Source organism: Diuraphis noxia, unplaced genomic scaffold (genome assembly GCF_037042655.1).
Source record: "Diuraphis noxia isolate RWA-SAM2 unplaced genomic scaffold, SU_Dnox_SAM2 contig0005, whole genome shotgun sequence".
NCBI lineage: Eukaryota > Metazoa > Arthropoda > Insecta > Hemiptera > Aphididae > Diuraphis > Diuraphis noxia.
In genome coordinates this window covers 41,141,137-41,213,225 of record NW_028301715.1, presented here as the reverse complement: position 1 = coordinate 41,213,225, position 72,089 = coordinate 41,141,137, and the positions used below count along the sequence as shown (strand labels likewise).

At 32.9% G+C, this 72,089-nt stretch overlaps 4 protein-coding genes across 5 annotated transcripts; 1 reads left to right on the top strand and 3 right to left on the bottom strand.

Annotated features, from left to right (window-relative positions):
- Positions 1 to 45,143: 45,143 nt before the first annotated feature.
- LOC107173434 (uncharacterized) lies at positions 45,144 to 47,271 on the top strand. Its single transcript, XM_089229426.1, has 3 exons — positions 45,144 to 45,783; positions 46,524 to 46,842; positions 46,966 to 47,271. Exons 1-3 carry the CDS (start codon positions 45,478 to 45,480, stop codon positions 47,124 to 47,126), a joined length of 786 nt encoding a protein of 261 aa, XP_089085552.1. The 5' UTR covers positions 45,144 to 45,477; the 3' UTR covers positions 47,127 to 47,271.
- Positions 47,272 to 47,740: 469 nt separating this feature from the next.
- RpL39 (ribosomal protein L39) lies at positions 47,741 to 50,694 on the bottom strand. The gene is made up of 3 exons (XM_015523988.2): positions 50,535 to 50,694; positions 50,263 to 50,366; positions 47,741 to 47,902 (listed from the first exon to the last, which is right to left on the bottom strand). Exons 1-3 carry the CDS (start codon positions 50,535 to 50,537, stop codon positions 47,854 to 47,856), a joined length of 156 nt encoding a protein of 51 aa, XP_015379474.1. The 5' UTR covers positions 50,538 to 50,694; the 3' UTR covers positions 47,741 to 47,853.
- A 1,352-nt stretch (positions 50,695 to 52,046) lies between these two features.
- On the bottom strand, positions 52,047 to 60,417 carry LOC107173478 (ATP-dependent DNA helicase Q5-like). Of its 2 annotated transcripts, none has more exons than XM_089229214.1 (12): positions 60,037 to 60,417; positions 58,753 to 58,877; positions 58,520 to 58,684; positions 58,259 to 58,435; positions 58,000 to 58,200; positions 57,826 to 57,931; positions 57,404 to 57,755; positions 57,113 to 57,319; positions 56,834 to 57,035; positions 56,178 to 56,363; positions 53,543 to 54,809; positions 52,047 to 52,509 (listed from the first exon to the last, which is right to left on the bottom strand). In XM_089229214.1, exons 1-12 carry the CDS (start codon positions 60,176 to 60,178, stop codon positions 52,406 to 52,408), a joined length of 3,234 nt encoding a protein of 1,077 aa, XP_089085340.1. In that variant the 5' UTR covers positions 60,179 to 60,417; the 3' UTR covers positions 52,047 to 52,405. The 2 variants fall into 2 exon arrangements, with proteins under 2 accessions (XP_089085340.1, XP_015379526.1); XM_015524040.2 differs by having other exon boundaries at positions 52,047 to 52,512; positions 60,037 to 60,416.
- Positions 60,418 to 63,711: 3,294 nt separating this feature from the next.
- On the bottom strand, positions 63,712 to 66,531 carry Rtca (RNA 3'-terminal phosphate cyclase). The gene is made up of 10 exons (XM_015523989.2): positions 66,396 to 66,531; positions 66,174 to 66,291; positions 65,934 to 66,066; positions 65,753 to 65,876; positions 65,615 to 65,673; positions 65,391 to 65,550; positions 64,386 to 64,498; positions 64,159 to 64,312; positions 63,969 to 64,073; positions 63,712 to 63,870 (listed from the first exon to the last, which is right to left on the bottom strand). The coding sequence occupies exons 1-10, from the start codon at positions 66,432 to 66,434 to the stop codon at positions 63,793 to 63,795; spliced, it is 1,083 nt and encodes a 360-aa protein (XP_015379475.2). The 5' UTR covers positions 66,435 to 66,531; the 3' UTR covers positions 63,712 to 63,792.
- Positions 66,532 to 72,089: the final 5,558 nt, after the last annotated feature.

The window sequence follows — 72,089 nt, the reverse complement described above, 5'->3', positions numbered from 1 at the left end:
ATAGAAATAAAAATGTATAAACAATAAATGTTTAAAATAAAATACCAGGGGTACCAGAGGTTGTCATTTCAAAAAAAGTAATTTGTATTGCACATGCACATACTGAGAGAGCTAAAAATTTGAAATTAGTCTGAAAATATGTATTTAAATACTCGAGTATTATAGGGATCCCTATCACCTTCCAAAAACCCGATTTCAACACAATATCACCCAGCTAAGATATTCAGTGGTACTTAATATCGTGATCACATTATATTATACCTAACTATAGTTTATAGATAACTCATAGATGATGACGTTATAAATTCTAAAAATTTGTTAGAAATTAATAATATCTGTTATACCTAATAGTCACAAATAAAAATAAAAAATGTGGCAACAAGTATTTGAAAGTGGTTGTTTTTGGAGTTTGTGGGGAACTATCTTCACAAAAGCTATTATAGCTTGTTGATGATTTATCAGCCGTGGTAGGAATAATTGGCTTTCATATATTGAAATAAAAGTATAAAATATTCATGAAATGAACAATAATCATAAAACTGAAAACCATTTTTAATATGTAGGAATAAAACATTAGTCGGTTAGCTCTTTATCAATTAGAGAATTAAATCAACAACCACCCTATAAACTGTACTTATAATACATCGCGAATGTCAATTCAATTATTTACTAAATTAGATATGACCTTATACATATATTTGTGTTTATGATAAATCTATCAAAGTGTTTCTGTCTCACAACGTTTGCGTTTGAACTCTCAAAATTGAAATTATTTATAGTCTAAAGGTATATTTCGTCTTTGAAATGATTTTCAATCTTATCAATTAAATAAATCTGTATGGGGTTTTGAAAGCTTTCAATACGCGTGTTAGAACTCACAACCAACTCGGTATATTATATGTTATATATTTTCAAGTATTATCTGTTTACTGTGTTATATTGCGAAGTTTATCGCGGTTCGTAATCTAAATCTATTCGATAATTAAAATTCAAAAAGGTACCTAATTGAAAATAATAATAATAATTTAGATTTTTAGTTTAATAAGGAGTTAGAAAATTATAATAATAATGATAATTTGGATTATTATTAAAATAAGGAATTAGAAAATTATAATAATAATAAAAAAAACAATGATTGATGTGAAAGACACGGTGAAACGAGATCAGTGAATTTACGTGTACGTAACGTTTACATTATACATATCAATTAAAAATACATTTGAAATAAAATATACTTAAATCATAGTATATAGATTACAAAAATAATATGTTTCTCGATATCCCACAGTAACTGTATTTATGGTTTTAAACATAAAATATAGGTAGTATACAAGACGTAGTGGATGATGCATCGGCATAAAAATAATATAAATAAATAAATAAAACACACTATATTTTTTATTATTATTTATGTATACATATTATTATAATAATATACGAAATTTGATGTTTATCGAGACACCATTAGGATTAATATTTGCATGCCATTATAGCACGTATGATGCGAAAGGGATGTATTTCGTGAAATTCAAAAAGCATCAACATTATTATTATACCGCTGCGATGACACCCCCTTCCTTAATAAATGGATGCGTTGTCGTCGTCGTTGTTGTTGTTCCGTATATGCTAGTTGATAAACGCGAGAAATCACACGCGCACCCGAGGTGCACTTCATCCCCCGCGGAGACCCGAATGGCATTTTCGTTGAATTTGCATTGCCTAGTTGTACAATTCCAAACATGTCGTGTGTGTGTGTACACGATTCGCCACAGACACCCGATATACAATAATATCATTATAATGCTTATAATATATTATTACGACGATGGCTCGCCATTTGCTCGATGGTGCGGAATCGTAAGTCGCAAGTGCTACAATCATTTGCACGCTCTTCTCCGGCGGTGGCATCCGGCGTACGTATGTATACAATAAAATAACAGCAGGACCGCGGGTGTGTGGGGCGAGAGTAATAGTGATATATTCAAATAAAACCGAACAGACGTTCAAATCGGATTCGCCGCCGCCGCCTGCACCGTGCGTTAATAAATTATTCACAAAAAAGAGCGTATTTTTCGTTTATTTTTTATTTTATTTTTTAGGTGTTCTACACCACCGCCGCTCAATCTCTCTCGTTCTATCTCTCTGCTTCCACGCACGTTGTCCCTCGCTCGCGATTTATTATTATTTTTTTCACCAGAAAAACCCTCGTCCCGGAAGCGCAGGAGCAGCGAGCGCGCAGTGCATAGTGCGTATAGTCGTTGTCGTACCGTTTTACGACGAGCGCGCTATTAAACGGAATTAGTTATGCAACCCGTCTCGATCGACACACTCACACACACACACACACACACACGACTATACACGCATATGTCGAACAGGAAGTAAAGGGTGCTATTACATATACTGCACACACACACACGCACATATTACTACCCCGGGGAGAGATATTGTTGCGCGGAAAAAAATAATAATAATAAAAATAAAACGGCATCGGCATCGGCACTAAAGGTATATATTATATGGTAAGCGGTAATAGCGTGGTATAGTGATAGTGGTGTGGACGGTGTAGTAGTAACAGCAGAGTAGTAAACCGTTATCTGTTTTCGCGTGGGATGTTAGCCCGGCGAGTTTATTGCGCGTCATTTGTATAATATCATTATTCAACGACCGGAGATCTTCATTCGTCGGGGTTTTACCACGTTTTTTACACTAGAGTACGACGACTAGAGAAAAACCAAATGTCACTCTGAGTTCATGCGAAGTCCACGGGATCCGAGACCTGCAATTTTCTTTGGTGTTTTGATAATAGAGCAAGCTGCATTACTATATTGGTATACGTAACTGAGTAACTGCTTAAATCTAGGCGGTTCGACGTCATTTATTTACCAAAATCGATACCATAATCTGATTGTTGATTTACAAAAATGTTAACTAACTCATTTAATGGTTTGGAAACAAATCGCACATACCCCCGTATTTATAAATAATAGATAGTTAAGTACTTGAGCACATAATAAAATAGGTCATGAAAAAAGCGTGCCATCATTTGTTTGAAAAAAGGAATGTGATGATAAACTTGCAATCACATAATTCGTTAATTTTTCAACCCAAATAATGTGACAACATAATATGAAGACCTATCAATTATGAGATCTGTGCATGTGACAAAAATGAAAACTGAATACGCAGATGTGCACTACCTTTCAATCAATTTTCGGAGTAATTAATTTACTCTTATGCATACAATATGTACTTACCATAATGTGTTGAAACACTGAGTTTTATAAATTTCCATAAAACAACGGTTTTTGAAAATATTTTAACACAACAGGAGAAATGTGAAAGAAATGTGCCAACTTTATTTAGTAAAACTTAAATCTTTGTATAATAATTCGAGGAAAACAATTTTTAATACGATTCAATAGTTTCATCTTATAAATGTACTATTTCATCATTATGGGCAGAATTTCAAAGAGGTCAAATTCAAGAGGTTTTGTTCACCTACAATTATGCCTTGGATACCTGCAGTACACGATGTAGCCAGAAACATTAAAAAGATAAAATGTTAACCGGAGATGTCACATTTTAGTATTTTCTGATAAGTTATAAGTTACAACCTATAAAGATACACAAGTTTTAAGGTACCAAAGTTAATATTTTTTTGTGTTAATCAAAAATAGCCAGCTTATTGCAGATCTAATCTTAGTGTAAATATATAAAAAGTTAAATTACAATATAAATATTTACGCATCAAGTATATTCAAGCACTTTGGAGGCGCTTTAAAGTTTAGTCTGCGGGAAGCGGAGTATAGATGACTATAAAGTGAGCGAGCGGGGTTATGTATTTATACGAGGACAAACACTGCATATTAAATTCATTAAATTTTTCTACTGATTAATTATTAAATTATTTAATATGGTTTCCAGAGGAATACCATTGGGTTAAAAAAAAATCGTGTTTATGCAAAATCCTTAAAGACGTCGCGTAATCCGACCCGTCTATAAACACTTGACATTATAATTACATAGTACCAACCTACGCATTCATTAAAGATCGCACTTAATAATTGTAATGCACTTGTAACACGGGTAGGTACCTATAGTGTTATTACACACATTTTAGTAAACGGTCGGGGCGGGGTCGGTGGTGGTGGCGTCGACGTTTCTATGAATAATACATATAAAAACATCCCACAGGAACGGCTCGTCAGGCAGGAGGGGCAGAAAAAAACCGTAAAGCCCAGAGCGAAGTAGTTGACAGTTAATTTTCGCCGGATTTGAAGGCTCCGCGCGTGTATTAACCGAGTGCTGTGATTAAAACTGCGAAATCGAATTTAACGCCGGAGCACAAAAGAGGCGCGAAAGCTATTCGGTTACACCGTGTACACTGGGCGCGAAAATTACAAAAGGCCGGGCGTGGAGGTGGTGGTAAAAACTCGAGTCGACTTGAAAGGAATATTTCCCTTATTAATACGCACATAAGTCCTCGCGGAGATTTCATGAAACATTAATGTGTCTGCACGGCGGTTCAATTAACCGATTACCGAGTTCTTTGATAGCTTCAAAGGGTGTAATTAAAAAACGTCCCGAGCGGTTTTTTCTTCTTCCTCTTCCTCCTCCGTCAACCGTCGTATTATTATTTATTATTACTTTTTTGCGTCCCCGCGTTCTCGTACGCGTATACTTCCGTCGGTATCTCCTCGACGGCGCCTCTTTGAGTTTCTCTCGCTCGAGTCGCGTTATCGCGTTTCCGTGAGTTTTATAGTGGTATATAATATTGTATAAGAAGAGAGGTGTCGGATGTTCGATCTTTAATGGGTTTCTCTCCGACCCCATACCCCTCGCTCACTTCGATCGCCGTATCGGGGGTGGTTTTTTTTTTGTATTTTTCTACCAGATTACTCGTCGATACGGTTGTAGTTCATCGGGTGCGGTTTCGTCTGCCCCCAAGGCCCAATGTGAAGGTACGCGTAAACGCGTAAATTCGATTTATTTATTTATTCTTTATCCTTTAACGAGCTGTTTATCAATTAACCACGAACAGCATTCACTTCCACCAGTGTACAACTGAAGTAACGAGGCTCGTCGAGAGTTCGAGACCATTTCGTGACACTTAATTTCGCACTAAACGTATTGCGTTTAATATCCGTTCAGCCAAACAGGCGTTCACAAACTGCAGTTGCACTCACATAACTTCTGCAATTTAGTTGAGTGACTCCCAACTGCGGTTCCAGGTGTGAAACTTTTAACGGCCATTTCCTTCTACGGGAATTTATCTTTTGAATAGTTTAGTGCGCAAATACCTGCATAGATATAATTAATTCAATGGTATAAAAATATTTTGTCTACTATACCATTATCATATAGGTACGATCAAACTTGTACAATTTCGTATAAGGAATATTAATATGTTCTAGTAGAATAGTTCTACTCACGGCGCGGGCGTACCTTGATTAGCACACTGGGCTGGATCAATATGTCGGCTATATTAAATGTCGACAATATTCCTGATTATTAGGTACAATTAGTTTTATCATTGCAGTAGAACACCGCAGATTACTGCAGAGCCTGCACAATCATACATTCATACCCATCCTAGTTCACGCCTGACTTTATTTTAGAGTACGATTTCAAATGGCATACCAAACACCTATTTTAATAATAATATTAAAACATTAACAAATGTTCATACTTGTTTTGTTTTTCCCGATTACTTTAAATAAGAAATGCTGAGTCTTCAATTTTTGTCTCACGAATGTACCAACTATAAATCCAATTCGCTAGGTACTATAGAAGTCACTACCATCATGGCGCACATAATATCAATCGTTATGCCTCTATATGACTAAAAATTAAATTGTTTTTCCAGCAATCTACTACACTTAGTTAGCTTTACTTACACTTTAGCTGCGCGCGTAATGTATACGCATAATCGATTTGACGTTCAAGTGCATATTAATATCATATAATAACGTATTGTTGTGATCCCGCACATGGAAACGAATATTCGCCTTTTATGATGTCCGACGCCCTGCAGGGCAGCGAAGCCCCGAAGGATTCCGGTCAGTGTCAATATATAACTCGGTATTAACGCGACCATTAACCAGGCGAAACAATATTTCCACCAACATAATAATATAACGTTGATATATATATATACGTGTACACGCGGGTGGACTCGGGGGTGGTGGGTCGTGTTAAACTTGCACTCCGGATGTGGGTCGAGTGCTGCTCGTTACACCGGGATGATAGACTCTCGAGTATGATGTATATTATTATTGCATGTATTCGCACTTCCTAATATTAATATTATATATGTACACACACACAAACATACATACATATATATATATATATATTCGGGAGTTTCGGTCCATTACGATTTGAATTAAAATAAGGATTAAACTATATCGCAGGGTCAAAACCTATATCGGGTGTTACGCGAGCACGTTTGTATTATCCGTGTCCTGTTTGCGAGCCGGGTGGGTGGGTGATGCGTGCGTGTGTGGATGGGGTGAGTGAGAAGAATGATTTACCCGAAAACCGAAAAGGGACGCGCATATTGTTTGCTGATGACCTTATAACAACGCAGCGAAATTGAGATATTCGCGAAAAACCATTACGGTAATACAATTATTATTATTATTATATACGCTGCACCGTGATATACGCATGGACTCGCCGTAGATGAAGGGGGTAGGTGTGTATATAATGTGTATACATATTATGGCGATGTGATCGACGACCGGTCCCCGGGGGCTGTTTAACTAATGAAGTATACACGCGAGCTTCGTCAACGGCGAACGTATTTTAAATATGGCCATTGTGTTCAATTATTATAAAATATTTAAAGTTAATGTACGCTTTGGTAACTTGTAGAACGACGACGGTTACAAGACATCATAATGTTTTTCGTATTTTAACTATTGATATTTTTTTGAATAATTTAACAATCGTTATTATTGGTTACTAATTAGTAATCAGTCTCCAGTGTATTATTTTTACTAACCAAAGTGTTGATTTCGACATAATATATATGTATTTAAATATTTATTTATTGTTAATTATACTAATCATAGTATGTATGTGTAATTGTGTAAATATGTTTTTAAAAAAATAATTGATTACAATTTCTTAATGTAAGTTTTTATATATTTTGCCAGTTATTATCAATTATTTAGATAAAAAAGCACACATAACAATTTTTATTTTTTTACAATTAATTTTATTGTGCATTAAATTTGCGGCCCTGATTGTATAGGTCGTAGATGGTAGATGTAAGATATTGGAAAACATTTTCTTCTTAACAATAACAACACTACAACATTTTTCGATTGTACGATTATGATTTTCATTTTGTGTTATTTAAATCGAGTGTGTATATATATATATATTATATTTTATTCTATACGTCTATAACCATATTTGTTGTGGGACGGCTGTGCGAGCATTCCCAACGGCAATTTATTCAAATTCATTATTTTATTGTGTTCACTGCAATACCTATGCATTTTTAAAAGCCAAGACGACGACGCGTTATCTATAATTTCCATCAATAACGAAATTACTCACCAGTTGACTGCTTCCACTCGAACGAGGGGGCCATTAATGTGGCGCGTATGTATGTGTGTGTGTGTGTGTGTGTGTGTGTGTGTGTGTGTGTGTGTGTGTGTGTGTGTGTGTGTGTGTGTGTGTGTGTGTGTGTGTGTGTGTGTGTGTGTGTGTGTGTGTGTGTGTGTGTGTGTGTGTGTGTGTGTGTGTGTGTGTGTGTGTGTGTGTGTGTGTGTGTGTGTGTGTGTGTGTGTGTGTGTGTGTGTGTGTGTGTGTGTGTGTGTGTGTGTGTGTGTGTGTGTGTGTGTGTGTGTGTGTGTGTGTGTGTGTGTGTGTGTGTGTGTGTGTGTGTGTGTGTGTGTGTGTGTGTGTGTGTGTGTGTGTGTGTGTGTGTGTGTGTGTGTGTGTGTGTGTGTGTGTGTGTGTGTGTGTGTGTGTGTGTGTGTGTGTGTGTGTGTGTGTGTGTGTGTGTGTGTGTGTGTGTGTGTGTGTGTGTGTGTGTGTGTGTGTGTGTGTGTGTGTGTGTGTGTGTGTGTGTGTGTGTGTGTGTGTGTGTGTGTGTGTGTGTGTGTGTGTGTGTGTGTGTGTGTGTGTGTGTGTGTGTGTGTGTGTGTGTGTGTGTGTGTGTGTGTGTGTGTGTGTGTGTGTGTGTGTGTGTGTGTGTGTGTGTGTGTGTGTGTGTGTGTGTGTGTGTGTGTGTGTGTGTGTGTGTGTGTGTGTGTGTGTGTGTGTGTGTGTGTGTGTGCATGTGTATAGTTCGAAATTTATTACGCATTGATATTAAAAACCCCAAAGATTTATACTAAATATTTTATATTCTTTATTTTTCATTTTTTTACTCTTGTATGCAATACGAATGACTGCGATTTCCTCGGGTATTACCACTTTGCGTAATTCATAACGCACAACAAGAGCACGCCCGATATATCATTTGCATGAAAATATTTTTACAAGCCAGATATTATTAATAATGTATTTATGTATATAATATATAAAGATATGTATATATAGTAAAGTATACCGAGCGCAATAAAGCCCATTACGTTTTTATTACATACGTGTACCGACGTTTTTTTTATTATTATTATTATTGCAACAAGAAATTTGTAAATAATAATGACACCGGGGAAAGAGTATAATTTCGGGGGAGTATTATAATATACGTATACTGCATATTACTGTTTGCGTTCTAAATAAAATTTGATACGATCTCGGTGTTTCGATTACGTATATTATGTATAAATAGAAGTGGTATTATTTTCATCAGTCGTGGTTGGGTAGTCACGGGGGGCAATAAAATTTCCGACATTCGGCGACAGTATAGTATATATTATATACATATATAGTTGTAAAAAAAAAATAATAATAAATAAATACGCGAGAGAAAGAGATAATAATTTCGAATATTCCCCCCTCGATTTTTGTGCACGTGAAATAAATATATACATAGTACATACCGGTAAATAATGAACAAAATAAATATATATACTTGTGCGCGATTTCGCAAATGACAAAACTGACTGTGTTTTTATCAGTGCACCGATCTGTTTTTATTTATTTTTTACTACCCTACGCGTTTTACAGATATTAAATCGTGGGTGGGTAACGTATTATTATTATATATTATTAATTGTATTATATATAATATATATTACATCATGGGTATAACATAATATTATTATAAATAATATTTTTTTGATTTTCAAATTGTATTTCCTTATAATATAACCTTCGAATATATTTTGGAGTACTACATACTCCTATATATAAATATCGAAATTTGGACAAGATATCTTTGTCTAAATGACTAAATACCTACACAAATTGATGATGCATATGACATACAACACGGAATTATTTAAAAAATATATAAAATTATTATTTAAAGTACGGATGAGCTATCGCTGAGTGGGGTGCTACAGCTGCAGTAAAGGGGTGCCTACCACGCAAAATGTGGATCCATTACTCCGCTCATCTAAGCTTTAAATATAGGCACTTATAAAATTATAACTTAGAGAAGTTGTATCTAACGAGTAATGAACTACTTGTCTCAAAAATTCTTCTTCAGAATAAATGAAACTTCAAAAATGTAAATGTATTTTGATTTAAAAGAGTAAAAAACTTAAAAATACGATGACTATAAGAAATAAATACCTATAAACAAAATATTGTTTAATAACGGCTTAAAATTATGTAAATCCTTAGCGTCTTCTGAAATAATAAAATAATAAGTGTCTTTTGTTAAATGGTTCGCCCCGCAGATATTTAGGAGCGCGGGGTTGTCTTTAAGTTGTATTTAAACAGTGAAATACATATAATATGTTATCGATAAAATGCAATTCGAAGAGTAAGAACGAATTCTAAGGACTAAATCGTCCGAGAACATAATATTATATTACAATAATAAAGGTACAGCGTTATTGTGAAGAGGATTAGTTGTGACACACATAACTGTTATGGTGGCGTAATAAATTGAATACGTTTCCATGCAGACATTATTTCGAAAAAAAAAAATTATTTCTGTTTACATGGAATGTTTTCATTCATACTTACCCTTTTATACAAGTAAAAAAATAAATCTTTATTCACATTGTATAATACTCTAAACGCACCAAATATAATATAATGTCCCCTCCTTTTTAGCAGACGACACTCTCGTAGTTATGACTTGACACATTTTCCTGGCGTATATTATTAAACCCTTTCAAATAAATGTGTCTAAAAATAACAACACTTTTTGTCGTATCATCCGATGTTTTCATACGGTTTGGAAATGAAAAATATCTATACACAAAAATATAGTGTTTTGAAGTTGATACTTACCTACGACGGAGTTTACACAATATATTATATGCTATATATGATGTATATGATACTACAACTCCATCGTACGTATCAACTTCAAAACAGTATTTGAATTGAATAGATGTTTTCGGTTTTCAAACTGTATAAAAACATATAGAATATTATGCTGCACTTCCATTGTGACTCGCGAGGTTGTAAATGTTTAGAAGCTATTTTCCCCGCGCCTATTATAAAATGGGTTTTTGGGGGCCTGACAAAAAAATAGTTTGCGGATACCTTTCAGCTCTAAATATTTAACTATAATCTATAGTGCTATGATACTACACCAACGCTGAGAGAGATAACGCAGTCGTCTTTTACGCTTCGACTGCGGGGTCATTTCATGTGCCGGTTTTTATTTTTATTTTTATTCTCTTATCAGTATACGACGAAATTCGTTATTGAAAGGTCATAAGAAACGCCCAGCACGTCGAATGCCGTGTGATATTGTGGAAGCCCAGAGTGGAGGGGGTGTAAAATAGGAAGACGACCTATTCCCGCGCTATATTTGACGCTGTTTATCGAAGTTCCGGGTCATTTCCGGACCGGAAACTTAAGAGCTTTCGTTTTTGAAATACGTTTTTCCTCGTGAGCGCCGCGCGAACGTTATATGCAAAAGTTTTGCTACGATAAATCGAACGGCACTATGACGCCGCCGAGTATCTATATATTACATATATATATATGGGTTATGGGCGAGGGTAAAATTTATTGTCCAGAAAAAAAAAACCGAACACTGCGACGCATATACATAATATCCGAAAAAGAAAAGAAAAAGAGAACCTTTTAAGAGAAATCGAGTGAAATATTATTATGAAAATAATAATAATATTATATACTGCACGCAGGCATATCGCGCGCCACAGTATTGTAAACCGACTTAGGAGTAGAGCGGAGCCGAAAAAAATGTATAAAAAATATAAAAAAAAACACTACGGTTAGCTGAGGGTAAGACGAGAAATGATTTCGAGGAGTATACATACACACAAACACACACACACACACACACATTTATATATAAGTATGTATGTGGGTAGTCTTTTGTAGGGCTTTTAGCCACGCCGAAGCTTTTCGCTTGTTTATACGCGTATATACATATATAAACGTGCTGCACTTCTCGTTATTCGTTTTCATCTCGTCAGTCGCACGAGATTCGATGTCCCATGAATATTTGATACGACCGAAAGCCGTGTATACGCGCGTATATACTTATTATATACGAGCTCGATATAATAATAACAACGAGATGTTTTCGTTGTGTTTTTTAAGAGACGACGTTTTTTTTTTCCTTTCTCGTACACTGCAGAAATTCCATGACTCGGCATTCAAATGACTCTAAATCAGCAGCTATAGCTGCGCGCTCTTATATGATATGTAAAATATATTTTTCTCCGTTCACCCCGAGCGTGGTATACACGCGTGACTTGTACCGCGGTAATAAATTTGCAGGGTCCCGCAAAGACGGGCGGCTGTCATCATCGGCGGTGCAGCAGAGGTGGGCATGTCGCCGCGGCGTCGTCGAGTTTACGGATAATATTGCGCCCGTCGATTTACATAATATACGCGCCAGGTCACGTGTCCCCGGGAAAACGCTGCAAAAATAATCCTGTTAACTCCGGCAACTCTCCGCGTTAACCTACACGCGTTTCCGTTTTTCGTTTTATCCGTGCAATTCGGTGGCTATACACCATACACGTTTTCACCGCGAGAGTAACGAAAAATGAATATAAATATTACGTAACGACTATGCGCAATGAAAGATGCATGTGCATCGACTCGGCTACGTCATTCATATTATTAATTCACAGTAATATATATTATAATAATATTATACCTATATAAGTATAGGTGCGCGACGACGACTGCAACAGCGTTGACGATTTATGGCTGCCTCGACATATTATATCAAATAATTAAATAATGATGTTTGATTTTAAAATGAAAAAGTCTTATATTATTATTTTATCGGTTCGGTTATATTCTCAAATGGTTATTAATCGACCGTGTAAAAAATTCGTTACTTTTTACGTTACCAAACATATCAGAATAGGTGAATTAGATGAATAATGAACTGCAGCAGAAACAAATTTACACGAATACGTGAATGAGAGTGCAACCCATTAACAGCACCTCTGAAATTTAATATGATGTAATTTTTTTTAATTTTAATTTTAATTTTTTTCTTGAAAAATGATTATAATTTATATTATGCTTGTTGAAGCAGTAGGATGTCCTGAAAAAATCAAAAAGGACATAGTGATAGTAATAAATTTGTTGTGAAATCTTTGATAATATTTTCTAACTATATTTGAGGATAATATCTAAGTCGTTGTGTAAGTTAAGGTTAGAGACATACGTATGGGCATTATTACCATCATGAGCATCCAATAGTATTAGTCGAAAACTACCTGAAATACTTCAGGTAAGCGAATGCTTCTAAGGTGTTGCATATTTTTCTTGTCATTTATTTATATTAGTGGTTTATTTTTGAAGCTTGGAAGTTGCAACATTATTTGCTTTTATCTTTCCTACAGTTGAGTTATTAGCGTAATTGAAGGAGATTAAAAACCGCTGTATTGGGTTAAGCTAAGAACAATAATTTTCTTTCTTCCATTTATTTCAAACGCGTCCGCACTCGGTGGAATGAATACAATAGGCAATTACGACTTATGATGACATTTAACCATCTATCGTCGGAGTTCACTAACTAAATAAATCCATTGCGACGCCAATAAAGAAAATTCAAAAACCGTACAAATGTACATATTTCATCTACCCGAACCGTAACTTGTTCGTTTCTATAATTAGGAACGCATTTCGTTTGTAGTGTACTCGACGTCTCATCGAATCCTTTTAAAAATGTAAATTTCAACCGACGTCGCGTCTCGGACACAAATGAAACGATATAAATCAAAGTGCGCGGAACAAATTTCACGTTTCGTCGTGATTTATTTCACAGTTGAATATCAATTATTATTATTATTATTATTCGGTCTAATTCATTACGCGGCGATAAATACAATAGGATTTCAGGTACATGCCATTGGTACGGTGTCCCACAATAGTATATAATAATTAATAATTAATATGTTTAGGTGTGATGGTGGCAACTCTACTGCAGTGGTCTGTGGCCTCTCGGATGATCATCCGTCGCACCGTCTTGATATCATCAGTATCTCAAAGTCTCATACCATTTAATTACCAATGTCTAATGTAATATAAAAATAAATGTTTGTTTATATATTGGTCCTCTCTATGTACTCAAAATCTACAGAACCGTTTTTAATAAAATGTTTATCAATTATAGATTCTTATTGAGACTCGGAGGGTGTCTAGTGACCATAGCTTATTTTTTTAACCCCTATATAATAAGTTATTATACTCGACAGTTTTGGCACGTTAAAATTGAATATTTTGTCCCTATTGTTGGTTACATATTTGATATTATATTAATACAATAATTATGATTAGTAGAAATATGGTCTATATACATTTTTACAATTGAAAAGAAATTAAAATCAAATATTTATGACTATAATAATATATGGTGTTGTATTAAACCGACATATTATACGAAAATGGTCAGGTTATACGGTTGCCCTAAATGATTTGCATTCATATTATTTTGCTTTTTATTAGTATTGTTTTGCGCATATTTTGGTGTGTAAAGACATGAATGCGAATATACCGATATCTTAACGATATATGTGCCTATTGGATTTACATGGGATTTCGAGCATCTATTAAGAATCCCCGTCTCCATTTTGTTGTGATTACATCAAAGATATTATGTCCAGTGAAATCAAGAAGTGGAAAATGATAAAATATTAATCATCGTAATTTATCGTGTTTGTATTGTACTCGTGTTTCAACTGAAGCGAAACGTAAAACGGCACAAAGATAGATTAATTTTAATAACCGCGGCCGAAGTCGGGTCATCGTAGAACAGCTAGAGTAATAATGTAATGTATATTATTATAATAATAAACGACAAGTACACTTAGGCCGCAAGTCGCAACCCAAAATACGGTGCACATCTGTACGCACACATAATATATTATTATATAATTTATGTCTCGGTCTCGGCACACGGATTACAATTAGGCCTTGATTGGACGTTTAGATATCCTACTTTGGCGGCGTTGGGATTAAATATCGTGACGCGAACGCTCCAATCACTCTACAGCGTTCCGTATCACAATAATATATTATATTATGACGTCCGAGTATGTGTTATAATACGTATTATATTTGATATATACCTATGTATACTTATACTCGTACCGTGGTATACGTGTCAGCCGCCGCTGTCTTTCTCTATGAAATCGTTAATCTAATTGTGCGCTGGAATCAAGACGCACGTGTGGATGCAGTTTGGGTGAGTGGGGGGGGGACCCATCATGTCTCGGTAGGTACCGCTCACGGCAGTGGAATCTAATAATAATCGTCTACCCTTGTTGTATATGAGCGGGAGCAACCGATCGGACAGACATCTTTTGGTCGCGAATCTCGATCAATTAGTGATAATTAGACCGGCGTCTATAAAACGTCACTTATTGTAGCGGCCAGCAGACCGTTAAAAAACGCCTTTTCGTTATACCTCCGCACGACTTTCGTCCGATACAAACAAACCACAGTATTATTGATTATTAATACTATTTATTAACAATGATGATGGTATGGTGCACGTAAAAATATCACAATAATCGGTCGGCTTTTCTTTTAACCATTATAAGCGCATTCTCTATAAATTATGATGTATATATATATATACATATATATAAATATATATGTGTGTATTATATAAATCGAAATTTAAATCATTGTGATACTAAATTCTGCGATCGATTATCCCGAAATTCTATGCATATAATCTGCTTAAAAGTTCCAAATTTCTCGTTAAGATCCTCTTCTGTATCTGCTATGTTTCTGTACAATAATATATAAAGGCAAAAATTATGTTCTCTTTTCGCATTTTTCAACTGAATGTTAATATAGGGAAACACAACAGTATTTTAAGAATTTTAATTTTTTTTCCACTTTCTACTTTTAATACCATAAAATATTGTTTAAAAATATTTATACTTTACGTACTTTCAGAGCTAAACAGTTATTTGATTTCTGTTTGCATCTTAAAACTTGTAATTGATTTTAAATTATGTCAATGTTATTATTGTTATATTAAACAATAGAATTCCGGTATCTTGAAATCTTAAGGGGCCAAAAGAAAATTCCACGTATCATAACATCGAGTTACCTCAAAATCTGTGAATGCACGATCGGAACTAAAAATTCTATGCACGGAAACCTTGAGATTCCACTGTATCCCTTATCCTGTTAATATTAATTATACAAATTTAATTTAAAAATTGTAGGTATTTGTTCTACTTTACTATATGCCTATAAAATCCATTAAGGCATTTACTATTCCAAACACATTTAAAAAATAAACATTATGTGACCACCAGGTATCATATTATATGATAATAGCAATATCATCGCAATATATAGCAAATTTTCATTGGCCACAACATTAAACTTAACGCTCAAACGGTTATTCGATTTTTTTCCCCTTTCCGTCGATTAGACGTCTCTCTTCGGTTTCGTCGCCGGAGATAATAAAACCGCGATCTATACGTGTCTCGGTGTGGTGAGATAAAAATAATACAGTAATAACAGCAATAAAAACCGAGAAAAAAATAACAGCATAAACCTTCCTCGTCGCCGTCGTACGTTATATTCAGACGAGTAGACCGTTTTATTAATATTTATCTTTATCCTACCGCTCCGAGGAGGAGACGAAAAAAACGCCTAACCCTTTCGCACGAGTACGGATATCCGCCGCGGGCGACCGGCCGACCCCTTTCTTCCTCATATACCCACTCGGTCACACATCCACTCGCTCTCTCACACTCACTCTGTCCGGCTCGCTCTCTCACTCACTCTCTCTCCCTCAAACTCACACCACGTCCAGTAACATTCTATCGCGCGCTTCACCGCACCGATGCGGGTGCAATGACGTCATCCGCGGCGTATAACCCGTTCGTCGGACCGGGTTAGAGGGTGATAATTTCGAGCTCGGAAAACGCGAAACAATGACCTTTTTTCGGTATTTTTTTTTTCCATAGACTTTTATTACTCGGTCAACCCCTAAACGACGTGCCCGCGCGCTACGAAGACGACAAACGCGCGAGCGCCCGCATCCTCGACGAATATATTATCATTATTATTGTTATTTGTTATATTATTATTATATGTATATATTATGTGCATGGCGTTCGCGGACCGGCGCCCATTCCGCAGACACTTGAGCGTGCATATTTTAAACAGGTCGTTATTTTCGCGTCTCCGTTTAACGCGTATTATAATATTATATGGGTGGTGTGTGTACTCGCGTGTGATAATATTTTGAACGTCGACTATATGATTATATAGTTCACGGCGGGCGGCGGTGGTGGCGGCCTAAATAGTGTTCCCGATGGAGGTGGTATAATATTATAAATAACTATATTACGGCGGCGTCGGATATCGTCCCTGCAAACGATTTATTGGCGAAGACATCGGGCAACCGATAATAGTATATTTACTATTTATACGCAAGGAATACCACCCCCCCCCCCCAGCACACTCACACACACACACACACACACCAAATAATAAAAAATAAAGAAATTTAATTAGGTATCTCAATGTATTAGGTATTTCAATGTACCTGATACCTATATACAATTATTTGAATACAGGTACTGAAAATAATAAAATAATTTAAAACTACAATTCCTTTTATCTGCAAATTTTATTTATATTATTATACAATCTTACAAATCTATTTAATGTTATTATTTAACAATATTAAACAACTTATAACTTATAACTTAACTATATTACTTCTTTAGCCATGTACCTTTAAGTTATAAAACCTTCTAATGTAATGAAATAACTAATAAATAGACAATTAAAAAGATGTTAGGTACCAATTATATTTTTTCAGAATTATTCATGAATTATAATGACTAATAGGATAGTATCTATACCTCCATATACTTTATTATATCTTTTCACTGTTATCATACATTTCCATATTCTCAACATGAATCATGAATCATATTAACATAGTATTATACTGGTTGAATTAGTTAATTGCATATCTATCGTCAATTCGTCCATTTATTATAATATACAGTAACCGTTTTAAATTGGAAATCAATATTATCCGATTTTTTCGTTAATTAATATCTAGTTTAATGAAGTAATATTTAATATGTGCATATGTGTATACAACATGTTTTATATTATAAATTATAATACACACCATATTGACTACTGAATTTAAAAACAAAAAAAACAACAAATGCACCGTAATGAATAAAGGAACCCTGTTGCATAAATTATGCAACTTGTACTGAACAAATATGGGTACTGACCTCAAATATCATTAGTATGTTTCATCTCAATGAGTAAACAATATTTTTAATCCATTCGTCAATTAATCACAACAACAACAACAATAACAAAAAAAAAAACATACCCGATTGGTTGATTGTTGACTACATGTAATAGTAAGTAGCGCGTCACCTGTCTAACTCTCTCGAAGCCATAATATTATATAATCAACATCTGTGCAATGACTGGTCACTATACGTATATTGGTTCCCTCCTCGGCCCCTCTGCGGATTATTATTAACTGATTTCATTGATGCACACCCCGCCCTCTCCCAAGGGATAAGTGGCGATCGGTTTGAATAAAATACTAGAGAGTCATACAGACAATGTTTATTGGTTTCAAGACGGAGTGTCATAACGATGTAGTATATAGTGTTGGCGTTATACTAATAATAATAATAATAATAATAACGTACAGAGCAGCTAGGGTTAGCGGATTTTTGCAATTCATCTTAGGTCGATACAGGAAATAATGCGAATACAGAGCGATTGTAAAAACCGAACTCGTTGTAATGTACCATAATAGATAGGAGTCGTTTATATTGACGCTTCTTGATCGGTCTTAGTTTTCAGCAATATTACAATAGATACATGATGATGATTTACAAAAGCATTATTCTGTACACACGATCCGCTCGCGTTTAATTAAATTAATCTTGTATTAATATGGTACTAGTATTAATAGGTAGGTACACTGTAATGTATTGTACATAAAAACATTTTATTTCCCCGCTATATTTTGCCTCTATATATACTCACGTACGTCCGGTTTTAAACACCAGACAATTTTAGCACTCCGTAACCCTTAAGTCAAGCCGGCCTTCAATTAGAACCGCGGCGTGCACTAGGGGGTTTGTCAAAACATTCGACCATTAATCACCGGGTCGGCGGCGGTGCAGGAATCGAGCGGGGAATAAAAGTGTATCCCATTGTCTCGCTACAATAATTCCCTATCAATCCGGCGAAATTAACGTGATGGAGTACCATTAATGACGGCGGTTTTCGGGATCTACGATGTGTATACACCGCCACTGTATATTGGCTTCTCGTATATTATTATATTATTATATGATCGCTGCTGCTGCCCACGGCCGCCACTTCTGTTGTACACGTATAGCTAGTTTATTATGCCTTTGGGGGTGGATATCGAGGTCACGTGAATGAATACCGAGCGTGTACTTGTTGTACGTCCGGGTTTTGGGCAAACATCACGGATATGATTGCCTGGCCGCCGCGCCGCAGCAAGCAAAATATTTCGTGACCGCAGCACTATTTAACCCTTCTATAATGTAATATACGATGACGATGGTGGTGTAAAAGTCCGGAGTACCTAAACCTACTGATGGGTGTACCATCATGGTCAATTATTTGTTTGAAACTTTTAAATCCTCCCCACCCCCCAAATAAAATAAAATGGGCGTCAGTTGCGATTGAGTCGAATATTAATTTTAGAACTAAATTTATACACATAACTTTGTAATTCATGATGTTTGGATGTACGACTGTTATTCAACACGCATATCGCAGTTTACAAAAGAAGTGTGACAATAACCTTGTAACAGAAGTCAGTAATAATTATTCAAAATTAATTTAAAATTATTTCATAAACTCGGTAACTACCTATATTATAATAATCGATTTAGTTTGTTTATGTAAGTAATAAAATAACGATTTTAATTTTTTTTAACTAGGTAAGCTTAACTTATTTGTTTTATATTAAAATGACTATTATGTTATTATATGGAAAATCTTAACAACACTCATTGCTTACTTAAACTGAGAAATAATATTCAAAACAATTTTCCATCCCTCCTAATAGAGATGTGGTATACATTTTGTTCTTTGATTATGTAAATACATAATATTATAAATCAGTGGTAGCTCTAGAGTTTTATTTTTTTGTTGGGAGGGAAGAGCATAAACATCACACAATTACTATTTTTTTATATATATTTGATACCTATAGTAATATCAATTATAAATGTATATTATTTGATAATGATCTTTGCAATAGACAGATCTGTGCATTTTTTAATTTTTGATACATTCCCTAAAAAAATATAATCATTATTTGTTTTTGATGCATACCTGGTTATATTATGTATTTTCAATTGCATATTGGTATTATTAATTAATTTTTTGTCAAAATAATTTCATTTTTCTTGAACGTGGAATCAAAATAAAATTTGCTATAGTGCAAATGTTAATTAAGTTAACGAGAACTGAATATTATACCTTGTTAGTGGTGTATACATGCAGACATGCAATAACTGCAGTATCACGTAATGTCGTATATTTCCACGTGGTTTATCTAAAGCATATTTTCCAGACGCACTCTTCGCACACATTATCTTACGGTCGGGTGTACCTAACGTTTAAGTGTCAACTAGATTATTCCATTTAGTCATTATTGAGTTTCTTGTGGAAGCTCGACATAGCCCCTCGATCGAGACGCTTGACTGCCGGGTCCGCACGTGAACTCCATATAATTCCAAATAATTTACGGGTCTGCCCTGTCGCAGATAAACACGGAGGCCAATTGTCCGGGAGGAAAAAAAAATAGAGAGAAGAAAAGGGCCGCCCGCCGGTGGCTTTTACGACGATCGACGATAAAAACCCTCGGCAAAAGGGATGGTGGCAGCGGTCCACCTCATTACGTTTGTGTACCTCCCCCGCAAAACCTACAAGTTTTGTCTTTTCCGTTTGCAGACGCGCTCGACAGTTTTTACGATCGCTGTGCATCGGGATTTTCGATCGTAAAATCTTCCACCGCGGAGTCAAGAATGTCCCTTACACTTTTCTTTTCCTTTCTTTACTTTTTTTTTTTTTTTTTTTTTTTTGTCCACAGTGCTTGTGTATTGTGTGTTTGGTACGTTATTAATATCGACCCTGACGAACCCACCGCAGCTAGCAGGCCATAAACTAACTGTAGAATTAAACGACTTATTCGTAAATTACCGCGGGACCTACACACCCCTAAAAGGCATATGTCTCGTTGACAATAATTAGCGCGCGGTGTATGAAATGTATTTATAGCTTTCAACATTATTTGTTTACCATACGTTACTCTTCGTGATCACTATAAATTCTGATATTAGTGCGCGAACGCTCCTGCACTATAGAACATTTTAAAAACTACGTTCCTTTATTATTAGGTACGTTTGTATAGAACCTCGCAGCCGTGGTTAACGTTTAGGACATATCGTGATTATGATATTCATTACGGTAGGCTGCACATGGTATTTTTTAATCTGATGAATTATTAGCGTCGAAACACTGTACGTGTCATATTATATTATTTGCATGTGCTACGATCTAACATAATAGTTTTATTGACGTAATCGACATTTTAAAATATTGAGCGTGCAAATCGTGTATAATTCATTCGGATACTTCAGACGTAATATGCTCAGTCGTATGTATATGGGATCCAAGACTAATAGTTTTAAACGACGACTCGCGGCTATTGTCGTATAAAAAATACAAAAATACACCCCACGATAATAATATTATTGTCAAATTGCGTACGATTCTCTTGAAAGTAGGTACCATGTGATCGTGCGCGCGCGACAACAATATTTGAACATATTGACTTTTTGTGTACACCATAATAATAATAATAATGGTACGTGCGCGCGCACGCGAATATACCACCGGCAACTTACATGATGGTACATAAAAACCCGTTTTTATTACGCGTGTACAATTTATTAATTGCACTCGAATTCGATTCGGACAGAGCACCGCGAACAATAAAAGAATCTTTTTGGAAAACCCCTTTTCAGCCCTTCTTATTGTGTAAATCATTTCGTCGGAACCATTAAATAATACAACCGATGCCGGTTTACCGTTTGATTCGAGGGTTTGCATATTGTGCTGCAGTGCTGCGGTGCACGCGTGTTGCACATTATGATGCGTGCATATATACCGGCTATGTGTGTGTGTACCGATCGGAAGCCATTACTCTTGCGCCAAGAATTTAACAGTAATTGTTCGAAATTTTAAAATATGGATTCAGTTATCGGGCGGACAATGGGTTTCCGGTTTAAAAATAAAAATACAACCGAACGCGTATCGCAGACGACGCATTGCGAGCCGGCCGAATTTTCCAACGGGATAATAATATATACGTACGTATACACATATTATATTATTATATGCACAACCGGAAACGCGAAAACATTCCCAATACAAGACCACCGGCACCCGATCATTAGCCGGGCACACGTGCTGCCAATGCTGGACCCCATACACACATGTATATTATGTTTCCGCGTGCGCTCCCTAATCAATAGGCCTAATGGACGAAGGTGAGCGAGGACTCCGTTTCCTGATGCACGACCCTCGCCACTTCGACTCCGCGCGTCCTATATCATTCACTTTCTCTCTCAGTCTTTCAGTTCATTTAACATCCCTTTCCCATGCATTGTTCCCGTTTTGGAAAACATTTGCATTTTTCACAGTGTTTTATTTTATTTTGTTTTCATTTCATTTTTTTTTTTCGAAACGATTTGTCGTCGGACCGAAACAAAACGAGACACGTGCGGCCCCCCTGTCCGAAAGGATTAAAAAGGGACCGGGTTCGAGTACCATCCACTATACGCTATGCGTAAATTTCGAAACCTTTTTACACCGCCGCCGCCGCCGTTGTTGTTGATGTTGTTGTTGTTGTATGTGCAATGTTGTAGATAAACAGTGTATTATAATAAACGGTTCACATGGTATGTGTATAAGCAAACAGCTCTATACATCATGTCTTCTTTGTACTAGAAATTATATTACATATTATTATATATAGTCGTAGGCCACCGGGAAACTCTACCTATATGGTATATATTATATTATACCACCTATCTATATACCGGTTAAATTTATTTCTCATAATATGACATGCTATACATACCATAAATTTAGTGTTTGCCAATATATGATCTCATTAGATCGTTAAATACATTTTTTCTCGTTTAATATTATTTCTTTTACCAAACATATTTAAACAGTTGTAGGCGTATAATTTTTACGTATATTTATAACAAAATAATTCTATATCATATTACGTATATTATATAATTATAATCATTCCAAAACAAATAGTTAACTGATAAATTAATATGATTTTCAAAGGCTGTTAAAACTGAATTATGATCATAATATTATGCTTTCTAAATTTTTTTTAATGAGTTTATAATTTATAATAGATATCTTTTGCGAGATTAAGCAAAATATTATAGTATGTCCGTTTCTTATTTGTTTCTATAACTTTCGAGATCATTGTCCTTGCCTAAATCATAATACCTCCGTTACATTATTTTGATTCTTTTTATATAAGTAGTAAGTACCTACGACCAATTAAGCCAGTACTAATTTAATTGGTTTTCTGAAAAAATAATTTTTAAATAATATGTTTTTAAATAATTATTTTTATTATATAAGTTTTTAACAGTCGGTTTTTTTTTTCAAATTAATAACTGTAAATATTTTGCTTTGTTTTCGAGTACATAATTTCATAGTTTAAACTTCAAGCTAAACTTTCCGTATACCGCTCCATATTATCAGTATTTTGTTTAAACAATCACTATTCACTATACACCCAGCTCAAGGCGATGTCAGTCATGTGATTTATGAAGTTTGTACATATTACATAACCCTGTTTTACTTTACATCACCCCCCCCCTACATCCCATTATACTTTCATGAATTTGAACGCGACCCTTTTGCATTTATTATGCCTCGCCATCATGCTGAGTTTTGGAAAATACCACACGGATAAAAAAAACAATGACAATTTTATACATAATATGACATATCGTTCTGGGTCAAAACTATGTCGCAAGTCTTTATGACAAACAGTACCTTTGGGAAGTATTTACTTAGACAATCCATTTATTACTTAAGTTGCTATTTACCATTATTAATATACTGTATGTATGGGTATTTTTTATTTTTTAATAACATGATAAATTGACATAATAACTAAGTATAATCTATTGTTTACGTACAAGCTATTACTCAAAATAAAATAACAATAACTTTACTTTACTTATCTTGCAGACAATGTTTTTGGCTTTCTTATTTTTCTTGTTTATAGGCGGTTTACCTATAAGATATAAACTATTTTCAAAGCTTAAAAAATAATATTACAATAGGTAAAGTACCTACTGACTTAAAAACCGGCAAGTGATGTCAATATAATATACTAACCAATAATACGTACAAAAAGAATGGTGTGGTAACCAAATAATATTATAATTATATGTGGCTTGGTGAGGCGCGGCCGTACGCTAAATCTGCGGAAACGCACTGAGCGTACGCGTTCCGGTCGCAGTTGCTAGCTCCCGGATGGGTGACCACCCGGAATTTTTTACTAACATATCCTTGCCACACATACACAAACACGTGTTACAACCCTACCCACTTAAAAACCTACAAACAAATACACAAAAATAATCCCTACCGTACCACCCCATACCCAATTGGCTATGTTGCCGCGGGTTTCCCTTACAAAAAAAATTATAATTTTATGAAATTCAAATACGTGTTAAATAAATATTATAATTTACTTATAGAAACCACCTGACAACTTATCAGTATATCGATATCACTATAGTGGGTGCACATTATATGGATGATAAAGCTTACCCGTTCGATGTCTAGGTCTGTCAGTCAAAGTAGAAATTTGGAGGTACACAAACAGATAGATGCGTATTTGTGAATATCCGTTCTCGTGTGATGTAAAAATTATGCGACAAATAGGTACATCACACGCGTACGCGTGTTTTCTTCGGTATGTATCCGTTTGTGTACTTTCGAATACCTCTTTTTTGCGGTATATATATGTATGTGACAAGTCAACCTCTATAAATGGCAGTTTGAACATATACAAGCAATAAGCGAATGCACGCCGTATACACTGATCAGATTAAACAAAGATCTATATCCAAGGACCATGATATTAAAACTATTTAAAAATCATATCATAATATTGTGGTAGCACACTATTAAAGTGTTTATTTTTTCACGTATCTGAATACTAATTATTACAATTTTGTCATGTCCAAATATTACCTACATTTTGTATGATTCTCGATGTTTAGAAAAAAAATTTTCCTTTTAAATACTATAAACATTGTGTGTTTGAGATTTCAAAAATATTGTCAAAATAAAAAATATCTAGTATAGCGTGTCAGCTGTATAGGGTGTGCCTATTAAACATTTTTTAATTTTCATAAAATTAAAAAACTTTCATCTGTTTTATTATACGTATTATATTACTATTTTTATTATCGATACATCGACAATTAAAAAACATTTATATTAATAGTATACTAATATGAACTATGAGTTATTCAATTAAATCGTATAAAAGCATAAAATATGTTCTATGTTGATAATGTCAATTATTTGGGAGATTGAAGATTGACCGACTTATAATAAACTATTTAAATAGCACCCAAACATTTAATCGTTATAAAAACTGAAACATTTTTACCTATATATATATATTAGGTAAATCATTTTAAAGAACTAGGTTCAATATACCTATACTATATAATATACAGCAACTGCCACACAAAAATAAATTAATCACCTCTTATATAAGTCTTGTGAAACGATTGTTTTTTTACTTATGGTTTTAAGTTTTCTTGACATTGGACACATACAATAATAATACGTTTTTCGTTTTTATCGCTATTTTTCTTATGTGCGGTTATTATGTTTGACAAATGCCATTAGGCGTTTCCAAGTTAAAAGCCTCTCGACGGGAAGTCCGACATTACACTCTCCGCTCTGGCCCAAGGGATTGATTGGACATACTTCGGCAGAAACGTTTCCGGGTTTTCCACGAGAAAAATGTTCGAAGAAAATTGTTTTCCCGGGTAGACACTATTTCCACCTCCGCGAACACAAAAAGGACAAATACAACGTATATATAATAATGATCAACAGCACTGGTTGATGAATGCTAGTCATTACGGAAGGAGACCCTCGTATATATATATATTTTTTTTTTTGATGACATAATATTCGTTTTTATACTGCCGATCTCATTCGTCCTCTTCGCGTAATTGTTCTTGTTCTTTAAGCGTACGCCGAAATGTGTCTAATCGACCGGGAACCACAAGAGGAATTCGTGATACAATTTGTTCACAGAAAACGCAATATATAATATATATATGTATGTATTTATTATTGCAGTCGTTATTTATATCTGCGAGTTTTGATCTCGGACCGAAAGTGGAGGCAACTTTTCATCTTTCAAGCACAATAAAAATATGACAAATCGGTTCATATTGCGCAGATTTCAAATGTTCTCAACCTATCAATTACTGGGAAGGAAAAAATCGCGGTTTGTTCTCTGGTCATTATACAGAGCCGTTCTAGGCCCCAAGAAAAATTACATTAACTTTGGCAATTACACTATTTCATTTCATTGATAATTTATTGTTTAGTGGATAAATAAATTATGGAAAAGTATACTTCACAAGACCAACAATTATTAGTATTGGTTTTAAATGGAACACATAACAAAAATCAGTATATCTATATATTAATACATGTGATGACATTACTACATTACTGTATTTTATAAACATTTTGAAGACAAAACTGTACAAAATCATTAAATATGATTAAAATATTCCGTTAAAGCAAATACTATTTATAGATAATATTTAAGACGTTTTAAATTCTGTGTATTTGTGTACGAGAGACTCTCGTTGTTTTATACAGAGTTATCAGTTTTAAAATGATTTCAAAAGCTAAATCTAAGACAAAATTATTTTTATTTAAGTATATTGTTATTTTAAGAATAATTAATATATTTTTTAGCTGCAATATATTATACTGTATTTATATTACAGTTATGACTTATAAACAAAAGTTTATATTTTATTTTATCAAAAGTTTCATTTACATCGGTTATTTTATGTTCAAAATTATATTTGCATTAAGTTTTACATTAATTTCTGTTTGTTTTTTGAAAATTTATTATTTTATTTGAGATCCCACAGTTAAACAAAGTAATCCTATAACTTTAAAATATGAATAAAATTAATAATTACGATTCTCTGAAATTGGCACGAGATGGGTATGATTTTTAAATTGATACAAATAATATTATACAAAAAAGTGAGTGTATAGTGAGATTAAAACGGTTAACACATTTGTATACAATTTTAATTAAAAAGAAATTACCTAGGTAACACAATATTTTGTTAACTATAGGTATATACATGCAGGGTGTCCCGTGAGGATTTACCCATGGCGACATCTCTTTAAATAACGGTGATATCGAAATTCTGGTTTTGTAATAAGACTCGCAAGGATAAGAACTACAATTATTTCATATTTTAATTTATATTTTAATGTTTTGGTAGAAAAGTTAAGAAATATATTTTTTTATTTAATTATTTTCAAAAACAATTGACCATAGAAATTTTGTAGTTTATTTTTCCGAAAATATTGACGTTTCAACATTTTATTTTCATTAATTTCCTGTTTTTTATTTTTATTTTTAGTTTCGACAAAAATTGCGAATTATTTCATATCGTAATGTTACCAAACATGTGACCCGCCAAGCCGCGCGCATTCCCATACTGCCGGCCGAATACTTTCCGTGTTCCTATAATAGTTATAATCATATTTTATTTCTTCAAAACTAGAAAAAATATTAAAAATCAGGAAATTGATGAAAATAAAATTTTAAAACGTCAATATTTTCAGAAAAATAAACTCTACAAAATGGCTGTTTTTAATTGTTTCGGAAATAATCAAATAAAAAAAAAATATTTTTTACATTTTTTATAAAAACATTAAAATAATATTAAAAATGTAATAATTGTAGTTCTTATCCTTGTGAATCTTATTATAAAACCAGAATTTTTATATCTCCATTATTTCGTGAGATGTCGCCATAGATAAATCCTCGCAGGACACTCTTTATAATATATAGATACCTACGGTATTTTTCATTTTAATTTCTTACTTACCATCATGTTATTTATTAATTTGAAATAAAACTCGTACGTTATTTTATAAGAAGGGCAGTAATAATAATTGTCATAGTAAAAAAAACCACCATAAATATATATTACATTACAATATTATATCAGAATATTATTTTCATCGCGTCCACTAACAATGTATTCAACAGTTTGATTTGTATATTTTGCTTAAACGGTCTAAGGACACGCAAGTCATTAGGGTGAACAATATTCCCACGATTTTATCCCCCGAGGCTACTTTTGAGAAAACTTTGCCCATATATATTTCGGATGTTGAAAAAACTGAGTAAAATTTATGTGTTTTATATTGCCAACACCTGTTCAGATATATAGGCAGATACCTACCTACGTTAATAATTATTATAGATTGGAATAAATGAGGGGTTGAACGGCTCCGGGCTTTTTCCGGTGTGAATTAAAGGGAACTATTAAGGATGTTATAAATTTAATTACATTGTTTCAGCGTCCTCTTAAATCCTATTCTATCGTGTTGATTATGAAAAAAAAAATACAATTTTTTAAAAGAAGTTTTATGACATCGAGTAGGTACTATAAAAGTTTAATTGAGAATCGGCAAACGAACCATATGTTGAAATGTCATTATCTACTATAATATTTTTACCGATGACCTACACGTCCTACACCATCCCATGTTTGCATTTTAATTTATGCCCACAACAGTAATACACTTTGTAGTTACACGTATCTACCTAATAATTGAATATATAATATGTAAATACAAAATTATATACATTTATGAATATTATATTATTCCTCTAAATACATAAGTATACATAATGTCATAATCATGATAGTACTTTAACAATATTATTTAATATTGTATTTCGCATTATCTAACCACATCGTCCTTCGTATTAAACAAATGCGGAATGTCTATTATATATTATATAATATAATTTTTACTGCTTAGTTAGATGTTTTATGACTCCACGATAAAGTAAAGCATTCTGGTATAAAGTGTGCCAGCTATTCGATATAAAATATTTTTAATTTAACACAAAAATATACACGCCTTACATATTAATATACACGAGGCAATTTTATCGACAACATTATAGCCGTGCGATTTATGTAGAAGGGTGTTTAATACGTTTACAACAACATTTTCTAAGAGCATATTATAACTATTTAAAAACTTTATCATTAGTCGGGTATGAGTTATTTATATACATATATAATTTATATACATAAGTTTATATATATATAACAAAAGTATCTTCACTTTTAATGATTTAGTAATAATTTATTACCTATTTAATGTTCTCAAACACGTGTATTGCGTGCAGTAATTAAAAAAATAACTGTCGGAGAGTATAATTGTGTCCGTTCGTTTTACAATATTATTATTTATTAGTCATTATAATATTATACATACGGACGAGTGTACCTATACGTTTTTTTTATATTTTGCTCGGCAATTAATATGATAAGTGATGCACTAAAAAAAAAAGCCCGAGTAATGTATATAATAGTATGACGTATGCGGTATGTATACTATATATATATATATATATATAATAACGTTTCGAGTGCCGCACGTCTGTTTACCGGTCAATAGCTCCGAAAAACGATCTTTTATATTATGATTTGAAGTAACGTAACCACTTCACCGGCATGTTAAGTATATACCAGATACCTACTACCTACCTAACCTACCCGAGTTGATCGGAATTTCTCTGCAGTTTAAACAAAAATCCACGTAAAACCCGTACAAGCAATTAATTATTGAAAACAATCAGTGTGCAGGTCCATGATGTGCGTCACGTAAATGCCAATCTGAATGCGCGCTGGAAATCCTCTGGAATAAACGCGCGAGTATATCCTTTGTAATAATAATAATGTATACAAAATACTTTCGACCTTTTTTATGGTCGGAAAACCTTTAAATTAAATTCGTTTTATGCTCGGCATTCGTCATGTTTCCCTCGTATCCCTGCGCGCAGTCGATAATTAAATCCGGCCTGCTGCACATGGACACCAAATTGATTCAGACGTATTTTATTTTATATTTTAAAAAATATCACGTCAGTTTGCCATCCGGACCGGAATAACCTCGTTAATTCTGTTTTGCTGCAGTGGGGTTGTGTATATGCTAATTAGTGCACTGTTCGCATTGTGATCGGAAACTCGGGGAAAACCGTTTCACTTGCATTTGGAGAAACGTGACCCACAGACTGCACCAGCAGCAGGACGCATATAGACTGGGCGCATATATTGATTTCGTTTTAAATTTCATTGTCGTCATAATAATAATTACATAAATTATAAACACGATTCAGTCGAATTGACGTTTATATTCCTACTATATAATATACATATATACATATAGTATGGAAATTTCTAAAAAAAAAACAACTGTGATTGCCGTGTTTTGTTCGACACAATTTTTTGCTATAGAGTTTTGAAATAAAAACTACTTTCGTAAGTCCAACAATATCGTTTAATGAATCTATTGTAAGACTTACGCTAAATAATGCATGTTTTAATTATTTGAAGTTAACTTTTTTTTTATTCAATAAAATAATAAAATACTTCCATATATGATAATATGTACCTATGTGTACAGTGTAAATAAAGGTGAACCAATTTTGAACTTATAATAATAAACTATATACCACTACCTATGTAGAAGTGAAACTTCAAATTGTTTTAATTAAAATAATTACCTAATTATCTATTACCTATAACAAAATAAATTATCAGTTTCATATAACCAAACAAATTCCGCGATTGCTGGCTTTTTCGCTCTTTGGTGTTTGTTATGTTCGCTTTTAATTAGCATTAAAACTAATTTCAAATGTAGAATTTTTTTTTTGGAAATTTACTATTCAAAAAATGTAATAAATAATGCAATTACACAATCCACGGAGAAAAAAATAATGAATCTAATCAAGACCGCAATTAGCTGTCCCGGGATTTTCATCGATTTTGCTCGGATTAACATTGTCGGCTCGTGCAGTATAATTCGATGATGTGTACGCGGAACAATCAGATTAAAAAACGTAGGTAGTAAGTATTTGAAACGGTACGATTATAATTAGCCGACAATCAGTAGTTATTTATTTATCCATAATACTCGTATATTATTTTTACTATTCCAAAAACGATCGTTATTTCCTCACAAAATGCGTAAAAGTACCAATTTCATTGTAATAATAATTATAGTGATATTATATATGTACATCGATTTTGAAATTCTATTTTTATGTATAAGTAATTGATAATTTATAATAATATATAATTTATAATTTATAAAATTATAAGATAAATATATTAAAAAAACTTCTTGAACTGATTTTGGAGCATTAAAAAAGTTGTTTCTTGATTCTACAAAATTAGTTTTTTACGAGACCAGAGGTTTTCTCGGATTTTTGTTCGTCTATAATACGCTTGTGTTGCGGTCGTAAAATCGCCACACAGCAGCTGACATAAATACCGACGGATTAATATTTAAAAGCTTCTGGTTATAAAATTTATATAAAAGAGGGTCACATATACACACACACACACACACACACACACACACACACACACACACACACTACTTAATTCCCTTTTACAACCGAAGACAAAAAATTGGATGAAAAAATAACACTTTTAATTAGTGTAATACCACCGGTGATTATATGTACATGGGAACAAGCGTAAAACTATAGGGCCTGTCTAGTGCCTGCAGAGTAATCAGTACGCACGCAATACTCTAAATAATGTTTATTACATCTTTTATGATCTCAAAAAACGCAGTAAGACTTATGAGTAACATAATTTATAACAAAGAACCTTAAATTTGGACTATTATCAGGTGATTTATCTACTATTGGGTTTATGTCACCAATAAATCCCACATATACCAATGTATATATATATGATACGGTTAAAGTACGAATACCGGTTAAACCTAGAATTTACCGGTAAATCCTAGGTTTCGCCGACTACTGTTGGTAAATGTCCGAAATTCGGACATTTACCAATTGATTTCGGTAAAACCTAGGATATACAACATCGTTTGGTCAAACCCCGAATGATTTTTGTAGTTCGGACTTTTACAAACGAGATTTGGTAAATCTTAGGATAAACAATCAGTGTTAGTAAAAGTCCAAACATGTTTGCCAAAGTTATTAATTATTATTATTATTTAAGTATATTATAGGTAGGTACTATATCAATGACTAATATATTAGTTAGTATATTATTTTATTATTATTATTATTAAGTACTAATGCAAAAATTGACAAATTAAATTTATTAAGTACATTTATTGCTAGTATATTATTTGTATTATAATTTAATTATTTATTTGTGCAGGCTTGACTGCTGTGACATCTCGAGTTGCATAATACATTTTTAATAAACAAACATTTTTACCAAAGTTATTTTATTTTTATTATATATTATGACAACTAAACTGCGATCGGATTTTATCTTGACTATCATAATTATTATTATTCCCGAAGTCGATCGGAGTAAAATTGATGCCCGCACATTAATGGCTAAGGTTATAAGGTTATAAGGCTCGAGATGTCACAGCAGTCAAGCCTGCACAAATAAATAATTAAATTATAATACAAATAATATACTAGCAATAAATGTACTTAATAAATTTAATTTGTCAATTTTTGCATTAGTACTTAATAATAATAATAATAAAATAATATACTAACTAATATATTAGTCATTGATATAGTACCTACCTATAATATACTTAAATAATAATAATAATTAATAACTTTGGCAAACATGTTTGGACTTTTACTAACACTGATTGTTTATCCTAAGATTTACCAAATCTCGTTTGTAAAAGTCCGAACTACAAAAATCATTCGGGGTTTGACCAAACGATGTTGTATATCCTAGGTTTTACCGAAATCAATTGGTAAATGTCCGAAATTCGGACATTTACCAACAGTAGTCGGCGAAACCTAGGATTTACCGGTAAATTCTAGGTTTAACCGGTATTCGTACTTTAACCGTATCATATACATATATAGAGTGTATTTTAATTTTAAATTATTTAGTTAACAATTATAATAATTATTAAATATACTTAATGCATCGACTAGTAAATTTGCAGCCTACGATTTATTGTGTTCGGTCTAAAGCTAAAATCCACAATTATTTATAATCATTGTAAATATGGACGCTTGTCGTCTCAAACAGCCTATACATGTCTGCAGCAAGGTGTTTAATTGCCGCTCGTAATACTATTGTTATACACAGTTCTTGTTTAAGAGTAGAATGAAGTCTATGGATTTTTGTTAAAAATTGTACACGTTAACTTAAATTTTAAAAAACATCATTGGTTTATTATATATTTTATGAATTATGATTAATAATCTGCTGTAAACTGTTTATTTTTTTATGTGCACAATACGAAAGCAACTATAATGTCTCGGAGCACAAAAGTGAATTGGGAAATAAAACACAACAAAGTGACGTGGAAAATATGAGTCAAAATATAGGGACTGAGCGGTGGACATCAGGTCTGATGAATTGAGTTAATATCTTCAAAATAAATGGGGAAAATTAATGAGACTATAAGGGTGGAAAAAAATGAAAAAATATATATATGCATAACTTCTATAAGAATTACCGTAGCCGATTAATTGGAATGTCACGGGTCGGTGTAATTCGCGAACAACAGAAAAAAATCTCAGTCGATACTATATAACAGTCAGATGACTATTATATTACTCTTTTTATTTAATAAAAAGAATCTCTCGCTAATTAAAAGAGTAACAAATAGTCGCTCGTTAACAGATTCATTCGAAGAGGGTAAAACATCGAAACGGAAAAGTGTAACGGATTATTAAAATAAAATTGTTGTAAGGGTCACGTTTTCGTAATATTATAATGAATCGAGTTTTCTCGCGAGAGTACTCCTTGGAATAAATTAAGGGTGCAGATCATATTATTTTACTTCAAAAGTCACTTGGATTTTTCTCCTCGCATTTATGCATCTCGTATAATTTTAACAATAATTATTGTTCGTGATGTGCGTGTACGTGCAACGAAATTATAGTAGGTACCTAGTACTTAAATTTTAATCATTTATCGCGTATCCATCATAAAATATATTATTTTATGGTTGTAAATATTGTGATGTCTTCGCGCTTCGATTCAATATATTAATTATGAATCAAGGAATCAACCCAAGAACATTCCACTAGAAATAGGACGATAAACATTAGTGTATTCATGCTTATAGTATTATTCAATATTCAAACGCACACACGTGTTTATTTTCAATTAACCATTTATATGTTAATATATATGTTATTTTCTTCGCAAAGTTTGCAGTGTTCCAAGTTTTTCAAGATGAAATTCAAAATAATAATGAAGTCGATTGCGTAAATAATAGAATAGAAACTTTCGTGCGAATGCTAAAGACCGAAAAAAATAAAAACAAATGCGTTTCCGTTTCAATTCCGAGTCTTCCAGGTTTGTTTGGAGCATAAATTGTTTTCCCAATCTCGGCCAAAGCAATTTGTGATTTTTGTACACATAATATTATTATTAAACATTTCGCTTTCGGAAGACGATGGCAACATGGCGTGTATTATGCCGATAACGGTCGTCCCCTCTCCCGAACCTTTCGCTGCCAAACGGTCCTAATTTGTAAAAACAACCGTTTCGGGGGACAAATCGAAACGACATTCACCCGCGTTCTCGTTTCTTATGCAAATCTTAATGGTTTTCAATTTTCGAAATAATGTCGTCGCACTGGCGCTATATATGCCTATATTATTATTATATGATCGCTATGACGACTACGAGTGACTATTAGGAACGAGCCACGAGGCTGCAATAACGGTTATTGATCGGACAACTGCAGCGAGTCAGATGACTATGCACTATTTGCAATCCAAATCGTATTAAAACCATTCCCCCGACGGTGCATAGAAGAAGAGTGGGTTGCACTATGCGATCACAGACGCGCGTGTATTATATACAATCGAATTATATGACGTAAACTGCACGCGAATGCACTCCACGAATGCACTCCGCGCGTGTTTTAATTGAATTGCAACGGGACGCCGCTGCACAAAACAAATTATAAAAATGAACCATGGCCTGCTCAATCTGCGAGGAAAAGATTCCCTGATGACGACGAAGAGAGGAGATCGCTTAAGGCCTAATGGGGCTATACGAATATAAATATATTATTATTAAAATATTATACGTATATACATATCGTCTAAATAATATACGCACGCTTCGTAATATAATAACGAGCGGATTTGCTGTTGCTGTTGCTGTTGTTGTTGTTGTTTTTATCGTTCGGATCGGTCAAAACGACTTGTGTGGACAATAAAATTTAATCAAAACGAATAACTTTTCGCGGGGAATATAAGCCGCGAGAGCCATAAAAAAACACCTAAATACCTCATGTATACGGCGGGCACAGACGCGAATAAATAATAATAACAACAATAATAAAAATAATGTAAAACTCGTGTACACGGTTCCGGCGGCCAAACGAACGCGGATTTGCCTAATATAACGGGCTTAAGGATTTTTTTTTCTCCTTTAAGTGTCCCTCCCCCACCCTTCCAGCAGGCTACCGCGGTCCATTTGCATATACGACATGGATTCTTGTTGGAGCGCCTTTGGCCCTATAGGAACCGTATCAAACGTCCCGGAAAAGAAACCGAGTAATTCGGCAGTGCGGCTGCAGCAGTTATGGCAATTCGTGGGACAGCGTCGCCACTGTAATACTTATTTATGCAACGACTCTGCCAAATCTCCTTAAACCCTCCATGATCGTTTGTCGTTCGCATTCTTTCCTTTGATATACAACCGTAAGACGGACATAACGACGGTAATAGAAAATCCCTCGTGGATCGATGCACCGGCGAAAGATTTTTTTCTCCGTTTGTTTACTGTACGCCTGCATTATACGAATCGGCGCCAAATGACGACAAGAAAATCCCTTTGACAGTCTGTTGTATAGTATTATTATAGGTATTCTGTATACCATTATGACATAATATTTGAAGACTGCAGTCAGATACTGACGTCCTTATTTTCAGATTTTAACCTTTCATAATAGCATGCTGATGCGGTAGGTATGTACCTATATGTATCTGTCGTGAAGTTGTAATGAACGAATAGAAAATATAGTACCTCTTTACAATTATTTTGGTGAGTTTTAAATTTTTTTTTTCGTTTGCGTATACCGTATTATAATATATTAATAATGTAAGATTCAAAACGGAGTAGGTACCTACCTGTTTCTAAAATACTTTAAGCATTATTACTGCATAGGCGTGCGCAAACTCCTGTTTCAGGTATGGCTTTTATTTTGTTTTTTGACCACCTATCCCCTTACAACCCCCACCATGAAAAAAATTTAAAACTAGACATCATGCAAAACATGATAGGTATTGCACCAGTCACGACAATGTCTATGATAAAATTGTTAAAAAAAACTTGCCGATTTTCTAAAAAAATGAGTTATTGACTTATTTTACTAAGTAAACTACCTGGTACCTACCTAAAATTTCCACCATCAGGTGTGGCTATAGCTCTATAAACCACACCCGTGTGCACGCCTATCTTTATTAGACAGGATGATTCATCAAGCATACTCATCGCAACTTTGTCCTTCAATAATGAATTTTTTCAATTGAGGTTTTTATTGTACTATTTAAGTTGTATCCAAGTACCTATGAACAGAGTGTATCATGTGTCATTTATCTTATGGCGTTTGACTGACCGTGCGAATAAAAAAAAGATTAATATTTGGTTGAAGTTAAAAATAAACATTGAAAATACAAACACTATCTGTAATATACAAATTGGAAATATTTAATTTAACTGTACATTTTAGATATGAATTATTACTAAATAAAATTATTAGATAAATAAGTATGAGCTTTGTATATTTTCAATAAATGTCACTTCTTTATATGAAAAATAAATTTAAATATGCATATTATCCTACAGGTAGCATAAAATTATGCAATCATAAATTAATCATAGTAATAAATTATAAGGTTAGGTATTTAGAACTTACGTTTCTTCTTACTTCCTAAACAAGTATTTAAATCATAAATCTATGAGATTATAATACAACGCCTAACCTATGCAAGTATTTATAATGTTATAAATATAAATGCTATTTTTAAAATAAAATAATGGACTCAAAAGGCAATACTATATTTATATTATATAAGCAATGTACCTAATAATAATATCTACGATATCAATATTACTTGTATTATTATTTACATAATGGCTACCGAAATAATTAGTCCAACAGAAAATATGACTAAAAGTAGTAATAGAAAAGTAATATAAATTTTATACATACTATGTATTAGCTATAAATAATTGTTATTGTAATTTGTAATAAATTGTTATTTTAATAAGAGATTTTAAAAAATCGTAATAAAATAACAATAACTATTACCACACAGCGGATATCGATGGTGTGTTTTGAATGGAAATAAATTCGTACTCGCTCAAATCGTTCAGTATACTCATGCATTTTTGCGTATGTACATTTTTGTTATGCTTCATAAATTTGCATTGTTTTTTTTCGTCTAACAAAAAAAAAAAAAAATTGGAATCAGCCCCTCGAGCGTTCCGTCGTTTAGCATATCGTACGATTTTCTTTATGTAAAGAATTACTGCTCTACGCTATGGGTTATAGTATATTACGTATATTTCGTGCAAAAAAAAACAACGCGAATGAATAGGGATCGCTAATGGATTCCGGCAATAAAAATTCAATATTGCACCGATACCGCACCGATAGCGGAGGGCCAAACAACTAAAAGGGAAAAAACGAGTTGGTTCTTTATTTTCACAAAGGCAAACGCTTAAAAAGATTTCAGCTTTGCGGTTCCGGTCCACGTGACTCCGGTGTCGTACAAATATATTATTATTATTTTTATACATCTATTGTTGTTCGTGTATATTATATACAGACACACGGAGGACATAGGTATACGAGGATAAAACAGGAAGTAGCAAAATGGAATTTCGATAAAAATACGATACTCCGTGTGTACTTGTATTATTCCGAATTGAGTTATCATCGCGAGTGCATGATATGTGTTTCATCATACCATTCAACGCGATTCTTTTAAAACGCAACACAACACACAACATAATAATATATTAATCTTATAAAACTACAATACATTGGAATAATAAGTTTCTTTATAGAGAATTATAAATTATTATCTCTAAATAATAGTCTAATGTAATAATTCTGTACAATGATGTGATGGTTTTAAACGTTCTCTGTTCGTAGCTACTTCGTATTTACTGAACGTTCTGCGCGTATTAATATTTTATTTTAATGAACATCCACTGTTATTATTATCACCTATTATATAAAAAGAAAAGCATTATCGTTATTTGTTTTCTTCTAGTCAGATTTATACGTTCATAAAACGTTTTCATCCGTCATATTCTCATATTCTGTTGTGTCAACTAAACGCCGGGCACGGATTGGGTTACATTTTGTTATGTTAATACAATTAAGATTACAATTTACGACCCATCTAAGGACTTACAAAGGATAATTTATTTTCATTATTATCCACTCGTTTCCAATTTTTTCTTTCAGTCTTCCACTTCAAAATATTATTGTCTCGACTAACAATAAATAACAATATTACTGGGATTATATTTTTACCTATTATATTATATTATATTATATTTTTTATTATTATGTTTAAATATTAATTCTACGGTTGTACATATTTTATCAGTTATTAGATCATATTAATATCGGTCCCATTTAAATAGAAATGCGTTTTGATTTTTGTCAGAGCACCCATTAAAGTGGCAAGGTAAATTGGCTCTGAGTTATGTTTGTTACATTTTGAAAGCAGTAAAATGAGTTCCAGAAAAAAATATATTAGGCAAATTGGGTCCAAGAAAAAAGATTACAGGTCCCGGCTACTAATTAAAATAATGAAATAAATTTCATTATTATTACTCTATAAAAATAAAAGTATAGGTATATTATGATATACCTGCTTCATAAAAATATTACAAATACAAATTAATTAATACAATAAATTCCATAATTAAGTATATTATTTATATCGGTAATAAATTCATTAATATTGATTTAATAAACTCAAATCAAATAATAACATTACTGGTTTATTTGTAATTGTAATACTTTTAATCAATATAATGATGTAGGTATAAAATAATATAATATAATTAAATTTACTTTCATATAGAATACATAATATATAATATTATAATAATAATGAAATTTTAAAATTTTTTTTTTTATTAGTATAGTAGGGACCCACAATCTTTTTTCCCCAGGACCCAACTTACCGAGTAAGAGTGATTCGGGACCCAATTTACCAATCCCGCCATTAAATACTTATCTGTACCACTGTACCAATAATAATTATTGGCTTCATTTCGTAAAGCAATTTGGATAAATTGGAATACCTACCCCATCGTATATACTACGTCTTCGATGCGGCGTGACATTTCGAATCGATGGTGTATACGAATCGTATAACGTTTCGGATTTCGTTTAAGAATCCGCAATGGCGATAAAAAAAAAATCAAAATACCTACTAATCGCATGTGCATCGCAGTGTATATAATATTATAATAGATAACTATATACAATGTAATATAACGATAATACGATTTTCGTTAGCGACAATTCAATATAATGCGTCTACCTACCCATATATACCTATACTATAATAATACATATAGATGCATTATGTACGTTATATTATATTATAAGCACTTGCAGAGGGAACGGCACCGTAACGCCTTTGCCGTGTTTATAATTCCATTGCGGCCAAAACAATTAAAACAAACGTACCGTGTCCGGCCCGGCTGCAGTGGCGTTTATATTGTTACTGTTATTGCTGGGGCGACCTCTCACTCACTCTCTCTCTCATACACACACACACACTGTTTGTCCACATACCGGAGGTCCGCTGCAGCGGTGTCATTTTCGGATTTCGATTAAATGCCGTAAATCGCGATTAGTGCGCGACCGACGCTCGTCTAGTTTTACGAGCCGTATTAGATTAAACGACGTATATATGTATATACCAAGCTCTCAAACCGATATATATATACGCTTAATATATACCTATACGGTTTTATCGTACTATATATGCTATTCCGGTAGTAAACGCTCCTCGGGTCGTCAATATATAATAAACGCACCTGAATCGGCTTTGTGTTTTATAGTTTTATTGTAATACTATTATTATTATTATTTATATGTGAGCGTTTTGTGTGTCGAAACTTCGCGAGAATATTCAGAAAATATAAAACCGTTTCGAACCGCACCGCTGTACCCTGCCCGCCGAGCGTCGTCAGCATCAGTACTAAAACAACAGTGCGACCACGCAGACCAGTACCTAGGTTGTATGTATAAAGGTTATAGGTTTAACCGAATATATGAATATAATATAAAACACACGACTACGCCCATTTTAAATATTTTATTATGTACGCAGAATTGGCGAGGGGACACATAGTGGCATAGTACTATACATTAATGTACATTAATCCCGATTTATAGGCTTTTGAGTGAACAATTTGCTGTCCATAAATTTTTGACGAGTTCGCGCGAGCTTGACTCGTTCGCCAACGGACACATCTGTTTTGTTCTTCTATTTTTGCGTATAGTTATTACAATATTTTTAATAAAAGAATTTATCGATGATGATTGTTGAAATATTAAATTATCATTTAGTATTGTTATCCTGTAGATTGTATAAAATAAGTAGTAGGTATATGACAGTTAGAAATATTAGGTATAGTTATATGATTATGGTCACAGTTCTTTTTCACAGCAGTCAATCGATATGCGACCCGTTGCCGATATACGTTTATGAGTGCGTTGTATTACATTATTATTGATTATTATTCACTGTATTCAATTTTGTTTATTCATTTAACTTAAAACTTTTCTGGATTACTTTATTAATCTAATTGTAAGCTAATAACAATAATAATAATGAAAAAAAGTCTATGATAAAAGTATATACCTACCTACAAATTCTTCAATCGAATTAATACCGTATACTCGTTAAAAATTGTGCTTCAGATTTCTACACACAATAACCTACCTTTGTCGTCATCTAAACTCATTTGGTTTGCTAAGATTTATGTTTGTACAATATTATGGAGAGTGTGTCAAGCTCACCCACCCCTTCCCTTGCAATTTATATTTTAATACATGAAATATTCATTATATAACCTTCCTGCATTCGAAAGTGTAATACTCACAGGCTATGCAAATTTCAAAGAAATAGTTGTGAAAATTGTAGAATAATATGATGTTAATACTTATATTATTCAGTGGACCCCATTGCACGCCGTGTCAAAATCTGTTTTTCTCGTTGTAACATACGTGACACGTGTTGCGAACAGCCACGTAAGTGCAACTTGGGACGGTGCTAGGATCTCTTTAGCACTCACCACCCACAGACTCAAAATCGGTAGGTATGCCCCCGAAAATCCAATACACATAATTCTTAATTTTTACATAGATTTAATTGCTGCAATGAGTATTTTATTCGTTCGATTGTTGCAATATTCATTATTCTAGCACTTATATGTTTTCAAATATTTTGTTTTATAATTTATATATTGATATATATTTAGATAAATCAATGGCATCATGTTGTGGAATATCGTGCAAATAGAGGCTTTTATACTTAGTTGCAGTATGAATTACTAGAAACTGCTAAAATAGGCGAACGCGTTTTTTCAAGAATCGTGTGTTGAATCAAAAATTAGTTACAAGAATACGTATATGTTACACTAACGGTTCACTATAGAATTATAATTTGTCTATTTTGAGTATACTCAACGTGAGGTATTATACAAATATAACTTATAGAATCAGTTAGTTTCAGATAATGAGTATCTACAACTAAAAGAATAGATTTGAAATATGTTAACAATTTTAGTACCATTTGGCGCTTGTAAAACCACCAACAAGGTTTTTGAAGTTTTGAACATGGATGGTGCTTCTATGCCAGGGGTCGGGAACCTTTTCGTAGGAAAGAGCCATTTTTAAAAAAAAAAATACAAAACTATGATATCCAGGAGCCACACTACAGGTTTGAACAACCTTTTTTAGTAGGCAATAAAAATATAATAATACGTCTTAAATTTAGAAAATATGGAAAACTTTATTTCATTAATTCATTATTATTTATATTTATATTATTATTATTATTGTTTATACAAATATAATATTATTTAGCATAATATAATTTATATTTTACGGATATCGATATATTGACAATTATCCAAAGAGCCGCAGGTTGTTAATTAAAGAGCCGCAGGTTCCCGACCCCTGTTCTATGTGATACCTATACGCGTGTCCTATAAAGGCTCTGTTAAACAGAACGCGTTATGACGCGCGTTAAGGCGGTAAATGGCCCGTCGGCGTGGTGCTTTCACGCGCGTGAATAACGCCGAGTTGTAACAAATTACAAAATCACTCGACGTGAAGATAACGCTTTCTGTTTGACAGAGCCTTAAGACGTAATATAAGACTATTTTTGGACAAAGCATAATAATATATAGATCATAATATACTTATTAATATAAGACAATATTAAATTTAGTTAGCTCTCATCATAATAAATGCTATATTTTATGAAAAAAAAAAATACGAGGTTAGGTTATATACACTGCAGTTGTCCGAATAACCGATCTGCTGCGGTAGCCGGTCAGCACGGAAATTGAACGAGAGGATGGAAAAAGAAAACGCTACCGGAACGCCACGCTGGTTCAATAAATACGTCTACCGACTACCGTAGTTATTTTTTATTTTTTTAACGTCGTTATTTTCGTCCATAAATAAATCAGTGATACATATATATTATATATTATACGTACATTTATACTATATTATGATGGTATACATTATTGTTACAATAAAACGGAAAACCTCGAGCCGGTGATCTCATAATCCGCACCCCCGGTCGCGTATTTATTTTTTTCTCGGTTTTCCTTTTCAATGGGATTTTTCAATATGCCGAATCAATTCATAACGGTTTACGGCCATATCGTAAAATTGGGTCCGGAATCCGTAAAAAATAACGAGGTTTCGCGTCCTGTCTGCTGCCGACCGGAGTGCTATTATTTCGCGACGGGGCGGTCAATTCGGTCGGTGTATGCAAACTCTCGCGGTGCTCAACGAGCGTAAACGTCGGAGGTTAACCCCCTTCTCGGGAGTGGAGAACCGGTGTAGGCCCAAAGATGATAATCCTCCGGAGAGAAAACATCGTCACTGATGAGGTTATTGTAGAGGAGGGGATGGGTGGGGGGATACTTTGAGGGTTTTAATGCCTCCGACCGACGTTCGCACTGATCAGTATATAATATACACCGGAACTGCAGTGACAAACGACCGCGTGGTCTGCAGGTCACTAAACACTTCACGGTCAATATTCATAAAATATTTTTATATCGACGAGGCGTTCTCAACCCCAACCGCGGTATTGTTCCGCGAGAGTTATGGCCTTATGGGTAGATAAAATACATATTAAATGTGTTATATTTTAGATATAATTTTATCAGATATAATATTGCCCCTATAATAATAATAATATCGCTATTGGCGTTAACCGTGAATATGAAAATTATTTTATATGAGAATTTTCCATTTTTATATTACTTCATAGAGTTACGTTTAAAGATGCCTAATAATATTCGTTTCTATATTTTATTGTATTTTTAAATACTTTAGAGTTTATTCAATTATACAACATTCATGAGGTATTGTAAAAAGTAAAAATATTATTTACCTAGTTATTAATCGTTAGTATATACATTTTAAAATCAAATGTCGCCAAGATTTGTAACCATCATCAACATCAACATTTTTATATTTCGCCGTGCTGGGCTATCGTTATAAATGTCAGCACCTCAAATTCATTGAACATATGTTTGCAAATGTCAAATTTTTCCAATAAAAAAGCCAGAGTAAATATATAATTCGGGGTGGACGGTGGACCTCTTTGTCGGGATTCGCCCGACGGACATTGTCGTTAGGTATAATATTGTGTGTGCGGGGCATATCACGTTTAATATTTATCGCCAAAACCGAAAATTTGATAACGGAAAATTGTCGCGCAGTAGCATATAATATTGAATATATGATGGAAAATGATTTCATTACTCCCGTCAAAGGCAATCAAATAGGTGTCACGAGCGTTATCGATCGACGACCGGCGGCCAAACACGTCCATATTAATATTAAAATGTGTTTTATATGCGCGCGTGCTGCAGTGCTATATACACGCGTAGGCCTAAAATAATTATATTCTTAATTTCAATACACTGTGCAGAGTTGTCGTACTATATGATTTTATTAGCGCATAATATATATATATACATATATAACTTTGTACTCGCTATATCATGAACAATTATTTCACTTTGCTCGACGCTATTTTTAATGGAACATATTCACTGCACAATATATTATTCCCGATAATTTCCATATTTACGACAGAATTTGCATAATATACACTGATAGGTGGAGATGGTGGAGGTGGTTGGACAACTCGTCGAACTCTCTATATAGTATATACGTGTAAAATATATACGGTATTACCTATTATTTCTCTCTCTATATCTCTCACGCACCCTCCCTTGTGCGAACGAGTTTAATAGTAACGGTGTGCTCTGGGCGTTTTCCACGATGATAGGTGACTTTAATATATATCCTCATCGTATTATTATATATCATTAAATTCCCCGTTTTCGAAGCTTCCATATATTATATTCATAGACATGCGAAAGATATTGAGCTAGACCCACGGCTGAATAAACCCATGTAGGCGAAAAAATTTAAACTATACGTCATATCAAAAAGATAAAATCAAATGCTATACGGATTATTACAATAACTATTATTTATAAATAATTTGTTTCTTTTAAGAGTAGGTATTTAATATTACGCTACGACGTATTTGCAATATTTGTCAAAATAATATTAAGTTTAAAATGTTTAATATTTTAATACTTAATCAACTATGATTAATATATGTTAGGTTCATGGGCGTCCCCAGGGGGGGAGAAAGATGGGGACGCCCATGGCATGGTTAGGTTACTTATTATTTATAATGTTGAAAATGTATGTGTTATTTTGAGGTTTATTTATTTACTTGAGCATGTCCAAGCTCATGCATTTAATATACAGAATGATTCACTAAGCATGTTCACCCTTCCTCCACCAATTCTTAATTTAATTATGATTTTATTAAAATTTTGATTTTATTAATTTTCATATACACCTAAAGATCATAATATTTTCAAATTCTTGAGTTTTTTGTACTACTCTGCAAGCAGTGCCCTGTGACGATATAAACTTCTGTTTTTCAAATGAGACTCTCTATAAACGGAGCCTCAAATTCGAACAAGTAGTTTTTTTCAATTATTATTTATTTTGTATGTGAATCTGAAATTTAGAAATATCCTCATACATGTCGGCGTTGTTTATTTTGAAACGAACAACTACATCATCGCATAGTGATCGGTCAACAAACAAAAATTACGCGACTTCTTCGCCACCGCGTCTGAAATTAATGAGCGAGTGGGAATCATTTATAGACGGAAAATAGCCAATTCTGTCATGTTTCGAGACAGCTGCTATTCGCTGGGCACGAGATCGTTGCCTGGCCACGACCGGTCGTCACCATCTTCGTCAATTTGCTCTGCGAGCTACGCAGGGCGACTAGAAAACGAGTCCAGACAAGTCTCTGGCTATGAAACGTTTCCGGTTTCATTTTCCGACGTGCCGTTGTTCGACGGCGGCGACGATGACGATGGTGGCGACCAGACGTTCCAATGTACGTTGGCCATTATCAAACCGGAAGTTGTCCGGTTGATGTACAAGGTGGAATGTGTGATGGAACAAAATGGATTTATCGTCAAAACGGTTTGTACTCTAACTCTAACACATAACCTTGTCACATAGGCAGTGGTGAATTTAGGGGGTGATCAAACTGCATTTTGCCCTGGTGCCAAATTCATACGATCATAAAAGGGTGCCTAACATTAAAACAATGATGAATTTCTATTTTAGCTTTATTACTCGTACCTATATTACATTTTAATAATTTTACAATTTGACATAATATTATGTAGTATATTTTACTATTTATTAGGGAAAATAAAATAAGATAATACATAAAATGGTATCAAAAGTAAAATGTTGATTGTTTTATACTAATTACTAGGTGTTGACCGTTTAATGTTTCCATTTTTTGAAATGGATGTGTCTAACAAACATTCGTACAATCATACCTACCTATATTATTATCGTTACCCTTTTAATAATAACCGTAGTCTACAGCCATACTAAACATCGAAATTGATATTATGTATATAGGTAGTTATAATCTATAAGATTATGATCGACATTTAAGAACCTATAAGACTATTATGGTATAAGTAATTAAAGAATTTCCCGAGTCACAATCAAGTCATTTTTGTTTATAACATCATAAAGTTTATTGTATCAAAAAAATTTTAAAAACTTCCTGATACAATAATTTGTTCCCCTTGTGGTCGAATACCGTTCTATATAGCACGTCGGAATATTATCTAACGTTTAAATCTCTCGGAATACATATCGGAATAACCAAGTCCCCTGCACAATATAATGTCGTCTTATAGAAGGAAGTGTTGCGCTTGTCCCGGGATCAGGTGGCGGAGTTCTATGAAGAGCACGCACAAGCGCCATACTTTACCAGACTTGTCAATCACATGTCCGGAGGCCCAGTAGTGGTGTACGTGTTGTCCAAAAGAAATTGCGTCGAAGAATGGCAGCGGCTAATCGGTCCGGCGGACGTTTCTCGGGCCAAGCGTTTGTTTCCGGTCAGTCTACGAGCCATATACGGAACGGAACTGGGGTCAGATCCGGTAGCCAACGCGTTCCACGGCAGCGATTCTCCTGCAGCGGCCGAACGAGAAATAAAATTCTTTTTCCCAAACAGTACGCACCGATTTTCTGCACGATATTATATTATATGTTATTATCACGTGGTTACATTTTATTATTTCATTCGTTTATAAAAATATTGTAAGACTTCGTCATGTCTAATTTGCTTTATATTAGACAAAGTGGATGCAACCACGGAAGGCGGGGATGACTTGGAGGAGTACATAAAAGACGCCATGATGCCAACAATTTCCACAGGTCTGTCGAAAATGTTCAACATCCGACCCAACGACCCGCTAAGATGGTTTGGAAATTGGTTGTTAACCAGGGATGTATAATGTATACATATATTATTATTATTATATTAGGTAGGCACTATTATGCGATTCAATAAAAATGTACTATTTTATTTGTTATTTATTAAGCAAATGGTTAAATAAGTATTTTACTTGTATTAATTTATTGTCATATATGTATATGGTTGAAAACAATGAAAACATATCAATACTCTTAAGGTTTAAGAAAAAACGACTATCATGAATCGAGGTGAGCAAAACGAAGTTTTAAGTCCGACGTAAGGTTGTTAACTAAAATTCAAGATCACTAGTAAGTTAAATGTTTGAATCATATTTGTATACTCTGTCCAAAAGTGGTCAAAAACTCATTTTGTATCACCAATATCTATCACCAATTGATCGCAAAAGAATATTCTACCAAATATGTCTCCACAAAATGTAAATCACACTCCACAATCTTAACTATTGCTGGACAGTGCAAGTATAATATTCACGAATGTGTTATACTTTATAATTAAGTATATTTATTTTATAACCAAAACGAATACATCACAATATTGTAATTCAATTACGAATCAGGACACTAGTACTAAAATAAATTTTTGTTACTGTTGATTTACAAATCAAGATGAATAGTTGAAAATATTAAACAACAATTATTTTGTTAAATTTTGGATCTTTATTGAATATCAAACATTGTACATAATTAATATCCATCGGAATAATAGTCAAAGTACACACGGAAATGGTCAAGCAGGATGAGCACAGCTTACAACTTCAACTTAGTTCTTCTCCAATGACGCCTCTTGGCATTATATCTGAAATATAAAAAAAAGTTATTAAAATCAACTAGTTCAGTAATTTAATTAGGGCCAGTGTAAAAATTAAGATAATAATCACCAGGACCCATACTATTCAAGAAAGAATTTATCAAGAAATAACTTTGATGAATGAATGATAAGTTGTGAGAAGTATGCTTAAATGAATATATATAAATTGGGACATAATTTTTCAGGATTAATATACACAAAAACTGTACTTTTCGGGACATATTTTCTAGGGAGTTTGATAAGCACTTGGTATACTTGTAGTTATCCTGTGACCAACTTAAGGTGGTGTTGCATAGCAAGTCAAGGGATATATTTGTTTTTTTTTTTTTGCCTGAGCACAATGCAGCAAGCGAGTGGCCACTAGAGCCCTGCATGGGCCAGGCTAGCCTTCCACTTCAGTATTAGTTGTTCGGGCAGGGCTTCATTTATATTTAATAATATTAATTGATAAATTATTTCATTTAAATTTAGTTTATCACTTGATTTCTATTGACAAAACAACCTAACCTAACCATTTGATTATATGGTCAAGTCCATATAATTTCAGTAAAAATTTGGACTGGGTCTTGCTAATTATACGCTATATAGTGTATTTTTAAGTTAATTGCATTGGGCTGAGCTGGACCGTATATTTAAAAGGAATGAATCAGGCCAGGCCAGACTGTATATCCAAGTGAAATAAATCAGGCCCGTGCTGGGCTTAGTGATGACGTAGGCATCACTGTAAATTTTTGACGAAATTTCTTCACGTTGGTGTCACTGGCATACTTTAAAATATTGTCCCACTTTGTACGATTCTATGTAAGACAGTTTAGAGAATATAATCTCCTGGTTAAAATATTCCCATTCAATAAAGGTCTTGTTGAATAATGTTAATGAAAAATATTATTCCGTTATTAATTTTCCTGAAAACTAATTTCCTGTTTTTTTTTTTTTTTTTTTTACGGCCTTTCGTCCAATAACAGTACTGTAACAAAAGTTAATGAGTTACCAGCATTTGGTTTCCACTGTTTCAATCTGAGATGTCACAGTGGAATGTAAAATTAGCAAATGTGTCTACCTAAATGTAACTAAATGTTTAAACAGAAAAATACTTGCAATAAACAAAACATAAAATAACCACACTTGAACATTAGACACCTAATCATCCTAATATATTAACATCAACCACTATTACAATTAAAAATGTAGTCTATAGACTAGGAAAGTAGGTGCTACTTAAATAACTTTTCAAACTAAGAAATGTCGACGAAAATAAGTTTTTAATAAATAATTTTATCTTTATGATATTTACGTATATTTCAAAGCACTAATGAGAAAATTGCTTATGGTGAATTAAATAAGTTAGATTAAATAAACATTTATGACATTATTCAAGTATAAATTAAAATAACAATGAAATTATTTTTACAAAAAATCATATTAGGTCAAAATTTATCTTAATTTATCATTACACTATATTTAGTTTTGACTGACGCAAAAAACAAAAAATTATTTCATATTGTGTTTTTATATTTTAAAGTAATACTCGAAGAGTAAAATCACTTATTCTAAAATGAATAAGATAACATTTTGGGGGTTTAAAATTTAAAATTTGTCAAAATTTTTTCTCATTGAAATATAATATTTATTATGTAACAAATAAAATACAAAACCAACTTATCAACCATCAAAACATTAAATCTAATAAATGTACTTAACAATATTTCAAGAGATAACAATAATGTGTTATCTCTTTCTCTTTTTCAGGATAAATGGCAAGTACTTATCGTTGGCAACATTTGGCGACATGGAAAGGATAATATGATGTCCTAGTTTTAGCATGCATTATTACATAGTTTTATACATAATTAAAATCATATCTTAAAATGTTTAAGAACGTGTCAATAAAAAAATGCATAAATCTGTGGGTGTCAGTGGTTTGCTTGTTGAGAACCAATTGTTTGTATGGCAATTGATAACTACTGTCTAGTCTTTTAATGAACTAATATACAAAATAATTCTTTGTTAAGTAAAGATCTATTTGTGGGTAAGGCAGTCAAAATCTGCCACCATACATAATATGTTAACATTGCAATGCATGATACTAATTGTGCACTTAATTATTTGTAAGAGATAAAAAAACCATAAAATGAGCAAAACGCCATAACACCAACATGAAATCAATCAAGTGCAAAACTTACGTGTAGGTAAATGAACATTAATTGAACAATGTGAAATAGGGAATGAAAGTAATAAAAAATGAAACATCATCGGTAATATCGCCAAAAATTAACATGCAAATATCATGTAAGCAGAACCAAAGGACCAAGGAAGATTTTAAATACCGTAAATAAAATAAATTATACCTGATAGTGTTTCCAGTCCTCATCCTAATCCACTGAGGGATGGGACGATTCTGTTTCATCTTTTTAGCAAGCTTCTGCTTGATCTTAAACGTCTTCTTCGACGACTGGAAACAATAACAAAACATGTGGCATTAGTTTAAGTATTACGAATATATTTGTTGCGCTATTTCGAATTTATCATAGACATTGCTCGGACGTTCAGCCACAGCGAATTATTAGACAAATCAAATATTAATAATCATTCAAACGTTTAATAAATTCAGTTTACTTACCATGATGAAGGGTGAAACGTTGGAAACGCCAAATCCAAGTTTCTTTTTGATGTCCCCAACGTGAACGTAATGCGAAATTGTGAAATACAAATTAGAAAGATGGAATACGTCAATTTGAAGGTTATGTTTGAAATATTTGAATCGTCCGGGTTACAGTGAATGCGAGTATAGAGTAACAGTCGGTTCACGTCCGCGTAGTTGGCAACACCGAGTAGTTCTTGTTTTTGTTTTTGAGTAAATTTATTTTAAAAATGCGCCAAACTGCGGTCATTGTTTTAATTTCAAATTTTGTCCTGAACTTTTTAAAGCTTTTAAAAAAACCTTTTATTTTATTTTATTTTTATTTAAAAAACAGAACGTCACACAAAACGTAAGTATTTAAATCATTCTTTTTAAAAATATTTTATTAGCATATTAATTTTTAATGACAAAAAAGTTCAACAACCAACATATTGATAAATTATACACGTTAGTTAGGTACCTAGTATATAAATATGCGTCGACAACGGACATTTTAAACTTTTAGAATACTTGTTATTTCGTACATTGAGTACTTATTTATATTTTCTGGGAATCCTCTATTAGATAGAAAGTTACGATTGTGTTACGTTTACTTATAAGTCATAGTGTGTAGAAATGGAGAATTGTAGCACGGAATTTATGAACATTTAGTCCATAGTTATAACGGAAACGGAAAAAAATCTTATAAAACATTTTAAATAAAACTTTGTTTCCAAGATTTTTATAAGCTATAGCCCAAAATATTAAGTTACATCCATAATAATTCATACAATGTTTTTTTTTCATAAATATTTATTTTTTTCTATTTTGTAAAAATATTCCTGAAAAGCTATTTCTTTTTAATAGTTATTTTATTATTTTTTAAATACATCTTTTGCTTTATATATTAGCTACATTATAATTATTTTCTTTTTTGTCGAGACTTTTTTCCTACCATCAATTGTAAACTTTTGGTAATAATAATTTGTGATACTCATAAATACTTCCATTTGACCTATATATTTAAGCCTATATTGTAATTAATAATATTCTATTAAAAATATGGTATTACAAATGGTAAAAAAAAAACTTTAAATTCATCATCAAATATTAGACTAATTTGAATAATTGAAATAGGAAATCCAAATCAGCATTCATATGAATCTAACATTTTAAATTTACAGTTACATGTACAAGCATAGACCTCAGAGTAATAATAATAGACTAATATAAGACTAGACAAAATAGACTAAGATAAAATAAAATTACAAGCTTTGAAAATTAACTTTATGATAATATTGCTTATATAATAGACACAGATGTAGATAATATTATTTATGTCTATGGATAATACTCACAATATTTATGTTAAAAAAATTAACTATTTGATGAAAGATTTTTATTTTTATTAAATCACATCATACTATCATAGATATGTAAACATAACTGATGAACAGATGTAAAGGTATATAAGTAATTGATACCAATATAAATTAATTACTGGACTACCAATTTACCTATGAATAGGTATAATTTGATATATTACACAAATAATAACAAACTATTCAAACTTCAAGTCACATAATAATAATACAATTTTTTTAATAAATTACAATTATTTTAGAAAATTATTGAAATATTTAAAGTTGTCATATTAACTTTTATATTACAAAAAAAAATTAATTAAATTAAACTAATATAAGTCTTTTTTTCAGCAAATTAAAATAAAATTAAAAATATATAAAAAATAAACTTAATATTATCACTTAAATCTGATAACACTTACTGAAATAAAATTATAAGGAACAAACACGACATTCAACAAAAATATCAACAATTTATAAAATTAAATTACATATGAATATGAAACATTAAGGAATTGATTTTAACAACTTCAAAATTTGATCTTCAGATTCAATTTTTATTTTCTGTTCCTTCGGGAATAATTTTCTGATAATTAATTTGATGTTTTGCTCTTCTGAAAAAAAATTATCCTTTATGTGATAATAACTAAATTACCAAGTCAAATATACTTAAATAACTTGTTAATAATTGATCTTAACTATGAAAATATTTCTTTTTAAATAAATAATTAAAGTTAAATTTCAATTTAAACAATATGCATGATTTAATTATTTAAATCATATCAAACATTAATGCTACCTATTATTACATATTATATTTATTTAAGAGTATGCAAATTTTATGCTCAGCCGGCCTTATTTAGCTCCATTAGTTTGAAAACTAGAGTGAATTCACCTCCTATAAAATTTAAAGGTAAGAGTATTATTTAGACAACCTCGTGGAATTTTTATTATACTTGAATTTTGAAGCCAGTTATAAGTATATTAAAATTGTAATTGTTCGTAGATCTGAAAATACTTATAACTTGCTTCAAAATTAACATATAATAAAAAGACAATGAGGTTGTCTAGATCATGTTTCTCAGACTTTGGGTCGCGTTTGATTAAAATATTTAAAATACAAATTATATATTAAAATTAATATATATTTTATGCGAGTATATGCAAAAATATATGTAGGGGGTCGCTAAAAAATTGAAATTAAAAAGAGGTTTGTCACAGGAAAAAGGTTGAGAAACACTGGTCTAGATATTATTCTTACCTTTAAATCGTAAAAGAAGTCAATTCACTCTAGTTTTTAAACTAACTGAACTAAACAAGATCTGCTGAACGTAAAATTTATTGTTATGCACTTGTAAGACAAAGACAACACATGCGGGTATAAACTCCTCTAAATGAAAAAGTTTCCATTTTTTCTTTAAAACATCACTGAATATTATTTTTGTAATAGACTTTTTAAACACACCACTTGATTACTTGCATCAGTGACATATAAAAAAAAAGTTACTCTAAAAATAGGTAACCTACCTCTCATAATATTGTTACACCTAATGATAAAATGTACAATTTTCCTTTTATCAATATCTACCCACCCAAATAAAGGTATACCCTGTTACTTGCATATTATATAATATATTAATTTACCTGGATGACTAGTAGACTCCAATAATTTATGAACAATTTCTCTTGCCAGAAATTTAAATAATTCTTTAGTCTTAAATAAACTATTTTTGTAGTAAGGATTCAATAATTTTACAACCAGATCTGACAATTCAAATTTTTTTTGCTTGTTAATAGGATCCTCAGTCTTATTTTTGGTTATTTTCATTGATTCGTGTGAATTTTTGTTTGTCTTGGTAGTATTATTAAAATTTGTTGACATACCAAGTCGGACACCTAAGGATTTTTTTTTAACATCAACTAATGCTGTTTTACTTTCATCATCACTATCTTCACCAAAAAGACTACTCATTTTCTTTGTTGTAGATTTTTCAACATTTTTATTAACCGGTAATTTAGGTTCGATTGATGATCGTTTTATATCTTTTTGCTTTTGCTGTATTGGAAGTTCATTTAGTTGTACAGTTAAATTTTTATCATTTTCTGGTTTACTAGTAGTTAGAATTTCTGAAATTTCTCTAAAAATTTCAGAAACGTCTTTTTCTGAAATATGTGGTTTGATAATTTTGGATTGAATACGCGAAAGACCATTTTCATTCATTTTTATACTATTTGGACATGTGTTATTAGGTGTTAGAAGAATTTTTTGGTCTTGTATGATTGGTGCCATATTATTCATACCTAAAAAGTCACTTTTAACATTTAATGAATTTTTAGATGATTCAAATGTTGAACTAGATTCGTGGTTACTTTTTAATAAGTCAGAAGCCATTACTATTTTGGGTACTTGTATATTAGTTGATGTAGTTTGATAATAGAATTGTTCCATGAATTTAGGTTCAAATATACAGGGTGTTTGCTGATCAGGATATAAATCTTCTAGTATGGATTGCGAGAGAAGTTTGGGAGGTTCATCTATATTAGTACTTTCTATAATATGAACTTCATCATCTGAAGATATTTCCATGTCACTATCAGTATTCTCTATTCTAGGTTTTTTTGTAGCACATTCCTCATTTTCTGTTACAGAAGTAGTAGTGGTTGGAAATACAAATGATTTCATTGACTGCTGCTGCAAATGATCTCGTTTAATTCCTCTTTTGATTTTTGGCTCTGGCATTTTATTTTTTATTTGAGCTTGAATAAGATCTGAAGCTGTAATTATAGGCGGGAGCTCTATATTTTTATTGGAATTAACTTTGGATTCTTCATTAATTTTCACTGGTCGTGTATAATTTTTTATTTTATCAAAGATGTTTGATGCTCTTGTTTCCGCCTTAATAAGGGATACCTAAAAGAACAAAAAACAAATATTCAATACCATTATTTCAAAATTAATTTATCTTACTTCACAAAAGCTGATAATATAAAATTAAATTTTTAGTTTACACATAAATGATATTAAAAAATAGAGTTCATTACAAAAAGTTGTTTGAAAAAATATAATAAATTATTTACAACGTTAGAAGCGTTAAATAATAAGTTTTCATTAGTTATAAATAAATTTTTTTGACTTACAAAAATCTAGATCTATTTTAAATAATAATTGTAAGGTACTTTAAATATATAAAACATTAATATAAACTAACTAACATTTTTAACAGCCTTATAAAATGATTCTTAGGTATACCAAATTTAAATAGCAATCGCATTGTTTTCTTTTTAATTAATTAGTAATTTTATGTGGCCATTAGTTGTTTTTTGCTCACCAATTCAGTGGCGGCGCGTTAGGTTAGGTTAGGTCTCATTGTCTACCCAAAAATATCAAACAATTTAATTTTATAAATTAGTTGTTTATTATAATATGATACCTATACTATATATGTATTTTATTTCTTCATAATTTTATAAATAAAATGTTATTAACACTGATTCGTCTCAAAAGTGTCTATGAGTAACGAGTATGATTAAATATATATAGTATAATTTTATTTATATCTTATCTATACCGTAATCGCTCCGTTGTCGCCATCAAATCAGACGAGACATATTGAATTGTGTCTCACTATTGATGACGGGCGTATGACAAGGTAAACGGGGGACGTAGTGTGGTATAACCAAAATTATATGTATGGAAGAGACATGTCTCAACGTAATATTTTAATAATTTAATTGCATTCCGACTGTGGTTAATAGCACATGTTTAATGTTTATAATTTTTTCTTAATGGAGTGATATACATTTAAAACTTAATATGTCAGATATTATTGATATTATTTTAAATAAAGGTCTTGGTTCTTTTTCGTATGAAGAAAAATGATTTAGCTATCGAAAAAAAATTGTTAGGTGAATTATCAAAAGATCCAACATTTATAAACAATGTAATAGATGTGTTCGCAACAAAACCGGCGAATTGATTTAAATTATATCCAAACATAATTATTTTATGTAATTTACTTTTTTATGATGATCTAATTTTTAAATAAATTTTATATAACACCATATCTTTGGTTGTCTTGTTGTCTACCCTATAAAATTGTTCACGCGCCGCCACTGAGGTAATTAGCAAAATATTTAAAAATAAGTGAAGTATTAGAATGATCTATTCAAAAATCAAGAATAGGTAATTATTAACATTGAAATGCAAACATTTTTGTAAACACAGTCAAAATGACTAATTTCTTTAAGATTAATAATTTCAATCGGTATTTTACTCAACTGTCTTAGCAATTTTTTTTCGATAAACAGCAACAACTTTTGAACTAGTAAACGCTTCATATTCTAAGTCCACAGCAATATTATGAAGATCATCTTTTGTAATTTCTGTTATTGAATCAAATAAAGAACAAGCTTCAATATTTTTTTCCAAGTACTCTTCAATGAACCTCAATAATTCTTCTCTTACCTTAATGAAATAAATTCATACATATATAATATAATATATTTATTTATTTAAGTTTAATAATATTATTGGGTAACTCAGAGGTTCTCAAGCCTTTCAAGCTAGGCCCACCCTCATTTTGGTCAACCCCAGACGCGAGACCCCTCATAAAAATAATTATAAGATAATGTTGATTTTTTAAATTTTCTTTCTCCTCTCCCCTTATAAAGCTTTTACATCCCTCTGGAGTGTCGCACCCCACGGTTTGAGAACCTCTGGGATAACTAATAAAAATATTATTTTAATCAATATTTTATAAATAATTTGATATTTAAAATATATTTGAAGTATTATAAATTTTATTATTGAATTTATAATTATAATTATTTATTATTAAACTATATATTAAAATTAAAATTATGGCCATAACTTACATTTTTCATACTATTTTAATTCAAAAATTTATGAGAATAAATAAAATATAAAATACTTACTGATAGTTGCAAACCATTAACTTTTTTTATTGTAGATGCAGCTGCCCTGACTTTAGAATTTTTTACCAATTCTTCATTTTCTTTAATAATATTTTGTATATTAGCTCGTCTGATTTCAAATTGCCGTTTTATTTCTAATTCTAATTCTAAATTCTTTTTGTGCTCTTCTCTATCGCCTTCACGTGCATAATCTTCATTTTCTCTAAACAAAGTTATCCAATTATTATATTAGCAACTGGATCAGTAAATAAAAACTATGATGTAAGGTGTAAAATTTACTCATTGACAGCATTGCGTCCGCCTCCATAAAAATCACTAGATACTAGTGATTCATTTGATACAACTGTATGATTCCTATTATTTATTCCATACATAAATATATCCAAATCTATTTTTACTGCTTCTTTATTTGAGCATACATCACATTTATCGATACATTGGGGTTTTATATCTCCGAAATAATCAGCAAAAAACTCATGTCTACATCTAATTCAACAAAAATATTTAAGTTATAATTAAAATGCATAAATAATTAAGTATTTAAGAATTTAAAAAAAAAATACAACATACTGAACACTTTCACAGAACTGTATCATCTTAAGAAACATACTGTAACTTCCTTTAGCTTTTTTTTGTTTATCTTGAGTCTTAGCTTGAGTGATAGCAGATTTTAAAATAAAATCTAATGAATTTTTTGATTGTTTTGAATGGTAAATTCGACATCGAGCTAATTTTCCATCTCTCCCAGCTCGACCAGACTCTTGATAATATGCTGGAATGCTAGATGGTATACCCCAGTGTATGACAAACCTAACAGTTGCTTTATCAATTCCCATTCCAAAGCTAACAGTTGCTGTTATAACTTGAACATGTCCACTCATGAATGCTTCTTGTACTGCAAGTCGTTCTTTATCCTTTAACCCTATATTAAATCACAATAATCTACTGAATATTTCAATTGAATAAATATAAATTATATTATTTATTTTTACCAGCATGATAAGGGGCAATTGAAATACCCTTTCGACTAAGAGCTGTGGCTATTTCTTCGGTTAATTCTCTTGTTCTACAGTATATTATACCACACGGTTGAGTCAACTAAAATATTTAAGTTATCATCAACATTTTAATTTAATCAATATACATTAAAAAATATATATATTTACTGGATTTATGTTTGGAGTCCCATCCAAACAATTTAAATCATCACATAAACATTGATCAATAAAGTCTTTCAAATGCTGATAGGAATTTTTAATAGAATCGTCATATATAACATCATAAAATAAATTTGATCGAAAACATGGTGTTGTAAACTTTGAGACTGGAGTTTTCAAGCATAATACACTCATTATGTCTTTAACAACCTAAACAAACACATTGTAGATTATTTCAAATATTTTATATAATTCATCTAGTATTTACATCAGCACTAGCTGTAGCTGTAAGCGCAATCCATGGAATATGAAGATAAAGTTCCCTTAGCTGACCCAGTTTCAAATAGTCAGGTCTAAAGTCATGACCCCATTGGCTTACACAGTGTGCTTCGTCTACCACTATATAAGCCAACTTATTTTTTCGTACTAAATAGGATAATAAACCCTACAAATAAAAATTATATTGAGATAATTTCAGTTTTAAAATAAACTATTTTTTATAAATTGTAACAAAATTTAATATACAAACCTTAAAGAAATCAGTAGCTGCTTGTTCTGGAGTCACATAAAGTAATGAAGTTGACACTTGTACAGAATATAAATCATTAATAACACGTTTCCGTTCAGATTCAGTCATTTTTGAATTGATAGTTTCAGCACGAATTTTTAAGCGTTTTAAATGATCAACTTGATCCTATAAATAATTTTGAAAATTATTATTTCACTCAAAATTTATTTAAGCAAATAGATAATATTATATACCTTCATTAGAGCTATAAGAGGAGAAAAAACTATTGTAACTCTAGGTGAATGGAGTACTGCAGGTAGTTGATAACATAATGACTTTCCAGATCCAGTGGGCATTGACACAAATACATCATGTTGTCCTTAAAAAAAAAAAACATAGTCAAACTTAAAATCAACTACCTAGAGTAAGATATTATAATAAAACATTTTTCCTATCAATGATTATTAACTAATAAATGTTTAATTAAATTTACTACTTAACCCATGACTACTGACTACTCGTGTAGTTGTGTAGTTTTCGATACCACTTATCACACTTATGGGGTAAAAATGTAGCATTTTTATGTATTAATATCTAACTATATTTTTTGTTAATTATTAACTATATTTTAGATGTTATATTATTATATAATTTGTTTTAAATATTATTTAGGTATTATTATTTTGATATTTCTTTTTTTAGTTTGTAACATCTACTTTGAGATAATGATCAATTCGTGGAAATATTTGAAAATTTATCTGGTTATGTTATGACACATTAAAAATAAGACATTGGATGAGAAGAAATTTTAAAACATTTTTTAAAAATACGTGGAGAAAGAGAAACTGTTTCCACAGATTATAGGTGAAGAAAATTATTCATTTATCATAGTAATAACTACCATTATGCTTATGCAACAGTACAAACAGTACCAGATCTACAAATTATGCAACCCGGGCAAAACATAATATTAGCGCCCCTAAAGTCACCAAATCATAAAAATGATGAGTTTAAAATTTGAAATTTGGGCCCCTCTATAATAAGCGCCCGGAGCATGGGCCCCGGATCGCCCCCCCCCCTCCCCCTAGATCCGGTTCTGAGTACAACTATAGATAATTAACATTTTTCATATAATTACTTATATTTTTTCTAAAATGATAAGTATGGTATAATTTTATCAAATCTTACATTTATACAGGTACCTTTCTACCAAATATTGAAAAAACTGATTCTGGAAGATTCTAAATGTAATTTCTAAAAATGGATCTAATAGTTAATAAATTAACAGTTTAACTAGGTAATTATCAGTTATTATTAGTGTTAACATTTTTTAGAGTAAAATAATGCCATATGAAATTTTATTTTTAAAATAAGTATTAGGTAGGTAGGTAGTTACAAGTTGTGTAAGAATAGCGTAAAATTAATCTAATTGTGTTATTACAATGTAATAACTAATGAATAGTATAATTATATGGCATTTTGAAATTAATTTACCCAACAATGCAAATGACAAAAAATAATAATTGTGATACACTTACGCTTTAATATTGTAATAATGGCATTCTTTTGTAAATCACTTTTGAAGGTCGTATGATGAAAATAGTGCTTCAATTTTTCAAGCAATTCATTTGGTTCCATAATGGTTAATTGTTCTGATTTTATTCGTGTTTTTTCTGACATTTTAATATTATTATCTACTACCAATTTGGTTTCACTTATTTGGAATAAATACTCAAAAGAAATGATTACTGATTTCAAATCTCAAATTGTTACTACGATTCCCATGAATCTAAGATAACCAATATATTTCATGATACAATTATTTACTTTAACCTAATCCAGCAATGAATGAAATTAAAATCAATTAATCAAACAAAAATTACATTTTTCAAAATGAAAACATGATCATCACTACTTTTATCACTATGTAGTATGTTCACCTATAATATAAAATACGTTTGTCGAGGCTATGTTAAATGATAAAGAAAAATAGCGTTAGAATATACCTTGATAAGGGTTCGTATTCATTATGTCTAATGTCGATTCAACCGAATTTTCATTTTAAAATCAATGTATTATTTTATTTATGTATCTACAACCATCTTGGCATAGATGATCAATGTATAAATAAATTTAATTTAACCATTTGTACTGCTTATTATTTATTTATATGTCTATGTCTGCGAACTACCTATATATATATATATATATTATAAATACAAATACATATTTAAAATTAAATGTGAATATTGTATTGTTCATTTGTTCAGTGTGCTGTGGTATTTATTAGGAACTGCATGTATTATTTTAAAATTTTTGACTTGCATTTGCACATACATCAATGCCCAGTGGTCTAATACAGACATACTCACTGCTCATCTTGTCTATATTTTGAAGTCTGTGAAACCATAGGCGCGCGCAGACTTTATTCGTAGGAGATGCCAATATAATCCAAAATAACTCAATTTTTAACTCTCTTTAAAAAAAAACATAAATCAGAATTTTTTTCTAAAAAAATGTAATACATAGCTACAAAACTCTCTGTTACGTTTGTGATAAAAATTATGATAATATTGATAGTTTTCACTGTTAAAAGTAAAAACATAAAACAAGCTATCTGAGTAGACTGCAGGGGATGTCATGGCATACCCCGGCATACCCCCTGTGCACGCCTATGTGTGAAACCACAGAAGACTGAGGAAGTTGTTTTGCAGTAGATATTATGTATGGGAGTTACACCAAATTGTCTGGTGTACTCATCGTCATTGAGTAAATTGTAAAAAAAAATCCTGGTTGGAAAAATACGCACGGTCACTGAAATCAATTCAACGTAAATTAATAAAATTCAAACATTTTTTTAATGTACCTACCAATACATGTATGACCATTAGTCATTATAAATTAGGTAAATGCTTCGACATAGACATACATATATTTACCTAGGTATTTATTCATTTTTATTACTTTATTTTTATGTCCATGGGAATATGCAGTTATATGTCTTTGTATTGTTTTTATTAAATCTATTTTTAAAGACGCAGTATGTAATAAACCAATGCAAAATTACTAATCCGTTTTTTTGCAGTTAACTATATATAAATGTATGATATATAATATGATCGTTATATGACACCTTTATACTTTATAGTAATAAATTAAGATAGCATAAAATTGAAAAAAAGTTTACTATCCAAAATTGTGTATACATATAAGGCTATAAAGTACCAACTACCTGCGTCCTGCATAATAAATTGGAAAAACACTCCTAAATCTTATAATTTACTGTGTTCAACAATAAAAATATCACGAAATATTTCAAACGCTTGACAGCGAATTTCATTTAAGACTATTTTTACTTCATAATAAACTACTCAATAGTCTCAATATACCTAACACGTTATTTTGAAAAATTAAATTTTTTTTAAAACACACTTGAAAATTTTTGTTTTTCATTTTTTAGCTTCCTATTAGAATAACAATTAAATATGACGAACATTGTACAATTTTCAAGCTTTCTAAAAAATAATATCATCATTTTAAACCAATACATTCATTGCTCACTCCGTTCAGAATCTAAAAAATAATGGCTAACAAAATTTCCATATTAGAAAGAGAAAAAAGTTTAAAAAAAATTAATTAATTTGATTTTAAAAAATATTTCGTCGATAGAAAATGACAAATATTGTTGCATGGAAGTTTCACCGTAATTATTACAGTCATTATAGTCAATAATATTTTTTCCTGGTTAAAGGACATTAATTTCTCCATAGTCCCTGTCCATTTTTAATCGAACACTCAAAGTCCGGAATGTACAGCCGGCCTTTGGGTACGGTCTTGGCCACTTGTTGACTACCTGGCCATAATCTATTTAGTATATTACCTTCTTGAAAACAGTATTGTTATATTCTGTGGTAATATACTCTATACACATACCTATTATATTGGATAATTCATAATAATATAGAGTAAGACATTTTCACTGGGGCTTGGCAAAATACATCAAAATTTACTTAACCAGTTACCATAGTACATGGACATCGCATATTATCTATGCGTGTTCAATTCGCGTAAATAATAAATATACAAATAATAAATATTATAATAGGTGGTAAACTTGTAGCTATTGTAACCTGTAGGTCACAATACATATTACACTTATGCAGACATAAATAGGGGTACAACCGAATTTTCGTACCTATGTAATAATCGTGGTGGTTGGTGAGCCCTTAGTCCCTGACAATAGTAACCAGTAACCACAAACCACTACCCTTGTAGTAATTGGACAAGAATGTATATACATAGAACAGTATAGTGTATCTATTGCGTCTGATCTCTGATTTGATTAGATATTCAACCATTAACTAAATTATTTGGAAGGTAAATATTTTCCTTTTTTCTAGATCAAATCAATTTTCTATCCCAAGATTCTGATGTACCTATATTATAGACGTAACAGGGCTTAATCATTTGTTCCAAGATGTAAAAAAATTTACGAACATTTGCTCCAAAAACATCGATAAGTTTGCGACATTGCTCCAAACATTTAAATAGAAATGAATTTTTTTTTAAAAGCACTAGAGGATAATAGCTATATAGACTTCAATAATGTACTAGGTACCTATGTAATAAATTATTAACATTATTTTTTTTTATTTCTACAATTCTACCACTAAAATATTTTACCCCAAGATCAATAAATTTCCCTTATATTACCAGTAAATCTTCATCATATATACCACTATTATTTGAAGTTTTTTTTTTTTATTATAAATAAGTCTCGGCAGCGGAGGACGTTGGCTGACATTGTTTACATTGTTTTAACATAATTTTTACATAGGTAGTTTTGTTTTTACATAATTTTTACATCGGTAGTTTTGTTTTTACATAATTTTTACATCGGTAGTTTTGTTTTTACATATTATTTTATATTATTTGTTGACAGCTATTTAAAGTTTTGAAAATGATGATTGTTGATTACAGACATTATAAAACAGAATTACATTGGAAGAATATCTAAAAATCTGGCAAAAATTTTGCTAAAAATCAATTATATTTGAAGATTGAAGTGATTTATTTCAAGTTTGAATGTTTTACAATAATTGTTCTTACAAATAACCAATTACAAAGGTACTTATATTACTTCCAATAACTTACTATTAATACAAAAATACTTAAGTACAATCTGTAAAATAAAAAATAAAAACCACTAATGCTTCTAAATATTAATTATTTGTATTTAGTATTTAATTATAAAAGTATTCAAAGAGATTTTGTAGATTTGAAATTCAATAAAACTAGATGGTTTTTAATCCAATGCCTTCACAGATGATTTCATTTAAGCCATCTTTCATTTGTTTGATACTAAATTTAGCCTGAAAAATAAATGTATTACATTAATTCACAAATGAAATAAATATTAATTTAGTAAATTAAAATTAATTATAGACTATAATTCAGTAATTTAACTCACATCAGTAAATTGCTCAGCAATATAAATTGCAGTTTTAGTGTGCAAGGTGATTTCTCGGCATTTCACTTTTGATTTTCCATTTGCAAGTGCCATAAAAATAATGATCTTTAAATAAATTCATAAGTTAATAGTTTTAAAATATTAACCCTAAATCTTACATTATTTAAATAATATTAAATGTAGTATTTACATTATCCAAAGCATTAGGGTCAATACATGATTTTACTTCCAAATCTAATAAAAGTTTGTCACAAGCCTCATCTGTGAGACTGTTTATAGTTGATCTTCTCATATCATATAGGGCAGATGAACCAATCAAGCAGGTTCCAGTATCGGCAACCAGCCTAAAAATAGTAAAAATATATTTGAAAAAATGAATTAATGAAAAGATAATACAATATTATAAACCATAATTACACTAAACTTCCACCAGAACCATCGGAATCTCCAACCTCAGTTTCAATTGTAATTTTATGATAACCAGACAAGTTTAATTTGTTTTTAACAGCTGTTGCTATATCTTGAACTATCTAAATATTACTAAAAAGTTAGAAACATGTTCTAATATATTTATAAAAATTATTATTCGTAGAATAATAACTTTATCAATTTTAAATAACTAATTATTTCATATGAGTGTTTTATGAATTCAATAAAAATATTGTTAATGTTTATAGTCCATCAACAAAATAATTTAGGCTACTGTTATACTAATTAATGATGATTTAAATTAGCTATACAATATACACGTTAGGTTAGATTTTTTCAGTTGTAGGAACCAAAAGTATATGGAAATTATATAGAGTTCATTAGGTATTTAACTAGATTTTACTAGATAACGTATTAAACATTTTTTCTTATTGAAAGATTATCAGTTTTTCATGAGCTAATAGTAAATAAATTATTTAAAAACTCAGGTGTTTTCAAAATATAATGTTTATAATAGTTTACATTACAACGTAAGTTATAACAGTATTCAATTTTTTTATTTTCGTCACAATATTTTTTATAGACATTACTAAAAGATATAAGTGATAATTATAAGGTTACTATAAATTAATTATATAATAAAACTACAACCATGGGCGCCCATAAGTAAAATTTTAAGGAGGGTCAAAATCAAAAAAATCTCAAATGTAAGAAAGTAAAGATTTATTGTTATTTTCACATATGAATGTAAATATGCACGTTATATTTGTATTGTCATATTAAATAGATATAGGTACATTTGATTCATATTATTTTTTATCCAGAAGAGGGAGCAAGTGCCCTATCTTGCCCCCTCCCCCCAATGGGCGCCCAAGACTACAACTCATTTGTAGCAAATAATAATGATATTATCGTATTAAACTAATATCACAGATATAGATTATATATAATATAATATTATATATTTATATAATCTGTGTTAATGTTATGTACTTGGGTATGTTTGTTATTTTGATATTTTGGTCCAGATATGAATACAAATCCTTTAATAACTGGCTGAACTCCAAAGTTAATGATTTCAATAGGCTTTAAACATTCAGTAACAGGATATACTGTCAATTCAACTTCTCCACGCCCTTTAGGGTAAAATCCTCTAAAATCAAAAATGAATTAGATCGAACTGATGTTGTTAAATAAAATTACTTAAAGACCAATACCGTTGATTTATAAGTGCATCACAATGAACACCAAATAGCTTGTAAATAGGAAATAAAACCTAGTATGCAAAATGTAAAGCATTAAATCTAAATAATAAAAATATGCCATGTTACAAGTTATATAATACTTTTAATTACTTTTTTGACATAATCCATTGAAGGGGCAAAGCTGACATCAGTTCCTCCTTTCATAGTTATACTGGAATTATGGTTACTGAATATTGCTACAGGCAAAGCAGACTGTATCATCAAAGGGATACTCCTAGGAAATTAACAGTTAAAATTACAAATTGATTTCTAAATATTTATACAGCCATACGCAGCAGTTTGGGAATTAACATTTAAATTGAAATTTCCCAATTTTAGTGTTTTTGGTTGGAATGTCAATTCACAAGAATTTTGGTGGTCTCCATTTGTAATTGCATTGCACATTTGTTTAACTAATTGGATCCCTACAACAGAATTATTTTTGTATATTTTTTTAAATAACAAAGATATATAAAATAAATTAATATACTTAATTAATGATTTAGGTACATAATCAACTATTTACACTTACCAGCCAAATGTTGAGGTTTCAAACCAGGATTAGATCGGCCTGCTCTTATATTATTAATTAGTATAGGTTGCTCCAAAAGACATGAAAATGCAACGGACAATCGTAAAATTTGGCCACCCTATTTAAATATCACAAATAATATAAATACTTAAAATAGTAACTAAACCCATAATTATTAACAATTAATATTAAATAATACAGTATTTAAATTTTATCACTTACACCTTCTAAAACACTACCATCAATCACCTTTACAGACATATTTCTATCAGATACAAAAGTAAAATCTTTACTCAAATTATCAAAATTAGAAAACACCGTCAACCAAAACAACAGATACGGTATGAGAATTAAGTTTTCAATATTGACGCCTTGACGAATAGGTTTGAACAATGTGAACCAAAAAAACAGGGTGTTACAGAACCGAAATCTAATGCAGTAAGTAATCAGTAACTATGGTCTATTGGTCTATAATTAAGCATACATTAACAATAAATTTATGATAAGTAATAATTTTATAACTATAAGTAAACTCTACACTGCAATTGCCAGATATTTTAAAATAATTCACATTAACATATTATATTATTCACTAATGTTTAACACCTAAGCGGCTAAGCGGTGTTTTTATCATTTATCACAACGTTATCATGTCGTTTTGAGTTTTTATGGTTCGCGCATTAAGATAAAGAATAAACATTATCTCGATGAGTCCGCAGTTCCACACTAAGAATCCCCACGACTGCAGCTTGTTTCACCACTAGAAAGCACTACTGTATACGATTAGGTTTTTAAAATTTAAATTTTCGACTCGATCCAAGTATAGACTAGATTTTATTTTTCTTGGGAGTGGGACTTATTCCCGTTCTTACAATATCCAGTTAAAGTTAACGGACACTTCACCAGATATCGAAAGAACCGACTTTAGTGTGTAAAGTTAATGTTAATGCAAAATTCAAACGATTGAAAATTAATATCGTATAATTTGATTTTATATTTTTATAATATATCCTTCAAGCGTAGTTTCCAAGTTGTAATAGGTATACCGTATACAAGAATAAAGAAACCGTAGAAGTCACTTTGCTGTGCCTGTGCAGTGAAATTGTGTCTAGGTACCTCGTCGTTGAGTTGTTCACTGTAATGCAGCGATTCCAAAACTTTTTTTTCTAGAGGAGCCCTTTATTAACAAAATTCAGCCACGTTGCCTTGCTGTAAATACAACGAGGAACATGAATATTCAATTAAAACCTCTTAAACATTTTAGACTATTTTTTATAATTTTCTTGAACCATGCATAAGCAGCCAACTTTAAATTAATACATTATTATACTTATAAGAAATTATGAAAAATATTTTTAAAAAAGAAAAATTATTTTAAAATTAATATCGTAGTCATTGTAACTAATGACTACATGGCCACCAATGTCTGCTAATATTTTCAATGTTTGAAAACTTCAGGTTGTATTATAGATGACTAAAACTAAAGGTCAGGTTTCTGCGTATTGAAACGATTGTGGGATTTAATTTTAGTTCTAGACATTCAGTATATTCAGTGTAACCAGGAAATTGTGACTCATAATTGTAAATAATTTATTGTAAGCAATGGTTCCCATGGAAAGTGATCTTTAGAGCACCATGGTGTACATTTTGAGAACCACTGTTTTAATGGATTTTATTATAAATATATATTATTGGATATATTATATTATAATCGTATAATATAGAAATATATTAAAATAAACACCAAAAAGATCTTTTAAAGTGCACTCATTTTTTTTTATTCTAATTTATTTGATAGTAAAAAGTGAAATATTATTATTACTGTTATTGTTACGTTTTATTTTTTTTATTTATTTTTTTTTTCCCATGGTATCGAGGACCGGAGAAGGAACTATGTTGCCAATACTTCTCCTCCGGCCCCCATCGTTTATTGAATAATCAATACAAAACCTTATTAGCAGTAGTGGGACAGTCTCCCACTCACTACTATCACATTATACACATCATATTTTTATATTTTATTATAAATAGTCTAGATCCCGTCTTCCGCCGTCGCGTCTCTGGCTATGGTGGTCTGCCGGGCTCTTTCCTCCTCTTCTTTAGCGGACAGGATGCCTTCCACCATACCATAGAACAGCCTGAACTGTTCCTCGGCGTCTCTTAGTATCACGAACTTCTCAGTGAGATCCTCCGGGAGAAGCTCAAACTCTGGGCCGCAAATAATCAGAGGAAGATCAGCCACGGTCGGTCGATGACCTAGCTGAGCGCTCAGCTGATCGCGGAATCGGTCCCAGTAGGTGCACTCAAACAGTGTGGGCTGTCGGCCCTCGCCATCCGGTTCAGGTACCATTGAAAGCATCCGTGGCCCGTTAGTGCCTGTGTCATGTGGAACGTCAGAGGCACTAACGGTACAATTCTGCCTAACCATCTACCTATATCTGGAATGGCGCAACGCGTCCATGCGGCTTTTGAGGTCGCTTCCCACCTTGCCAGCCATAGAGCAATTGTAGTTTTCTGCTCCTCGAGTTTGACTGCTAGTTTAGACGGACACCGTTCTCCTGGCTCAAAAGTGGCGTTCAGCCGAGACCTTATTCTCCCTCTCTCGAGCCCGGTCAGATCTGCCGGCGGTGTGCAGGCCAGAACCAGCGCGGCCTCATCCGAGACGGTTCGGTAGGCCCGTATTGTCCTCAAGGCGGCGGACCACTACGGGCGGATAAGGCTCGCCCTAGTTCCGGCGACATTCGTAATCGAATTGATTCATACTGGGGCGGCGTAGAGCAGCTGGCTGTCCACGACTGAGCCAAGCAGTTTCTTCTTCCATTGCCCTGGGCCTACTACATTCGGCATCAGCCTGGCCAGCGCTGCCGCTGTCCGGGTTGCCTTTTTGGCAACGGTGTCGACGTGTGCCGCGAATGTGAGCCCTTTGTCTAATATAACCCCTAGGTATCTTATCTTGTTGAAAATTGTGATCTGATGACCACCGACAGTCAGCCGTGGGGGGGACAAACGCACGTCTACGCGAGAGAATAACCGCCTCGCTCTTATGGTGAGCCAGCTCAAGGCCCCTGCTTGCCATCCAGCTATCGACGGCCTCAAGAGTAGGGTTCATTGCGTCCTCCAAAAGCTGACCTATCACGGCTATTCCCACCAAAGCGAGGTAGTCCGCGAATCCTATCAGCTGCACTCCGGGCGGCACGTCCATCTTTAGGAGGGAATCGTAGGCGATGTTCCATAAGGTCGGTCCGAGGACCGACCCCTGCGGGACTCCACAGGTCACTGGCCTAGATGCCATATCTTCGCCTGTCAGCAGCACTCTGTCTGATAACCATGATCGAAGCATTTCTACCAGGTATTCGGGGACGTTAATGCTCCTCAGGGCGGCGTCGATGACTGGCCAACTGAGAGAATTGAACGCGTTCTTGACGTCCAACGTCACGAGGACGCATAGGTTCTTCTTACCAGGCATAGCGGCTGCTTGTGCGGCAATGCTCAGGACTTTGCTGACTGTTGACTCTGTGCTTACCCCCTTCCTGAAGCCGTATTGGTTCGGGGCTCTTCTCCGGCCTCCGTGTTCGTCGAGGTGCTCCTCAAGTCTTTGGAGCAAGAGGCGTTCAAACAGCTTGCCCGGGGTGTCGAGCATACAGATGGGCCTGTAACTGGAAGGGACGTCTGGAGGTTTGTCTGGGCCTTTCCGCAGCAGAACGAGCCGTGCCCTTTTCCACCGAGGCGGAAACACCAGTGCGTGAAGACAATCATTAAAAACTCTGAGGACTGCTTGAGGCTGAGCGTTCGCGAGAGCCCTGAGAACCTGGTTAGGGATCCCCGAAGGTCCGGCCGCTTTACCCAGTGTGAGTCTCTGTACTGCTCTCCATAGGTCTTCCGGTGTGAACTTCGGGATGGTTCTGTTGAACTCAAGCGTGTTCCGGATAGGGTCGAACGCTTGGATAATGTTATGTACGGCAGTGGACGAAGCTGCATTCCAGTCCGTGACTGGAGCCGCGGGGAAAAGAGAGTCGGCGATCATGGCCTCCCTGCCCCTGGAGTCAGCAGCTGGGTTTCGGACGCCTAGCCTTTTCATTACCAGCTTGTACGGTCTGCCCCAAGGGTCGGTGTCGACCTGTTTACAGAGGTCGGCCCAGGACTTTCTCTTTGCCTCGCGGATGACCATACGAAGCTCTTTTGGCTGCGATGTAAGCAAATCTTGCCTCCTGGCTTCCGGGCTGGCCTACGCGTCTGAGGCAGGCTTGGTAGCGCCTACGGAGGGTTAGGGACTGCTTCCGCAGTTCCGCGATCTCCTCTGACCACCAATAAACCGGGTCGCCTACCTTCGGGACCCGGTCTTTTCCTGGGCATGGACGCCTCGCAGGCACCGAACAAGAACGTGTCGAGTGATTCAGCTGAGGATAGCGCTTGTTCAGTGCTTGCGGGTACAGCCGCAACCTTCAAACAAAAGGTGCTGAAATGGTGGTGCAGGGCGTCTGCGTCTAACTTATTTGTGGACCAACCGCGATGGGTTTCGGCGAGTATTTCCACTCAGGCTGGGGCCTGGCTCCGGTTATCCACACTGAAGCAGACGTAGTTGTGATCGCTTAGTGACTCAGACTCGGATACACGCCATTCAGTGAGATCCAGTCCTCTGTAGAATGTTAGGTCGATGATGGAGTTCGCTGCCACTCTCACAAAGGTGGGAGTGGATCCTGCATTGGCCATGATCAGCCCCAGGCTGGAGGCGAGGTCGGACAGTGTGATGCCTCATGGGTTGTTAGTCCTCGAGCCCCACTCCATGTTCCAAGCGTTGAAGTCCTCTGCTAGTACGATCGAAGCGTTTCCCCTGGCGCGGATTGACGCTTCGAGGTCGCCTAGGGAGTGAAGGTATTCTTGGAGCGTGGCACTAGATCTGAAATAGCAGCTGAAAACGGTCAATTCGCGAAAGGATAGCCAAGCAAACCCGTTGCCTGATCACCGACCGTCGTGGCAAAGTGCGGTGTGTTGCGATGTTCCCACGGCTGCTTTACGGTCCGCACTGAATCACCATCTATCATCGTGACCGTACTGTGAGGCAGGTTCTGACACGATGAGGAGGTCCGCCCCGATCTCGTTCACCGTCTGCGTCATAAGCTGTTCCGCCGCCCAGCATCTGTTCAGATTAATTTGGAGGAAGCTAATCATCTGAGTCCTGTGCCTGCTGACTGTCTCCTATCAGCGCATGCACCTGAGCCTAGTTTGTGTGGGACCCTCTGCAGTCCAGCGATCTCGCATGCAATGCACCGGTCGTCCGCCTCCTTACAGTCCTACATGGAGTGACCTATTGAGCCGCACTTCCAACAGGCTCCGGTTCTGTCTTCGACTGTGCAGGTCCTGGTGTTGTAACTGAAAGCCTGACACCTGTAACACCTCTCTGGCGGCTGAGTTCTTGGCCGGACCCGGCACATGGTCCATCCAATCGGCACCCTTGTGATCTGGATGGCTAGGTTCTTGGGCATTTTCGCCGTGGCTATCTGCTGTCCGGATCGAGTGCCCCTTATCCTGAGGTCGCTAATGACATCCCGATCGATCTTGGCTTCCGGATCTTCCTGACCAGGAATTGCGTCTCGAAGTGCTTCCAAGACTTCCGTAGCGGTTGCGGCTGCGTCGATGTCCAGTACCTCGACTTCCGCGAGTACGCCAAGCTGCAGCACCTTGCCGACTGAGTCGCCTAGTCTGAGGGACATGGCTGAGGCAATACGCTTCGCTGCTGTGGTTGAGTTTCCCCTTTTGGGTAGCTCTAGTAGGAGGCATCCATCCCGCGTCTGTCTCATGGTGACATTGGTCCCGATCTCCTCCCTGGTCAGGCCACAGTTGCGCACCGCCAGTATTGTGTCATTGTAGTTCTTTTCCTCTGAATTCCTGATCAGAATCGCTGGTGGTTTATTGGAA

What these genes read in the sequence shown, in the direction of transcription:
- LOC107173434 (XM_089229426.1), top strand. Translation starts at nt 45,478, where the DNA reads ATGTTTCGAGACAGCTGCTATTCGCTGGGCACGAGATCGTTGCCTGGC. An exon ending in ATGGATTTATCGTCAAAACG is followed by an intron (nt 45,784 to 46,523) that starts GTTTGTACTCTA and finishes GTCGTCTTATAG; the next exon opens with AAGGAAGTGTTGCGCTTGTC. An exon ending in AAAATTCTTTTTCCCAAACA is followed by an intron (nt 46,843 to 46,965) that starts GTACGCACCGAT and finishes GCTTTATATTAG; the next exon opens with ACAAAGTGGATGCAACCACG.
- RpL39 (XM_015523988.2), bottom strand. An exon ending in AGGACTGGAAACACTATCAG is followed by an intron (nt 47,903 to 50,262) that starts GTATAATTTATT and finishes TTTATATTTCAG; the next exon opens with ATATAATGCCAAGAGGCGTC.
- LOC107173478 (XM_015524040.2), bottom strand. Translation starts at nt 60,178, where the DNA reads ATGTCAGAAAAAACACGAATAAAATCAGAACAATTAACCATTATGGAA. An exon ending in CATTATTACAATATTAAAGC is followed by an intron (nt 58,878 to 60,036) that starts GTAAGTGTATCA and finishes TTTTTTTTTAAG; the next exon opens with GACAACATGATGTATTTGTG. An exon ending in TTAATGGTTTGCAACTATCA is followed by an intron (nt 56,364 to 56,833) that starts GTAAGTATTTTA and finishes TATTTCATTAAG; the next exon opens with GTAAGAGAAGAATTATTGAG.
- Rtca (XM_015523989.2), bottom strand. Translation starts at nt 66,434, where the DNA reads ATGTCTGTAAAGGTGATTGATGGTAGTGTTTTAGAAGGT. An exon ending in AAAATAACAAACATACCCAA is followed by an intron (nt 64,499 to 65,390) that starts GTACATAACATT and finishes AGTAATATTTAG; the next exon opens with ATAGTTCAAGATATAGCAAC. An exon ending in GGTTCTGGTGGAAGTTTAGT is followed by an intron (nt 64,313 to 64,385) that starts GTAATTATGGTT and finishes TACTATTTTTAG; the next exon opens with GCTGGTTGCCGATACTGGAA.